Below are 72,089 nucleotides of genomic sequence, written 5' to 3' on the forward strand. Positions count from 1 at the left end.
TACCAAATAATAATTTGATTGCTTCTTTTGTGAAGATGCATTCTATTTAGAGAAATGCCAGTGTCCCTCTGGGTGCGTGTTCACATGGTTGCACTGGTACAACACTGAGCCTGCTCCTGAAATCCAGCTCTTCTAAGCTCCCCCACACTTTAACAGAGACTAGCAATAACGCTGTGTGGGATTCAGGCACATCTCTTGTTTCTTAAGACCCCAGACTAACCCCCCAATTCTTACTGTATAGCTACAAGCAGAAAATCAGGCACCTAATATGGAGTTAAAAATCCAGAGAGTTAGTAAATTGCTTTTATCGCTTCTTGCAGCTCATTACCAGCTTAGATTTGTTGACTGATTCTGTGCATTGTACGTACCTTCTGCAGCTTGGTTCAGTATTGTACTTTTTTTTTCTGTACTTCGTACAGAAACAGCAGAGGAAGAGGAAAAGAGAGGAAGTTAAAAAGTTACCGCTCCTTAGCACTTAACTAACTTCACAGATTTAGATATCATGCTAATTAACTAACAAGAGGCCTTTAATCTAGAACTGACATAACAATGCAGACAGGTTTATCACCAAAGATGTCAAATCTGTTGACATGTTAATTGTCATGCTACAGATGAATTTAAAGTTGAGGGACCAATGATTATCTGCCACTCCAGGCCTGCCAAAGCCAATCTGTCTTTCCAAAATAAACACTTGCAAAGAAAACTGCAAGTGCATCTAGCTCTGCAGAAAGACACTCAGACGTGTTCTTAGAAAATATATGCCCTTATGCAGAATATATTCATATTTGGCTCCATCTGTGTATCTTAAACACAGAAGTGGAGTCCTCATCTCCTGGCCTGTTGTCCCCACTTTGCTTCCTTGTAGAGAGTGTATAATATGGATTCCAAAGGTAAAGCAAACCAGAAAAACGAAACCACAGCTTTTGCTGATGAGCTACTGGGTACTTATGGTTTTATGTTTCTAGAATAATTGTTTTAACCTAAAGCTGGCATCCATGTAGAGAGGTTTCTGTGTGCTTCAGTGAAAGTGCATCTACATACCGTTAGTTGTATGTTTCCTTTTGAAGCATCTTTCTTTCTGATTTCCTGACAGTTTCAGCCTGGGGTTCTTTACATGAGGAGCTGAGGAAGAATTGCTCTTTAAGTGCAAGTGTTGATAAACATTGTTAGGAAAATGTGGAGAACAGGAGGCTCCAACAAATTGAACAAGACCTGTAGGAGCATAGGCTAGGAGAAGTATGATGTGGGAGCACAGTAAGTTTTAGAGCCATTAGATGTAGCTGCTTGAATAAGGGCAACACATAGTCTGCAGTAATTTGTAATACAGCCATCAATATAAAGATAAAAGGTGAAACTCCATGTATTATTTACTGATAATCAAATCCCTTTAAAAATATTTTGCAATTGTAATAGAATCTATTAGCAAATCTTAAAAACTCAAGTAGTTAGGAAAGTAGTTTACACATAATCTACATAGCAAAATATTTGTTTTCCTTTCACTTTAATTACGGGTACAGGAAATTTACACGACAAATACAAACACTAAAAATGTGAAGTATCTTCATTCTTTTAATTTTAAAATACAGTGCATAATAAAATAGACTTAATTATCCTAAAAATGCTTACCAGTAAATTGACATTCATTATTTGAGCTACTGCTTTCTTCTTTATTTTTTTGCTAATTTTATACTGTCAAATAGTATACACATTACACAAAAAATACATAAAGCTGCAATATCCTGGAGCAGATCATGTCAGGCTCTCCTGTACAATTGCCATCGATTGCTAGCTGAGGCATTCTGGTGCTGCTGTGAGGCTATGGTAGTGTTCACCGAAGGGGAGGATATACAGTGCTGAATACTCTGTAATAAAATGGAGAATAATGAGATATACATGTATATAAACAGAAGATTATGTATAATATAACATTTGATGATATCATGTGATCTGTTTTCCGTTCTATAAACAACTGTGCACCTTCCTCTGGATTTAGGAGTTGGTATTGCAGGGCACACGTCATCCACGTGAACTACTGAGTGAATATCCACACTTTATTTGGATGCTCTGAAACCAAGAGAGCTGAAGCAGGTTGTTCTCTTGGTGATGTAAAAACTTAAAATCCCATTGCTTCTCACAGCACAAGATTTGATGACATCTAAGTCATCTATACTTTTTCTGCAGCTGGGAACTTGTAAGACAGTTGTTCACTCTTATCAAGAAGAATTCCAATCCAGTGCCTGAGATCTGAATGTATTTGTACAGCTGGACACCTGTTTAAATGCTTAAGTATAGACTTGTAGGGAAAGAAGGGTCTTAAATGTCCATCCTAAAAGGCCCAGAGACTGGACAGCCTCAGTAATGTCTACTGTTTGTATCTTATTAATGAAATAAAAATCTTGTAGATGAAGAATTAGGTCCTGCACATGGGCTGAGGTCCTGCACAAATCCAAGGCACAAATACAGGTTGGGTGGAGAATGAATTGAGAGCAGCCCTGAGGAGAAGGACTTGGGGGTACTGGTGGATGAGAAGCTCAACATGAGCCAACAATGCACGCTTGCAGCCCAGAAGGCCAACCGCATCCTGGGCTGCACCAAAAGAAGTGTGGCCAGCAGGTCGAGGGAGGTGATTCTCCCCCTCTACTCTGCCCTGGTGAGACCCCACCTGGAGTACTGTGTCCAGTTCTGGAGCCCCCAACACAAGAAGGACATGGACCAGTTGGAGAAGGTCCAGAGGAGGGCCACGAAGATGATAAAAGGGCTGGAGCACCTCTCTTATGAGGACAGGCTGAGAGAGTTGGGGCTGTTCAACCTGGAGAAGAGAAGGCTCCGGGGAGACCTGATAGTGGTCTTCCAGTACCTCAAGGGGGCCAACAGGAAAGATGGGGAGAAACCCTTTAGCAGGGCCTGTTGCAGTAGGATGAGGAGTAATGGTTTTAAAATAGAGGAAGGTAGATTGAGACTATACGTAAGGAAGAAATTTTTTACACTGAGGGTGGTGGAACACTGACACAGGTTGCCCAGAGAGGTGGTGGATGCCCCATCCCTAGAAACACTCAAGGCCAGGCTGGATGAGGCTCTGAGCAACTTGATCTGGTTGGAGATATCCCTGGTCCTTGCAGTGGGGTTGGACTAGATGACCTTTAAAGGTCCCTTCCAGCCTAAACTAATCTGTGACTCTATTATTCTATTCTATGAAGAATTAATGTGAGAAAGCTTTGTCACAGACCAGACAGTCAAGAAGTCTGACTACTGAAAGCCAGGCAAATGCATTAGTTGGAGGAATAGATTTTTTTTTTCAGTAGGACTGGTTATGAAGAAAGCCCCAGAGAACATAAAAGCTCAAAAATGCTTTAGTAAAATAGAGTTAGATTCAATAAAGATGGCTATGCTACACTAATGAGTGAAAAATACAAAATTTACAAGTTGTTTAGCCATAAAGAATTAAATTTGTAAGACAGGAGGCACAAGAGAGGAAGCTGAGGTTCCAAGTCACACCTGCTACTAGGATTCACAGGAGGAGACGTAATGATGTGCTCTGTGTTCTTTTCACAGTCTTACTTCAAAACCAGGCAATCATTTTGAATTTAGGAGCCTGGATACTTTCTGGGCTTTTTCAGTCTCAAACTCACTAAGTGGCAAAAGGCTTCTGAATAAAGAGTATTTTCGCTAACATTTTTAGTAACTGTTTATCCAGTAAAGTATATGAAGTATGTGAAGTATACAGTCATCTGTCTGTATTTTTTTGTCAATACAAATATACAGTAAAGGAGGAGACTGATAACACAGAATTGTAAATACCGACTCCTGCATGATAAACTGAACATTTGAAATGTAAATTTTGTACTTCAGACACTCATCTGCTCATTCAGTTCTTTATATTCCAAGTATCATGATATTTTTTTCCCAAACTGACAAGATCTAGAACATATGAAACAAAATACAAACACTTATTGAAGAAAGGCAATACTTGTCACTTACAGAACATGGCATATCTGCAGGTCAAAGTAAGGATTCATTGTATTACAATTATTTTACACACTACCATGCACCATTCTCCCTTTCATCTCTGCATTATTAAGAAATAGAAATTAATTATGAGCTAGATATAGTGCAAATGGACCCTGCTAAATTACTATTCCTTAAAAGTTCTTGGAACTTCCTGGACTTTGTAAATGCCTTCAGATTCCAAAAGAAAAATGAAGCCAGAGGATGAGGCAGTCTGGTATAAAATGTTAAACTCGCACATATGAACTATACTGTTCATATGTGTGAGTTTTTTTACATAAATAGAACTCTGAAAACCTGGCAAGCCAGTTGAACAGATTGCTGTCAACATTTTCAAATATATTTTTACTACAAAACAAGCCATAAGGTCAGTTTGTAGGAATTAAAGCTGAACATATTTCAATTCAATACTTACTAAAGGGGTGATTATCTGCAAAACATTTGAAGCAGATGGGTTTCTGGTAATGGCTTCTTGAACATCTAAAAATAGCATCAAATAATATAATAAATATTATGTAAACCGTATACTACCATAGAAATATGATTCACGGTCAAAATATTCAACACAAAACTTCCTGAAGATTGTGGAAATATTGTTTAATAGCACTGTTCTTTCTTTCCCCTCACAACAGCTGCTGAAGTAGATGCTGTATCTGTGTTTTTTAAATTTGCAGCTAGATACTGTTATCTGAACAAAAAATTTAGTGTCAATAAAGGAATCTAAAGCTAGAGAAAAGAATGCCAGCTACTCTAAGTTGACAACAAAAATTCCAGACTTAGATTGGTTAATGACCAATTCATTCATTAAAAACATCGCTGTAAAGTTAACTTAATTTGGAAACATGTGAAAACAAAGCCAAAAAAGGGGTTCAAAAAGGTCACAGTTAAAACAAAATGTATTTACATGACATGTAAGTACTTACAACACTTCATTTACTTTATTTATTACTTACAGGTACAAACTTACATGTCCTATAAGTCTATTCATAAAATTTCACAGCTTCTTATTAGCAATTTTAATCCTCAAATAATTAGGCAAGCTAATCAGATTTCTAATATATACATAAAACATTAATTTTCACAGTTACTTCATTTACAATCAGTTAACTCCTATGATCCTTTCATTGTTTCTATCACATTCCTTATGTACTTTTCTTACAGTTTTCCTTTTCACACTTTACAAACTTCAGCTTTCTTGCATTTAACTTTGCCTCTATTTCTTCATTATTTCTCTGTTATTTATACAGCAATTTATTTTCTATTTTCTTGTATTTCTCTTTTCATATCTGCTTTCTTAAGCACATTATCTTAACTCCTCTTTGACAAAAGACAGAATTCTTCACATCTGTTTGCGTGGAAGTAATAACCCTGAGGTACAATATAATGAAATTCTGAACCACTGTTTGATGGGAGCAGGAATTGTAAGCTACAGCTGCAGAAAGTTTCTAAGCAGTTGCAAAGATCTTTTATTCTGCTGCTGCAGCTTACAGAAAACTGAAGCCCTTTTCCTCAAAGTCAAGCGATCCACCATTTGATGTAAAAATGTGTGGATAGTATGCAGGAGCATAATAAGTCCTGGTTTAGTTTGATTCCAGTCAATAAGGAGGTAAACATGGGTGACCTGACCATGAAATGATGCACTCCACAAGGAAAAGAAGCAGAATAGTAAAATAAAATCAATTGACTTCAAGAAAGCAGACTCTTATAAACTCAAATTTGGCACGTAAAATTTTATATTAAAAACGTCCAAGGAAACATAAAATTCAGAAGAGCTGGAAGTTCCATAAACAGCAAAGATGGCAAGCAGAAGTTATTCCAGTGATACGGAAAGCCAAGCAGTCCGGTGCAGAGACCATGTGGACTAAGGCAGAAGGTCCCCGTTGATTTCAAATACAGAATGGAGCACACAAAATGCAGAAACTATGTCAAACTAATGAGAATTTTTATGAAAGACCTGTGTGATCACGTAGGTCAAAGCAAATACTAACCATTAGGTACAGTAGCAAGAGACTAAAAAAGTAAGTTTGTTCTATAAGTATGTTAGTTAGAATAGAATGAAGAATGCAAGTGTTGGATAAGTAATCACTGGAGAGAAAAAAATTATCAAGAATGAGTACAGACTTTTTCCCCACATTCTTCAGTAAAACATCAACTGTGATGGGACAGCTCATATAAAAAGCACCAGTATAAAGCAGGTAAGAAATCAGTCTGGCATAGAGAAAGAATAGGTTAGAGAATGCTCCGGTAAGTTGAGTATTTTTAAATAGTTGTGCAAGTGATATTCACATAAACATTCAAATCTGGTTGCAGCAATCTCAGAACCATATTTGTGATCTTTAAGAACTCATAGAGAAAAGACTAGAGACTAAAAGCCTAAGATTCTCTCCTAAGAGACTAGAAGAAAGGAAATGAAAAGCCATCTGTTATAAAGGGTTATATTTGCAAAAAAACAGGGTGTATAATATAAAAGGTAATTATTTGCAAAAATAATTGCAAAAAATGAAGATGGATAAACACTGGAAGAGATTTCTAAGAGAGGCTGATACATCTGTATCCGTACGCTTTAAAGAACAATTTTGACAAACATCTCTTAGATGGGCTGAGATAGTTTCTGAAGGTGTCCTGCAGTCATAATTTGAATTATTTTTTTGACCAAGGAAAAGTCACCATTATTTTAAATCCATTTCATTGATGTAAGAAAAGTTTCATGATTTTGATCTCCTGTTTTCTACATTTAGTAAACAATAATAAGAAAATCCTATCACAACATTAATGTTTTTAATCCAAATTAATCCATGGTAACAAAATACAAAGTTACTTAATCATGTGATGTAGGTTCCTATTTATTATCAAACTTACTTTGTAGCCTTTGATTGAGACGATCAAGAGACTGGTAGATTTTCTGTTCTTCTATTGAAAGTGCACTCATGCCTGGACATGCAGCCCTGTTAAGCAGCAAGGGCTTTCTGGCCGATTGTACGCTTTCCATAGCTGCCAGGATTTCATCTTCTGCAAGTAGGGTACTTGCTAGTTTTTCTGCCATAAGAAACTGAGCAGTGCTTTCTGAAACTGAAGAGATTACAGGTGTAACTTCAAATTAGAAGAGCTCGTGACATTTAAATATGCTGCTCGCTTTCATTACTATAGGTCTGTGAAATACACAAAATTCACATTAAAAGATCAAAAAAGTGGCAAAGTCAAGAAGCATAATATGTGAGAAAATGACATAATTAAGATCACTAATGAGTCTTACAATTGGCACCAGAGCAAGTTCTACTGACTTTGGAAATACTTAATGATAGCAAGCAATACCTGTGTATGTCATACAGTTATGTATGATACATACAGCTATCATGCAGTTAAATACAAAAAGGCATGGAATGAAACTTGACTATATGTTGTAATGCATTTATAAAACCATCAATATCATGACACATGATCCTGTATCTTACATTTTTGTGAAAAAAAAAATTAGGTCCACACACAAACTACCCTCTCTTACTTAGAATCACTGATGCCAAAAGAGGCAAGTTATGTTACACAGCAGATTTATTAGGTCAGTACTTTATGCAGAAAAAAGGATTTAAATGAGATGTGCTACTGTACCTTCATCAGTCTTATAGGTGTTATTCATATTTTGTACTGGATCAAATGCAGATTGACCAGGACACAGCTGGACAGTACATAATGAATTCTATCAAAAACATTATAAGAATATTTTAAGTGTAATTTAAGGAAATATCCTGAATATCTTTATTTATTATTTCATATTACTAAATGCTTTCAAGTGCAAAAATATTAATGTCTACTAATACTGTAGATGTAGTCTAGTTGGTTTTATTATTTTCATTAGCAGTGACAGCAAGCTGACTAAGCACATTGATTGAAAATTTGGTGACACTCAACAATCTTTTTATATTCTTGAAACTCTTTCCATTTTAAGGATAAATAAGCTCTTTTTTTTTTTTAAATAGTATTTAATATTTACCTGTGCACGGTGAGGCTTCCATCTTTTAGAGGTGACAATTTGCCTTCTGTGTTCTGAAATGTGTTCATTTTCACTGTTGGCAAAACTCTGCTTTTGTCTTGTAACAGGAACAACACCTTAAATGAGACACATCCAAAAATAAACTGAGAATGTGCGACAACATGATAAAGCTACGAGTAGCAAAACTATAACAGTGAGAAAATGTCTCCATCCACATTTAAATGTTTATCTTGTGTATGTTTAAATCTAATCTCACTAAATGTGAGATTTTATTATATTTTCCTATAGTGAAAATATTTCCTTATAGTGAAAAGACAGAAACAGGCACTTCTAAGGCATATTTAATTTCATGTTAGGATAGGACTATAAAATCCAGATGTGGATTGTATGTAAACATTTATAAGCAGGTTAAGTGAAGCCCTGTTTTGAATCCCAGTTAATAAAGGTGGTCTGTACAAAGATACAAGGTGGTCTCACAAAGTAAGAGGGAGAATGTTCAGAAGGAACATCCTGTGTTTCAGTTTGTGCCCATTGCCTCTGCTACTGTCACTGGGCACTGGTGAGAAGAGCCTGGCTCCTTCCTCTTTGCACCCTTCCTTCAGGTTATTTATAGACATTGACGAGATCCCCCTGAGCCTTCTCTTCTCCAGGCTGAACTGTCCCAGCTCTCTCAGCCTTTCCTCACAGGAGAGATGCTCCAGTCCCTTCATCATCTTTGTGGCAATTTGCTGGACTCTCTTCAGTATGTCCATGTCCCCCTTGTACTGAGGAGCCCAGAACTCGACACAGCACTCCAGGTGTGGCCTCACAGGCGTGATTTGAATGTAAAGTCATGGGTTAAAACCTTGCTTCTACAGCTTGGGCTTTTGTAGTTAATCTCACTAATTTATACAACTGTGTACTAATTTTAGTGAACACAATACTTCACTTTAGTGAAGACAATACTTCACTTTTCTTTCACAAGAAAACTATGTACTTCACTTTTCTTTCACAATACTTCACTTTTCTTTCACAAGACAATACTTCACTTTTAGTGAAGACAATACTAGTATTTTCCCTTGGCTAGAGAGGACTAATCTAGACACTGTACCTTAAATTTATCTCCATTTTGTCTGGTGTAATAACATATTTTCAGAATTAAAGCATCAAGTTTCAAAATTTAAATCAAATTCTTAATTAAACTTTCAAGCATACAAAATGGAGATGCAAATCAGCTTTTTCATATGCAAGTCAGGAATCTACATATCCAAGGAGATATTACATTCTCATTTGTAAACACAGTTACTGGAACTGTAAATGCAGTTACTTGATTTATGCTTGGGATGGGAAGATAAATTATTTATTTACATAACAAATACTTACATGTGCACTTTAATGTACAGTTCATTATTAGACCATTTTAACAGAATTTTATTTCTTTAGTTTTTTTTTTTTTTATTTAGGAAAGCAGAATTCTTACCATTTGCAGAAAAATAAAACAATTCATTGATCCTAGAAAGCAGATTTGAAACTACTCATCTGGCTGCTGCCATCAATAGTAACAAGGGACACATTAGCTTTAAAACATTGCCATTTAGTTATATGTGAATTATTGTAGTGTGACACGTGGTGCTGGATAGCACTTTAAAAGAAAAGGAAATGTGATCATGTTATATTTAATATGGGGGGAAATCTAAAAAGAAGCAAAGAAACCCCCTGTTGTATTAGTAATCACATAATGTTTTTCTGAAAAATAACATCCAAAGTTGCTCTATTGATATGCATCAACATTTAATTTAATTAGTTTGCAAGACATGCTAGATCTATGCCAAGGAAAAGGCCATTTGGGAAATTTAAGACAAAAATGTAATAGCAATAGTCTCTTTAAAGGCATGAGATACTGAGCAGTCTACACCTGTTTAACTGTAAGCCTGTGAATGAGCCCTGTATTTGTCACAGGCTGAACAACATTAAACATGTTGTTAAAGCATTTTACTGACTGAACACCAAAGGACTTAAAATAATTCCAATATCCAGCTACAGAGAATAGTATGTGTCAGCCAGAAGATACACCACTTCAATCCTGGAAGCCCAGTTAAAGGAAGATCTTCATGCGCAACAATTTTATTTATTCATCTTTTTCTCACTTATTCTTTCTGTAGCATACATTTGACCAAGCATTGCAACAGATCACGTTTTCTGCAGTGTCCTCACAGACCTTACTGAGCTCTGTAACAGGGCCACAGCAGATACTTTCCTTAAGAACAATGCAGTGTTCAGTCTCTCACAGCAAGCACTTCAGGACAAAGACTGTGGTGATCTATGTGCATTTGAAAGGCAATAGGACAAATAATAGCGAGTCATTAAGAGTTATCTAGAGTATTTAAAATAAAGAAGACTTTCAAAATAAAAAATCTAAGCAGATATGGAAAGAGGGCCACCCATCCAAATTTTAAAAGATGTTACTCAGCTCTCCCTCTAAAACAGCTGGAGTTATGTGGCACTAGGGATGTAGCACTTAAAGTTGCAGTGAAGATAATATTAGCAGTGCATGCAACTTTCGAGCAGTAAATTTCCTGATTCGTTGATCTGATGTGCAAATAAGGACATTAAGAGGCAAGTATCTCTGCTGGAGGCGAGGTGTGGTAATGCAAGACTTCATTCATTTCCAATGTAAAATCAAAGAGGTTAACTTAAGGCACACATATCTCAAGCTCATCTGTTTGACTTTGAACTGGAATGGACAAGCAGATAACATTTCTCATTTCCCACCCCCGCTTTAGGACAAGAATATTCACCTACCTCTGCTCTTACACAACAGAATTGTTCTGGATCACTCCATAGCTAAAACTATGTATATAGTAATTATAAATTTAGTTTTCTGCGTTATGGGAATTAGTTGTTTTGCTAGAAAGTGTCTTTAGCTGCACACCCGATCCCCTGGGTGATCCCAGTACATGAAGAGGTTTGGATACTGAAGCAGGGTCTAAAGCTTCAGGAGCTCTGCCTCCAGCTGCACCCCTCAGTAGGAAGCAAACCAGCATACAAAATACAAATTACCAGCACAAGGATGCCACCAGCGCCCAAGGCACAGAATATAGCTGAGCTGCAGAAGAGAAACAAGGCAAATCAAAAAGCACAAAACGCATTTTGAAATGTAAAAAACAGATTAAAGTTTATTCTCCCAAAGTTTCTTACGCGTCTTTCCTCTGTCTTACCAATCAATCTCTGCATCATATTGTTCCCAAGGTTAAATTTTAATAAAATGCAGGATTTGTCCTAAAATTTCTTAAAATTCTTTGTAAATCACACATACTTTGCAGCACAGCAAAATTTGTCCGGTAGAAGCTCTTTATTTTTAACTTACATTTAATATTTTTGAGCACTAAATGTATTAGTTGGACTAAAAAGTAATAATTTTAGGCATTTACAGTGTCAGCATTTTAAAAACACGGTAGATCTACATTTCTTTCACTTGCAGGTGGCAGTGACTGTTGGACAACAAGCTATGACTCCCAATTACCTTGTAAAACTTGCTCATATAAACTTAGTCACTTCCTCCCACATCATTATTTAAACCACCTGTCACATCTGCTCATTAGTCAGGAATATAATCTCAGGGAAAACACTTCCTTTTCATTTAATATTGTGGAGAGGTATTAAAAATGAGGATCGATGTTTGAGAGGCTTCTGGGCACCACTAGAATAGAAATGACAATGACAAATGGTGAAAACTTGTTAAAACTGGCTGTATTGTGTGAATGGATGAAAGGCTGGATGTTTTAACTGAAAACAAATTTGTGATGTAATTGAAAAAGACTTTCGTCTGAACATCCCCCCACCCCAAACCCAGAAACATGACTCTTACCAGTAGCAGAGCCTTTTGGAGCCTGGGCAGTATGAGCTCCTTGCCAGGAGGTGCTTGTTTTCCCAGCTGCTTGGCTACGATGGAGACGTAATCCATTTTCTGCCTCAGCAGGTCTTCTTTCAGTGCAGGTTACTGAACGATCTTGACAGGCGCTTGTCTGAACACTATTTACAGAACAAGTATTTTTTGCCCAGGGTTTGTGTTTGGCCGTGCTGCAGCCAGGTGTAGATATGGCAGTGGCCAAGTCCCAACTACAAGTAATGCTGTCGCTGTTTTTTGTACCATTTCTATTTAAAACCTGATCTGCTAACAAAACATGCCTTTCATTGAAATCATTCCTCCTTGTAGTGGTAGCCGGAAGACTTGAAGGCAGCAGTGGCCGACACCCAGGGCTGGCTGTGTTTTTGCCACTTCTGGTTCCGGGCAGAGGCGCGGATGGTGGGTGAGGTGCTAGCAATTTCCCCGGAGCTTTAGGAGTTTTGTTGGCTTCAGCGGCTGACTGCGGCTGGATTATAGTGCCTGTGCTCTTGTTGGGCATAAAACTTGGCTGGGTTCTTACAGATCTTAGTCTTTTAGTTATTTTTGCCTTATTTTTGAGCTGATTAACGTCATTAATTTTAGAATTATTACTATATACTGGGAATTCACTTTCTTCATCTTGTGATACCATCCAAGCTTTTTTAGTAGAAAAGGATCCAGTAGACATAAATATATTCAGAGATGTGCATTCTTTATTTGATTCTTCAGTATTAACATTTGGTTTTGATAGATGAGAGTTTTCCTGATGATTTTTTATGAACATGGGATTTGAAGATTGAGCAACAAAACTTAAATTTGACTTAGGAGCATTATTTGTAGTTTGAACACATTGCAGCTGTGCAGAAGATATTTCACTGGTGTTTTTTTCATAGCATTTTTCATTATTTTCTATTATTATCTGGTTAATTTGATCACACCATCTTAGCTTTCTATTGTTTTTTTCATTTTCTGCAGTTTTCTTTTTTATTTTTGCCAGTTCTAAACTGTCTCTGATAGAAGACACAGGTCGAGTTCCAAAGCTGATCCCATGGTTCATAACCATAGCTTTGAAATGACTGGGTTCATATTCAGATTCCTTCTTCAAGATAGTTGTGAATAATCTTGCTCTTTTTCTTTCAAGAATATTGTTTTTCAGGGTTTTGTGCTGCGCAGGACTGCCAGAATTTAACTCCGTATCAGACACCAGTGACTTAGTTTCTACCATATTTCCCTGTTCTTCCTCTCTGTTATGCTGTTGCTTAATAACATTGCACAGAACTGAGGCATTTGGTATGTCCTGAAATAAAGACGAATCTGGATTAATGTCATCGATACATTTAAATTTTTCTTCTTTTACTTCAGTCATTTTTCCTGAGCTATTTTTTAAAAACTCCGTACTGGTGTTTTTGTCCTTTGGCAGTGTATCAGCTGTGCTGGGAATGCCAGGGGAACATCCCTGATTAGGAAATAAGATTATAGATGTTGCAATAGGTTGACTGGAGCTTTGCACAGATATGGCTCTTTTTTGTGGGGTCATTTTAAAACTCTGATCTTGCATCAGATCCCGAACTCTTTCTCCTCGAACAGAGTCAGGGCTGTCCCAGGCTTTGCTAAGATTCAAATCAGGATGACCAGTGGCTAATGTGCTAGCGGTTCCAGCAGATGGCTTGCTTCTTTCTTCGTTTATATTTCGCAGAAAACTAAACGCATTATTTACAGAGCTTTCTTGCTTACCAGAGGTAGAGAACTCTGCAGGTTTTTTTCCAGATCTGTGAGAAGCAGATGATTCCTCTTCTGAATTGTTTACATGTTGAGCAGGAGTTAGGACATTGTGTTTAGCTAAAAGATCATGAATAGGTAAGTTGTGGTTGTTTTGTGAATCTGCATTTCTCAGGCAATTATTTAGATGCATATTTTTAGACGAAGTACTTTGAGCTGTATAAAGCAAACCATTATTCCTAGTCTGTGATTCTTCTGGATCATACAGGACACAGTCACACTGTGTAGTCAAAGATGATTCACTCGGACTTGTGTAATTTCCATTTTGTTCTCCAGCCTCAAGACTATCAAGGCTTGACAAGCTTTCTGAATCATCTGCTTTCTTTACTTCTTGATCAAAGTTCTGAAATACAGGCATAAACCCAGACTGTTACATTGATCAGAAATGTTTTGGTTTTTTTTTTGCTGATATTAACTTTTCATTAATGAGAGCTTAAGCTAAAATGCAATCAATATTGAGCCTGGTTTTTTTCCACAACTTGGGGTCATAGCACCATGAGTGTTTCCATCAAGTCAGAATTTACCTGTGTTTAATTGCAAAAGAAAATAATGTGGTTTGGGCATGAAATTCAGAGGAAAGAGCTGCAACAAATGTAATCTAAGTTCTATAACAATTCTACAATATCAAAAAAGGAACAAGATTTATCCAAACAACACTACTGTTGCCGGATTGCCCTGTGGCACAGGATGGTTTTTGTAGTCTAACATGTGAGGGAGTTTACAAAATGAAAGAGAATCCATAAAAGTGGAGATTTGATAGTGGTTCTGCCCCGAACTGGAATTTTTTCATAATACTAGACTGAATATGTTTATTTTCATACAAAGTGTCACAAGTAATGAGGATTTTAACCTTGTCATGGCAAACACAGAAAACATAATCACAGCGATTAACACCTCCCCTGCAGTGAAATCCCCTCTTCTCATCTTTCAGAAAGAAGAAAATACCATCTCATGTCCAAGGACAGATCGGTTTAAGGAACGATCCACTCATCCACTCCCCCAACTTCTTCGTCAAACTTTAATGCAGTGATGAATAAGGGTGACTGGTGCCATCCAAATCACCATTAGGACAATTTTATGTATGTCCTTCACAGGCATCTTCTACTACTTCTCCATGCAAACACTGAGATGCCTAACATGGTTGAAAATACATACTTTTTTAAGTTCAAGATTTCAAAATACAGATAAACATAAAGGAAAACAAGCATATCAACTATTTTCACAATCTTGTACACTCTCTCTCTCTGCTGTTAAGTTCACTTCCACACAACTGAGCAGCTAAGTGATTTTAAACCATATGCTGGAAAAAATTGGGGTGAAAAACTAAGAGAAGCTATATTAGATATGCAATGAAGAATTTTTTTTTCATTAGTAACTTTAAATGGAAGATGCTTCAAGTAGCAAAATCTGTTAACCGAGGTGATTAACATTTAGAAAACTTACCAAAAATTACATAAAATTAATTAGTGAATAACATATTTTTGTAGCAAAACTTTTAAAAATTCTAATAAAATTGTTATACTACAATATTTTAGTTGTAATACTACAAATATTTTAAATTACAGAATAAAAAGCTTAGTGAGTTCTGAAAGACTTTTTATGATTGAATTAAATCTAATCTTGCACTAAATGTTCGGTGGTTGGTGCACTCTTCCATTGTAGCTATGATCTGAGATTAAGAAACTAAGCAGAAGAACAAAGAATCAAGTGTAGGGAAATATCCCTTTAGGGAACATTTTCAAATGAAAGCTATACAAACCAGTGTCTTTCTAATATAAAACAATAAGTAATGCTTTACTAGGTATTTATTAACCTTTATGTTTGGCTAAATTATATTGTTAACCTCTGCTTGAACTTCACCAAACAAGGAAAAGGCATATGCTCAGAGTTTTCTATAGGCCAGGCCAAATTTAAGAACTAATTTTGAAATTTTCAGAGGGAAAACAAACAGTAAAAAGAAATTGCAGGCGTTAGGCTTACTTCTTGTCTAATTTGGAAACTGCACCTGTATAGTTGAACATGTGTTCATGCAAAATTAGTTCATTTACATTTATTTTGTTGCATCATACAATTTAATCATTTCACACATTAAAGATGCTTATCATTCTCATTACATTCTCATTCTCATTTAAATATTTTATTTCCCTTTCTAGCCTAATCTGTAAGGAAAAAGAATGTTACGTTTTCTTGTAAAAATGCATAACTAGAACTACTGCTGCAGACCTCAAAAAGCATTCCACAATGATTCTTTTTTAGTGCTGAAGAGCTACAGGGAAAATAAACCTGGAAATCTCAATGATTTAATTTGATTTAATCTGTGAGAATATTATAGGATGATAAGGAAACAAAAATGTTCATAGAGCATACTATCTTTTTATTTTCTGGATTGGCATATAGTTTCTGTTATATAAGTACAATTTAATGTATTGCCTGTTGCCTGCATTATCTTATGTCCTAATGCATGAAATTTAAACCCAGCCTGTCCACATACTTGGTATTCTAGGAGAGGGAACACTTACAGGGAGTTAAAAAGGTCACTTGTATGTCTTAAGACTTAGAACAGCTGTGTCAAGCAACTTTGTTTCAGTAAGGTGCTGAACCAAAGAGAAAACATAAGCCTAAGAAATCTTTCATGAGGCCAATGAAAGAATGACATTGCAACAGGTAAAATTTTAAAAGAACCTGACGAGTTAATTTTCTGCCAAAGGAGTCTATTGGAATGCTATGACACTAAAAAGCTGCTATATTTGATATTTTCTGCAAAATAAGTGCTGACTGTTCACAATTCCAAAAGCGGAATGAGAACATTCTTCTGAAGGTGAATGCTGGAAAAATGCTACCTACTCTGAAAACCCAGGCTCCTCACCTTTCGCACTACTTGCTATTTTTGATAATTTCAACTGGTTTATTTACAGGAGTTCCTTGCGTGTATGTATAATGTTATACTTCACGTTCATTGTGAAGTAAAAGACACCAACGGTCATACAGATAGAAAGCTACCTCAAAGCCAGTGAGGTACCTAAACACCCTTACTGGTTTTGAGTTTACTGACTATGGAATGGGAAAGTGCATTAAGAAATTAATGATCTCTTTTCTATGCAACTTGGAAAACATAATGTACATGGCACTACACAATACTAATTTCACAGAAGATTTGGGAAGACTCAAGAAAGCAATGCCACTGAGAAAGGATTTTGGTGCTTATGTTACACAAGAGATCCACTATACTGTGCCAAACCCACCAAAGAAGCTATGGAGGTGCAAGATGACCAGAGAAAAGCAACACCCCTGTCTTTCCTGGACTAACTCCTAGGTGCCTAATTTCCCCCAAGCTATCTATGAACCTGAGTATTTAAAAGGATCTGATGTGCCTGTTTGGAAAATCATCACGGGATGCTAGAAATACAGGTTCAAACTCCTTGGGATAAAAAGAAGTTTCCCATTTTGTAGGCAGTCAGGCACTTCAGTAAGCCATACGGTACTGAAGGATCTGCAAAGAAAAGTGATCTGAACATTGAATGTCAGGGTTTCAAGTTCTGACTTCCAGTTTTAATGAAGTTCTGAGGTAAACGTACATAACTGTGTAGGAAACAGGTTTTCAGCTAAATGTTTCCCTCTGTTGCATTCTGTTAATTAATTTAGCATCTCAATGCTCAAGAGTGCTGCTTCACAGGATCCCTGTTCCAGGTCCCTAACTAACAGACTAACCTAGTCATCAGCTCCAGAAGTGGAGTTCATAATGCTAGTTTTTAAATAGTATTAAAATTAGTAAATGATTAAATGTTGAGGCACGGACCACCACAATCCATTAGTCCCTTTTTTGTTTCTAACCCTTTAGTAAATTTATTTTTGAGCAGATACCATCTACCCTGCAAACTGGAGAGATGAGGTCACATAAAAACAGTATGTGACTGCGTAACTGAAAACCATCATAGGGGAAACAGGCATGGAGAAAAAATGGGTGTGCATACGCAATGTTAATTCTAGAAGTTCTTAACTGTTTAACTAATAATCATTTAAATGTTATATATAAAATGCGATGACATAATTTAATGAGCAAATTCATAGCTATTTGTAATCTATGTTATATTCAACGTCATTTTGGTTATCCCCAAAAAAGAGAATGGAGATCAGTTAAAACTTATGAATTTTCACTTCTTTGGAATTTGCAGGATGTAGGAAAAATGATGTTTCAGAAAATATTTAATAGATTAAGCTATTTCTAAACAATACTTTAGAGACAGAAATGAAAGGGAACAATTTTCAGAGTTTTTCTTCCATTTTAAAGCAAAGAAATAATCATCTCTCTCACTAATGGTTAAGGTCTTAATGATGAGACTCAAAGCCCCGAATTTATCCTTTTCAGAACAGCTTTCCAACAAAGTCTGATTTATAGGGAAAGAAGAATAACTGATGGAGGAAAGTATTTCTTTGTCTTCCAGAAAACTCAGAATCTGTCTGTCATCCTTTATTCTTATTCACAAATACACAAATAAGGGAAAGCATTAGGGTTGACAGATTTGAATGAACTGGAGCTGTAGCATCAGAAAAAAATTAATACTATTTGACCAGTACACACCTCCTAAAAGGCCCCCAACCATATAGAGTGTGAATATAATTTTTAAAATAATCCCTAGTTCAGCTGAGGGATTATTCTACCAGATCTCTCTGACTTGCTAAAAATTAGTATACATTTTTGCAGTTTATAAAAAGCATTACCTTTTTTTTTAGCAATGTAAATACATTGCAAAGGTAGAACAGTTTTTAACAGTTTTCTACTTTGTGCTCTGCGCAGCAGCACCCAAGGCAGAAGGTGGATTTATATTAGGAAATCCTGAAGGTCAGATTCAGAAATACTCTTAGAATCATAGAATATCCTCAGCTGGAAGGGACTCACACGGATCATTGAGTCCAAAGCCTGATTCACACAGGGCAACCTAAAAGTTTAACCATATATCTAAGAGTGTTTTCTAACGGTATATATTTATACCTCTCTAGAAATAAGTTTATCTAATGACAGAGTTTCACGTAATTGCCAACATTAACTGTATGCTTCATTAATATAATCACTTATCTTAAAAAAAATATTCAGTGACTGTTACGTGTTACCTGTTTTACAAATTCCATTTTTTCAGTCAGATATTTTTCAAGACATACATTCCTCTTAAGAACTTTATAGATATGATTTATAAGAATATGTACAAGATTTCAGCATCTACCTTCCCCTAAACAGCCTACTGAATTTAAAGGCCGATACTTTTTTTTTCTTGCCACTGAAACAGCATAATTCTTTAAGTTGTTTGTTACAAGATTTTTCAGTCTCCTGGGTCCCAGTTATTCTCTGCTTATTCCTGTCCTCCTAATTCTGGGTGTTTGGTTTAATGCTTTATTTCCCAGTTGGCAAGCCATATTTCTGTACGGAGAATAAAATTGAAAAACATGACTAAGTTTCTGTGTACCCAGGCCACCATGAGCCTGGTAGGACAGAAGCAGGATACTGGGAGAAGAAAGGAGTTAAATTCTATTTTGCTTTCCATTTCACAAAAAGAGGTTTATCTCTTTAAAAAACAAAACACAGCTCTGCCATCTTCAAAGGGGTAGAGTTACTCTGGACAGTGATACTTTAATCTTGACCAGAAAGCCATAGATTTCCCAGCATCCCCTTGAGACATTAGTATCTACTATCTCTGACAATACTAAGTTGTCATAATATAATATAGCATTCTAGCAGACCAGTATGCACAAATTTTTGTATCTTCCACTGCCTTCCTGCAAGCAAACATTTTATTATTACCATATCTGCAGTAAACTAAAATCAGATACTGCTATTTTTTCCTCTATTCCTCTCCTTTAACTACATTTATGAACAATTTATTCTGCTCCAGTAAAACAAATCACTTAAAAAGCTATGAAATATGGTAGAAATAATTTAGTTCATAGCTATACATAAATATTTCCTAGATACATATATATGGATATATATATATGAATGTAAAACAAAAAATGGAGTCACGTTAATATGCATGGCGATTCTTCTGAGAAAGTATATACTTGTAAAGCAGGAGCAGGTACCTATTAGATGACGGTTCTCAGTTTCCCTGTTTCTGTGGTTTGTGGGCTATGCTGTAATGTACAACAATCCTTATTCACAAGCAAAGTGGTAATGTATTAATCTACCTGTGAAACAAACTCTTTTGTACTGAAAATGCTGTTTCAGCTTTAATTTTACAGTCATCTGTTCAAGGAGGGTTTTCAAATGAAGCAAGATGCTCTTCAGAGACTGAACATCCAGACTACCAGATATGAAGATATGTAATGCCATTTTATACAGCACAGGCTTGGCATAAACCACTCTTTAACATAAAAAAGCCTACTCTTGAGAAATACACAATCAAAACAAGTTTGAGTATCTGGGCAAAATAATTTAGTCTGGAGATACATTTCAGTTTGCTTTACAGGAAATATGGATTTTGGATTAGTGAAATATCATGTAAGATAGTGGTATGTTGCAATATTGATTTAAAGCCAAAAAAAACTGAACCCCCCCGATCTTGCCAAAAGGAAAATGAGTAGGGAAATTACTCAAGTTTGTCCTGCAATTTAGAATCATAGAATGGTTTGGGTTGGAAGGGACCTTCAAAGGTCATCTAGTCCAACCCCCCTGCAAGGAGCAGGGACATCTTCGACTAGATCAGATTGCTCAGAGCCTCATCCAACCTGGCCTTGAACATTTAAGTGATCAACATAAAAGATGTTGAAATTCACAGTTATAAGTAAACAATGGCCAATGTTTCTTGGTGTGAAGTGACCACAGAAACCTATTTCAAGTCTCTGAATGGTCTCTTCAAATCAAGTCAGACCTCAGTTCCAATGCCATTTTGTCCTAACCCTCCCCTTAAGAGTCTGTTTTCCCACCAACTAGCCCTGAGCATTCTACAAGTTCTTGACACTTGGGAGAGATTGTACACGGGCACTCCTTTTTTCCACGCTGGTCTTGCCTATGCCTCTGAAGAGTTAGAATGATACAATACACCTTGCAGAAGGAACCTTTGTTTAACTCATTCCAGTCATACTACAAATGCATTTGAAAATGAATTCAGTTTTTCCAGTTACCTGAAACAATTTCACAGGAGCAGTCCAACCTCAAAAGCATAGTAACACAAACAGCTAACAGTCATACAGGGCAACTCACTCATGCAAGTAATACCATGTCCATACCTATGTGTTTGACGCTTCTGCTGCTTTCATTCAGTGTAATATCACTTAGGAAATATTCATCATTAGTTCTCAGAGACTTAATCATATATGTAACATATATAAACACACAGAGTACAACAGGATATACAATTTTATTGTATCTGAGATAATACAATAATAACTCTCTGACCTCATGGTTTGGGTAGCAGTTTCTGAGAAATGATACCTGTGTTCCAGACCCTGTTTCAGTAAAGAAGCATTTTTTGCCAAGGGGAATGGTATGCTTGGGAAAAAAAAAAAGAGAGACAAGGTAAAATTCCTGCTTCAAATCAATCAGAAAAAGATTTATATTTGGATTTCACAGATACCACTTGAATAACCCAATTACAGTCATATCATAGAATCTTTAAGGTTGGAAAAGACCTCCAAGATCATCAAGTCCAATTGTCAACCTAACACCACCATGCCTACTAAACCATGTCCTGAAGCGCCATGTCTACACATTCTTTGAACACTTCCAGGGATGGTGACTCCACCACTTCCCTGGGCAGCCTGTTCCAGTGCCTGATCACTCTTTCAGTAAAGAAGTGTTTCCTAATATCCAACCTAAACTTCCCCTGCCGCAACTTGAGGCCATTTCCTCTTGTCCTATCACTAGTTACTTGGGAGAAGAGACCAACACCCGCCTCCCTACAATCTCCTTTCAGGCAGTTGTAGAGAGCAATGAGGTCTCCCCTCAGTCTCCTCTTCCCCAGACTAAAGGAAGGAAGAGGAAAACACAATCTCCATGTCATAATCTATACCTATTTTGTCTGTGAATTAGCTCATACTTCCAAGTATTTTGTTTAAAAAGTGAAACAATAGAGGTAAAATGTTACGTCAGTCAAACAACTTAATTCAAGCATGATCTATTTTTCTCAAAGAGCATAAACATATTGTGCTGACCAGAACAATTTTGCATGACCACAAATTGAAAGAGGTGGCAAAAACAAAAAGACAAAAGATATATGAATAATACTATTTCTTGACACAGTTAAGCCATTTTAATGGAAATTTTCTAAATTATTCAGTTCAAAGCAAGTGTAAGAAATGGAAAATTTCAACATAAACAGTTAACATTTGGAAAAAAATGATAAGCACTTGTGAGTAATGTCTTTTGGTGAAAAGCTACATGCAGCTTTAGCTAAAGACCATGCTAGCAGCTCACCTTAAAGATTTTATTTATGCCTGCAACAAAACTAGGAAAAGGCTGTGCAACAAAACCTTTGATTGTGAACGAAGTTAGCAATAATTATTTTTTCAAAATGAAACACACTTATGGACATATAACAAATAATAATTTGATGTAGTGGCTCATATGTAACTGTTGGACAAAATAAAATCTACTGCTCTCAATATTTTAAGTGAAATATTTTTGGAGAATGCTAGAAAAGTCACTGAGAACATTGGCTTACTGCTGAAAATACACAAATTTTTAGGGATGGAAACCAGGGAACACCAAATCTATTGGTAAGGGTCTACATAGAACTTTATTACCCTGTAGGAAATAAAAGAATTTTAGGAATCTTTACAATCCTGCTGGGCCTGTAAAAACAGAAACAAAGAGAGGTCAAAGGATCTCAATGGATGCTTAGACTGCAAAGCATGGGCGCAGTGAAATACTTTGGCAGTAGTTTCAGAAAGACCATCACTGTTGAAATGACTTTGGACAACACACAGTAACAAGACTACTGAAGCCTATTCATGTCAGTAAGAGTATTTTAAATAATTATTATAAATTTTATTAGTAAGAGTATTATAAATACTGTTTCACATAACAGGAAGTCACAATGTACATGCAGGCCAGCACAATCCAAGTATAAAACTTCCAAAACTCAGGTCTTAGAACAGTGACAAGAGCTTTCTTGACTATTTTTCTAATCAGAGTCCAAAGCATGTAATTTCACAAAAGAAAGTAAAAATGTTTGAAGTATAAATATTTATCATTTGAAACTATTTGTCAGAAGCAAGAAGCTGAGCAACCCCTAGTGGCAGCAGAAAAATACATTCTGGAAAAAAAAAAAAAAATTTTTTTTACAGGACCAAAACATTTTCACAAATACATTAATTTGTAAACACAAATTCCTGTATTACATTCAGTATCCAAAGCTGAGGACAATATTTAGGAAAAACTATAAGTAAAAATTATTCATGACTCACATCAGTTTTTCCCTAGAATTAAATTAGAATGTGACAATTGTGTTTGATAAAATACACTACAATATAGTTATCTTACAATATATTAAGAAGAATCCTTTTATACATTTTTCTCAAAAATATTGCTTTTTTTTTTCCTAATTCTAAGATGTCCTGATGCAGCTACTGCCAAATTCAGCATCATCATTTAGAGAGGGATTTGCAGACATTATACCGATGAAACACACAATGTGGTATTAAAAAAAACCCAAAACTTAGACCTTTTTGTATTTTGCTTGAAAGTCCGTATCTAGAATTCACTTTATGAGCTGTCTTCTATAAATAGCCATTTACTCTTCCTTCTTTTATGCTTGGAAATAAGACTGAACACTAAACATCAATCTTGCCAGTACAAACTGTACTTTCTGTCTCCTCAACCTCTTTGAAATTTACTCCAGTTGAGTGAGATTTTCTGTGCTAGCTATCAGCTGCTCAAGATTCTCATGAATACCCGTCAGAACAAAGGAGGTACAAAGACAGAGATGAATGGGCCTGAAAACATCAATATCAAAGAACCTGAAATATATCTGAACTGTATACAGTCTTTCAAAAGTTACCCATACACATGTATTAAGAGGAAAAGCCCTTGCTCTACTGCCACCAATGATCCCCTACCTCTAGCCATCACCAGTATAAAAGGATGGTGCTTCACAGAGTCAAGGTCATTTCAGACACCATGAGTCCAGATACCAGTAGATAATATTACAGAAATAAAAGAATGAGCCCAAAATTATGTCCTCTTGTTCCCAAAAGTGTACCATTAAAGACAATATTTCCAAAATCAAAGAAAAACGCTGACAGATCTAAAATCACACTCAAAAGTGCAGTTATAAGACATCTCTTTGGAGCTTGCTTTTCATTGTGACTTTTGAAACTGATTTTGTGTCCAAAAAATAGTTTAGGCAGAAAGGCATGTTACTGGAACACCTGCATCTATTCCAAGGATGAGAAAAAAGGATCTCAAGAGACCTGAAGTCAATTCGTAAGAAATCACCACACTTTGGGAAAAAAAAAAAAAAAAAGAAACAAAAAAACTCCCAACATCTGACCTACCATAATTTTACTGCTACAGCATTTTGTGCTGAGCTGTAGCAACCAGCAAAGTAGAAACTTAAGTGCAAATTGCAAATCGCCAATTTATGTTTGGAGCTAGCACAAGACTCCTGTAATGGACTAATGGCTAGCTACTTCAGAGCCAAGAAGTCTGATATACAAATCTTACACTCACAGAAAGACAACATGACAGATATAATTGAAGAATTTGTGAAAATATTCTTACAAACATTTGTAAAGATCTCTTATTTCTTACTGAAAAAAAAGGTATAATTTTACTATAAATAATCTACTGGTAAGGCATAGTACAGTGTGCCCTCAGGTATTGTCTACTTGGTAAGGTGTGCTTAACAGACCTTTCATTTTTATCACATTCAAGAAACTTTCTATTACATTCACAAAGCATCATTTAATGCATCACATGCAAATATCATACCTCCAAGTTGCTGAGATGCAGGAGTTGCTGCACTTCTTTCAATTTTTTCTGGAAGATAAGTTGGTTACCATGCATGTTTGTTGTACTGCTCTCTTGTATTGATTTAACCCAGCCAGCCATTGCTGAAATCTGCTTCTGATGGAAAGAATCGTTTCTAGACGCTGATGAGGATGAAGCATCATCTGTGGTTCTTGATGCAAGCAAATAACTTATTAGTTTGGCTTATTTCTATGCATCAACTGTAGACTTTTAAACATGTTCCTTTTCAAAAGTATATGTCATCAATAGATACCTGGCAAGTGCAGGATAGCTATACCATATGTATCTACAGGTGGTGCTGGTAGCACTATCTGAAACTATCCGACACTTTCCATTTTAAACCTTCTCTTCTGTTATTTATAAATAGTCAGACTTTTGTGATTGGGTTGTTGGGTGACTGCCTCAGGCTGAATTAATATGGAAAATGTCAGCCAACAGTTTGGTCATTTGCAGAAATGGAATATGGAGGGGTTTTTTTTAAAAAACCCCACAAGGAAAATGGCCTTTATTTTTCCATATGGTTGGCTTATACAGAGGGTAACTATATGCTGATGCTGTCACATATTTCCATACTTCAAATAACAAGAAGGCTTTGTAGTATCTAGAGAGCCCAACTCTACTGATGATGATGTGTAATGTCAGTAATGTGGTACATTAAATAATTTGTATTTGCCACCTGAAAAAAAAAAAAATTGGAGTACCTAGTGTAGCTGGGTACTGTGGTCAGGGTGAGACAAAATTAAGACAGAGGAAACCACAGGTTTCTGCAGCATGAGAATTAGCAAGAACCACGGGGCTGGTAAACAGAAATGCTTACCTGAAGTTGGTTTTGTTTCTGCTGGGCAAGCACAGTCCGAGTGTTAAAACTGATCCTTTAATTTGTTCAAGAGCCGCTTCTAAGTGTAAAGCTGCTTTTGTCTGGACTAGAGGGATTAGAGTAAAAAAACAAAATGGAATAAATATTTTAAAAATTGGAATATTTTACCATAAATGGTTTGGTTAAGTTTCTTAAGTTTTGAAGCCTAAATCCAGACTGTTACAACAAACTGAGTGGTTTAGCATCATTAGACATGTCGGAGCATCTCTAGTTTCTCTGAAACAAAATTCCAGTCTATTTAAATGTTTACAGTACCACATGTATTCAACAGTTTTGCTATTTTAGACTGCACTGTTGAAAAAGAAGGTGGTTAAAATGTTTTTACATCATTATTCTGCTCATGCACTAAGCCAAAGTTATGGTTTGCAGATTTATAGAGGCCAAATTGTGACTTACTAATCAAACCAGTGGAGAAAGAAAGAGTCCAGACAGGCACAGGGTATTGCCTCTCAAGTTACCAAAAGTAGAGTAGAAAGTGGCAGAGGCAGAATTGCTATAAAGGAAAACCAGGAAAAAAAAATTGTGATTCATTATATTGCTACACAGTCTGGGCTGTCAGTAGAGCTATGAAGAAGTCCTAAACCAGTACTGTTCTATTTTGTTATTTTAATCTGACATTTGATCTTGAAGTCAGAGACATTACCTCACAGTTGGCACAACTGCAGTTGGGAGAGTAAATCGGTTAAAGAATACCTAAGTAATATACCATATCTTAAGAGTTTCAACGCTGGAAAGTTCACTGGAAATCAGACTTGGATGATGCCGTTAAAAACCCCTGCCAATCTGCACTGATTCCAAGAAAGCAGGAACTGAGCTGAAGTGATCATTACTTCCCAGCAGCAAGAGAACAGCTTAAAAAGCTGACTAATTCAGTAAAAGTTATGTAATACATTCATATATGCTAGGACTGCGTTTACTCAATCATAAACAAACTGCACATTCTTGAATATTTATATTCAGGGGTTCAAACAGGGGATCATTATACTATCCGAGGAACTTCCAGTGGCGTTGTAGCACTTCACACCCAGCTGTGAAAGCACAGTATTGTAAGTAATAAGCACACTGCAGTGAAAAAAGTGGGAAAAAGCCAGGAAGCCTCAATATCTCAAGGAGGTGATGCACTTACTATGACCAGAATATAATGAAATATCTCACAGTACAATTTTTAGGAAAAAAAAAGTTAGCTTTTAAAATTCTCTCCACCCACTTTTGCTGTACCAGATCCGAGCTTCTTGTCAGTTATGTTTTGCTTATACTAATGAATAAAATTAATTTGAGTTAATTGTTCTGCTTGCCTCAATTATATTTTATTAATAGAAAAACACTTGTATTGTGAACAATGGTTAAATTTTAATTTACAAACCTATTTGCTTGTGCTGAGAAAAAGGCAGATGAGCACGCTGGAACTTATCAGTTACTTCCTGAAGTTTAATTTTCCTCTGTTGCAGAACTTGTTCTCTAAGTCTTTGTTCTTTTTCTTCTTCTTGCTTCTGTTTTTCTTCAAAGGCTCTGTATTTAAGAAGCAAAAGTAGATTATTCCTATGTTTTCTAATTGCATTTACCAAAACATTAGTGACTTGCTTGCTTATCAATTTGCAATTTTAGTACAACAGCTTGCTTGTCCATAAATTAAATGCTATAAACTTCAGCACAGCTGGATTCTTATGGTTCATCTGAACATAAATGGGACAGTAGGTGGTGAAGAAGAGACACATCACAATCTTTTTATTTTTTAGCCTCAACCAAAGATTTGCTTCTTTCTTATATGTGAATTAACATGCAGACTCAACCAGTTCTTGTCACCAATGTGACTTTCACCAGTGTCTTTATATTACCACATAAATGTATTACAGTGGGCAGATCAACAGGAAGGTGAACTGCAAATGCTCTGAGTGTGTGCCTTTCATGAGCTGTCGGGGAAATAGTTTAAAAGTTGTTATTCAGAAATAACACAAAGGAACTACAGCTTTTACTTATAAATATGCAACAGTTAGTATCAATTTCTAGTTGTTGAAAAGCTTCCTGAAAGACAATGAGATTAATAGCACAAAATGGAATAAAACAGTAACGTAAAACTCTGATTGACAGAATCAGTTGTTAATATCAAATATGTTAAACGTATCCTTCTACTGGGTGGAATGCAAATCAGGCTAATTGAAAACAACTATCATCACAAAACTTTCCTTTGGTAGGCACAAGCTTGATGAAGCTATGTGGAATTTTTATTCCTGCTGACAAAATCATAAACTTTTGCCGACAAACTTAAATTAGCTCCTTGAGTGAAATATACCCTCTACTGATAAAATTATTGGCACAGTGCCTATGTAGGCAAAATAATACTTAAATATATAACTCTTCAAGTAAAACTTCTGAAGTCTGTCATGCAAGGATCACTACAACTGGAAGCTTCCCATCTTTAAAGTTCTCTGTGTGTTAGAAATGTGATCTGACGGATCACTAGTGCACTAGGTAGGGTACCACTCCTAGCCAGCCTTAGTGGAAAGAAAGGTATACAAATGTTTAGCCAGATGTTATTTGTTTCTCTCGTCATAATAAGATACCTTCCCATAACTTTAATCACTTACAGTCACTTCATAGACCTTCTTGCTTAATGGAGCAAAGCTGCTACTTAACAGAGCTACTCCTTAACTCAAGCTATTTTATTTATTCTTCCCTTTTCTTCTCAGGGAAAAAGTTCAAACTAAACTATTCAACTTGACCCTTCCTAGTATCCCTTCAAAGTGCTGACTGATGTGAAAACAAACAGAAAAATAATTTGAAAGAGGTATTTTTAATTTTAGAAAGTCTAAAAGCTTAAATTGCACAACAGTAAAAAATAGGAAAACAGGGGAAACTGGAAGTTGTATTACAACTGATCTTCCTTTCTTCAATACTACACCTCCAATATTGCCAAAGTTAAGCTCAAGAAAGACAGTGGTGGAGCATACGAAAAGAGACAAAATGTGCAAAAGGATCCACTGTTTTTGCTAGTGTACATAGACAGCACTCTAATGTATTATTGGAGTAATGTACTTCAAGGTCAGAAGTTAGAACAGCAGTAAACAACATACACAATTACAACTTCTACTTTGGAAGTACTTTGCCCTCAGAAAGCTCCAGATCTCCCAGCAACAGTATCACTGACAATTGGCTTGGATCATAAGAACTGCTGAGACTACAACTGTAATGTATACAGACAGTAGCCTACATTTTATTTTAACAACCTAATTATTGCAAATGACACTAACTAGTTAAACTTTCAAAACTTCAGGTGAATTTCTACAATTCAAGGTTACACTTCTAGATATGAAGTTATAAGATTCTACAGCTTCAAACTGAAGGACAAGACAGAAGACAGACCTATGCAAAGAGAAACAATTGAATTAAAATATGATCCCAACACCGCAAGTTTTATTTGCAAACTTTAGTTTGTCAGCAAGCAGGAATGGCTTCACTTGAAGCATGAGGTGAAGCCAGATAAGCAGCTATCCAAAACCAGAAAAAATCTGCAGAGAACTCTATCCACGTAGAATATTGTACTGCAATTTGGTTAAAATTTCACAGGAACTTTAATTGTTCATACAATCTAGAAGTTAGAATTCAAAAACTAAAATTAGAGTTCACAGTCAACTTTCAGTACTCCTATATTTCACTTGCGTTAAAATCTGATACAGAAATGCACAATATTTTTACATCTTCATCCTGACAAAACAAATAGGAAAATCCCAACAGAGGAAACAGACTGGCTTTTCCTAGTAAGTATTTAAACACATTCTCCTTGATCCCTTTAGTATTTCTAGAAGCTGCTCAAGAAGGCCTTTAGTTATTAAATTCAGACATGTGGGAAATTCTACAGCTTTGCACCTGGAGCAATTCCAGAGTATAAGTCCAAAAAGGAAAGAGTAAATTCTGACAGAGCCTTTATTTATTTATTTACTAAACAATTTTGGAGTATGATTTAGCTGCACTCTTCCATATTCTTAATAACTGGCATAAAAAAATATTCTTGTTCCATACAGCTGGAAACCGGCAAGTCCAAATGCTGATGCAAGAGACCTCTTTCACCGCAGCTCATCATGATCACTATTTGGTTTGGATTAAGACATGAGGGAGAAAAAGGATCTTATTTTAAATGTAAGGAAATGCATTAAAGATATTCAGTGAAGCCTGCATCATTAACTTCTTGACCTCACAGAATGTAAATTATGACACCAGGCTGCATTATGTAAAATAAATAATTTTACAAATGCACATTGAAATCTTGCAGAAAAATAGTTAAAGCAAATGTTTGTTCATCCACTCTCCTTAAGCCACCAGCTTAGGTTTGTATCACAGACGTAACATTGGCAAAAGACTATGGCTTTAAGATAGAGAGTTAGCAGAAGAATTTCCTGACTGGTGTTTTTTTAACCCAGTTTTTCTGTCTACTATAAACAACCCAGCAGTGCAGCAATTTTTGAAACGGCTGCCAAAATGTTTATAGTGAATGTGGAATATGAAACTTAAAATATTTAGCAGTTTCACATATACAGATATTATGTGGAAGGTATTTTTATGTTAAAACCAGTATGACTAGATGGTGGAACTATTTCCTGGTTAATTTTATTAAATTATCTTCACAGTGAAGTGATGGATGCTACATTCCCAGGTGGACTAAATGCTTACTACTACCTTGGATGAAAATAAAAAAAATGAATATATACAGTGCATATGGAATGCTATGAAATGAACCTTTTGCTACTGAGTCGATATTATTCATCCATTGCCATACGACATTTGCAAACCAGTGCACAGTAATTTTAAAACTGAGGTAGGAGGCTATCCGTGTACTTAATGACTACAGCAAGAAAAGGCTACAATGTGGTGTCACACTGAGAATCCCTTCATGTGCAAACAGGAAACTGATTTTATATCCTTAAAAAGATCTGCAGGCGTTGCTAATAAATAATTTTTTTACTTTGAGTGAGATACATACTAGGACCATAGGAACACATATTAACTCTATTCCCTCATCTTCTTTGATTATCATATGCTGAATTCAAAAGGACAGCCCCAAATTGCTGTAAGGGCTTCAGAAGGACTGACCCTTAGAATGCCATGAGGGCTCACACAGGGCTGTCCTCCAAAATGACCCAAAGGTTCACAGGAGGGCTGCCAGCCCTATCTACCAGTTGTTACAGGCCAAATCTTGTTTATAGTAAAAAAATAAGCACACCTTATATAAAGCCATGAATTTTTTTGTTAGCATAATTAAAATCTTAAAGAGTCTAATTATTATTAATCCAGATATAATTGCTACCAAAAAATAATAATATAGTTAGAATACTTCTAAATGGAGAAAGCCTCAATAATAGTGATAAAACAGTTTGAACTGTTATTCACATATCGGGTTTCTACCCATTTTCCTGATGCTCATGCTTCCATTGCTCTTCTGCATCCCAAGGCTGGTAGTTTCATTGTGGTTGTGCTGGGGCGTAATGGTGAGCTGTCAGCATCTGGAGTCCCTTCACCAGGAGCAAAATGATGTTCATGTTAATGCTTTCTTCTTCCTCACTTCAGGATCCACTTGGAGTCATTTTTATATTTGCTAACACGCTTTTACACCTTCATTCTTTCTTCATTAATCTGCAGCTCCAGAGAACCTCCAAATATTTCATACGTGGTGCCTTTTACATATATTACATACTATTGTTTTGTTTTCTTTGTTACCCCTAAAGCCAGTTTTGTCAGATCTAGGTCTGCATTTCTTTAACCGACTAGCGGTGAGCTGTTTATAGCTGTAGGGTCTCCAGTACCAGCCTGCGCCCCACCTTTTATCATCCCCTGCCTGTACTCCTCTATGCCGCATCCTGCGCCTCCAGTTCTCAAGGCCTCTGCGATCGTACCAGGCCTTTATTTCCCTAGATTACATCATTATGTCAGAGTCATAAATACCTCATTGTCTACAGAGAATAACTGCTTGTTACTGCTATCTACATAAAATGACCGTCATACTATAAAAAGATAAACAAAGGCAAAATAAATTAGCCACAGACACCTGGTCAATTAGAGAAATTGCTTTTACAGCTAAACCAAGCAAAACAAAGCTGCAGGCAGGTCAAGAAGAGTTCAGAGAGACCAAGCTTGGCAAGCATCCGTCCTGAGGCCTTGCAAATTCAGCACAATCCTGTGGTCCATTACCAGAAATGGCAATACTGGATTACAGGTCTACATGGTTACAGTGACCACTACTTTTCACAGTTTTATTCTGATGTAGAAAGCCATACGAAATTCTTAACACTTTGCCCTGTCTGTTTATCAAGTGCTCACATTTCTCTCCTGTTTCTGGCACTACACTGCTTTTTTTGCTCTGCATCAACAACAGTGATGAATAATTTAAAGAGCTTTTATAAAATAATCAGTGATAATCAGCCAGTAGGTGGAGCACAAAGCCTGTGCATATGTTAAAAGTAAAATATTTTTGAAAAAAACAGCAGTAATGGGAATAGACTGGAAACTGATATAAACTGGGAACGTGTTTCCTTTCCCAATTACAACAGATGGATTAGCTATTCAGATTTCAAGGCAATTCAAAATGCTGAACCAAGACAGCTGTCTGTAAGGTTTATTTAAAAGTGCACATAGACAATTGCATTTCCAGAATGAACCAACTACCTGCAGCCAGTAACATCACACTAAAATGGGATACACATTTTGCATCAAGCAGTAACAGCAGGATGGCTACAGTTCCAGCAAACTGGCAGCTGGTATTGAAAAAGTACTGTGGTATATAAACACAAAATGTGATATCCTATTCATTTACATCAAGCATGTGTTTAGTCAGTAGTTCTTATTTCCAGAATACTGTTAGTCAAACAAAATATCTGTCAGCTACTGCCCCAGAGCATATTTAATTGTTAAACTGATCTTGAAATTGCAACTTTGCCTATTAGTAAGACAGTAACTTCTGTAAAAATAATGAGTAGGCTGGTTGTTCACTGTGTTGAAGCACTGCTGTTAACACAAAACTAAGGAGTTCAGTCAGTACACGAGATGCAAAGAAACTAATGGCGTCAGATAGGATAGGAATATGGCTTCCTCTAAGTACTCACTTCGAAAAAGATCTGTGACTTAAATTACGGTGACTTTGCTTTCCAAAGCTATACTTGCTCTTTTCTGTGCAAGTAATGTTATTTGCCTTTTACCAATAAACCAATTAACTGAGCACATCTTGCCAGAAGTTGAGTATTTTTAATGCTGAAGCTACTGCATTTTAGAGGTATTGACAACAGATCAGTACAACACTGTCAGGGAAAATTTCATTACAAGAACATTTAGAAAAGGTTGAAAACAGAAGACCTTAATCTGCAAGCTCTCTGCATATGCAGTTTTTATTAGCTAGGCACTAGGGGCTCCCAGACTTGGACTCAGCCTTGGTATAACCTTGCATAAAGGTAGGCTGGTGGTGGTTCTTAAAAAAAAAACAAACCCACAAAAAAACCCCACAGAAAAGATTTTCTCCATAATGCAACACAAAGAAAATGAACCAAAATGACACAAGATTGAGAACAGAGCAGAAGCTCTGATATATCTTCCCTGCATCTATTTGCTAAAGGAAATTCACTGACATTACTTTTCAGCAGAGGCAGGTAAATTTAAGGTTGACATTAAATTTGCTCATGTTTGACCAACTTGATAAACTTCTTCAAACAAATGACTGGCCTGGAAGATGAGGGGAGAGCAGTGAGTATTGTCTATGTGGAATTCACTAAGGCCATCGATACTGTCTCCCATACGATCCCCATAGACAAGCTGTTGATGTACGGGCTGGATGAGGACAAAGGGAGGTGAACTGAAAACTGCCTGAGTGGCCAGGCCCAGAGGGTGGTGATTAGTGACATGAAGTCTGCTTGGAGGCCAGTAACTAGCAGTGTACCCCAGGGGTCGATACTGGGCCCAGTACTATTTAACATCTTCATTAATGATTATGGATGGTGAATGTACCCCAGTAAGTTTTCAGATGACACAAAACCAGGAGGAGTGGCTGATCCATCAGAAGGTCCTGCCGCCATCCAGAGGGACCTCAACAGGCTGGAGGAATGGGCTGGCAGGAAATTCATGAAGTTCAACAAGAAGTGCAAAGTCCTGCTCCTGGGGAGGAACAACCCCAGGCACCAGGACATGCTGGCGACCATCCAGCTAGAAAGCAGCCTTGCAGAAAAGGGCCTAGGAGTCCTGCTGGACACCAAGTTGAACATAAGCCAGCAATGGGCCGTTGCTGAAAAAAAAAAAAAAAAAACAAAGCAAATCGTATCCTGGGCTGCATTAGGCAAAGCATTGCCAGCAGGTCAAAGGAGGTGATCCTCTCTCTCTACTCAGTACGGGTGAGGCCACACCTGGAGTACTGTGTCGAGTTCTGGGCTCCTCAGTACAAGGGGGACATGGACGTACTGTGGAGAGTCCAGCAAAGTGCCACAAAGATGATGAAGGGACTGGAGCATCTCTCCTGTGAGGAAAGGCTGAGACTGCTGGAACAGTTCAGCCTGGAGAAGACAAGGCTCAGGGGGATCTCATCAATGTCTATAAATAACCTGAAGGGAGGACGCAAAGAGGACGGAGCCAGGCTCTTTTCAGTGACAGTAGCAGAGGCAATGGGCACAAATGAAACACAGGAGGTTCCCTCCGAACATCAGGGAATGCTTTTTTGCCATGTAAGTGACTGAGCCCTGGCACAGGTTGCCCAGAGAGGTTGTGGAGTCTCCATCCTCGGAGATATTCAGAAGCCATCTGGATGTGGTCCTGGGCAACAAGCTCTAGGGGACCCTTCTGAAGCAGGGGGGGTTGGACTAGATGACCTCCAGAGGTCCCTTCCAACCTCAACCATTCTATGTGAAGCTTAGAGGTAGAAAACAGACTGTCATACTTCACAGTGCACTCAAGTCTACTCCCCATATGTTGAAAGAAAAAAAAATAGGAGAGAAATAATTTCAGTTTTGAAATTCTAAAATAGCAGTGCCAAGAAAAACTTCTGATACATGCCTATAAGCCCCATCAGGGAGAACTTAGGGTGCTGCCAAGTGAGAATGTGGAGGAAATCATGTTACCCTTGAGAAACCACCATCATAGCTAACTCCTTTACATGTGTTACAAAACTAATGGATCTTGCTTCATACAGATTTGAGACATGACCTGATGCCTGATCCATTAGAAGATAAATCACTTCCTACTTCCATAACTGTCACGAAAAAAAAATATTCAATTTCAAGGAACTTTTTATTTCCAAATTATTTTCCTCCATATATGCAGTGACCCTTAATTTTGAATTATATTTCACAGATGATTAATACTGTATGCATTTAGTACCTGTCTAACATTTGACAACTAACTTCAGTTATTAGGGGAAGATTTGTCATCACAGTTCCATTTGAACTGCATATTCTGCTTATAGCTATGCCATTCTCAATTATAATAAATGGAAACAATTTCATTTTATGAATACCATACCTAAATTTTTAACTGTCTCACCTGAGTGACTTGGATTTATACTGTGTTTCTTAAGTCTGCAATGAAATTCATATGGAAATGTATTTATGTATCAATGAGTATCAGTTTAACTACACCAGTCTATCAAAAACACGCAGGCTGTCTGGTATTTGCTTTTACATTACCGTATAATATTTCAAGACCAGTAATATAATAAACAGTGTTCATCTGAGATGCATAGTGTTCCAGTGGTACTGTTCCAGAAAACTAAATAAAATATTTAATCTTTCAGCTGAGACTCAGTGTATTATCTGGAAAGGTTGCGGGATGCAAACTGTCTTTAATCACTCCCAGGTGATTATACTTCCTCTTCCATCTTTCTTTATGTTTCAAAACCTATGCTGACAGCACATGCTATCAAGCTAAAATGTCAGTATAAACAATATCTACTGCCTCTTTTATGAGGTATCAAATAAACATTGTACTACAGAAATCATCTGATACGGGAACTATGGGGGATGAGCGCTAATGAGTTAACACTATGCAGAGGAACCCGATCTGAGGCTGGGGGCTTGCAAGGAGGAACCCATCTTCCTCCAGAGTATACACAGCTGGGTCTGCTGTATGTTCCAGTACAGTCTCAATGCAACGGAAATGCCCCCTATGCCTATTAAACTACTTACAGCACTTCACCAAAAATTCTCCGTGTATAATTTACTTAATCCATTTGTCACAGAATATTTAATGACTTTGCATGCAGAAAGGCAGAATATTCAAAGCTCTGTTTAAAATGCCAATGCAGAATAACTTCATTATAAATACAATCCCGTACTATAAAGACTCTGCGTTGTGTTTATTGGGAAGCAGGAGCACAAAGCCCCACCATGTAGGGGAAGCTGTGCAGCTGTCTGGCCATGCAGAAGAAAAGCATACACTTCAGAAAGCAACGACAACTGCCTGCCTGCTGACCTGTACCGTACATCTGAATGCATTTTTCACACATCCATTGAAGCTAATAAAAACCAAAATAATACTAGAAATGCAGATCCATTAAATGAAACCGCTGCTTACCTTTACTTTATACAACAAAAGGTGACTACTGTGAGTTTCCAAAAAGTAGTGAGTAACTCAGGATATTGTTCATTTTTCCTGAATTGGTGAAACTTTTCAGCTTAGATTCCTCTAGAACAAAGCAGTGAGGCTATTTAACAATGTGAATGTGCAAATTGTAGAAATATATTGAGCTGTTTCAAGGTTTTGACTTTTTTTTTTTTTTACAGTCCCTCACCAAAGGAACCGTAGTTACTCACCTTCTTCTTCTGTTTGTCTCTCTCAAATATTTCAGAGCCCTACTCCGACATATTTTTTGATCTTCTTTCAATGCTTGACGTTCTTCTTCTAAATCCTGTTCACAATGAAATGTTAAAGCTCTGTCCCTAGCATTGTGTTAAGGACAATGGAAACTGTATTAAACAGCTCATTAAAAGGTTAACGGCCTGTGTGATTGACTTTACAAACCTTTTTAGGAAAGGACAAACTTTATCCATGAGACACAAAATGCTGACGTGCCTTTTGATTAAGTACACAACGGTTGGTTCCACAATTGTATACTATGGTCATAGCTAAGTTTATGTTTATCCAGAAAAAAATTACTTTTTTAACTTAAAATTTACTTTTGCATTTTACTGTTTACAGTGATTTGAACAGAGACTTTGCACTCATCTCTCATGGTATCAGCAAATGAAAAACCTCACCTATACTTTATGTATTTGAAGACACATCTTCCCGTTATTATCTAAATCTGTTATGTACGGAAACATTTAGCACAGGGAAAACGTTTCAATAGTTTCAATAGTAAGAAAAGCCTACCCCAGTCTAAAGGATTAGCTGTTTACACTGAAATTTGTTAATATTGCCAGATAAAAGCTCTCCACAGAGCAAGATCAGTCCTGCCTCACTTCAGTAATTATTTCAGTAGCACTGCACAAGCACAGCTTACAACTTGGGTCAGTATTTCCTATTACTTAAATTAAAAAAAAAAAAAAAAGGATCCTTCAGTTAGGATGCAAAAAAAAAAAAAAAAAAAGAAGAAAAGTCCAGAGGTGCCTGAGAAATCAACTTTTCTACAGCAGTTTAAACGCTCACCTACCAGTTTTATCCCAAGCCACGCCGAGGCCATTCCTGACGGCGGGCCCGGGGGAGTGGCACTGGGGCCCGAGGGACTGTGCCCCGGCCCCATTTCCCCTCCGCAGGGCGCAGGACGGCCCCCGCGGGCCGCCTCAGCCCGCCCTCAGGGTCCGCTCCACCGCCCGCACCCCCAGCCCGCCCCAGCCCTCACCGCCCACGGGCGGATAAGCGGAAGGATACGCAGCGGCGCTCCGCCACCTCCCCGCGCAATGCCGGGGGCCGCCGGGGAGGTTTTGCCCCCGCGCCGCCCCGCTGCTCTTCCCTCTGGGCTCCATTCAGCGCCCCGGGCCCGCCGCCCCCAGACCCGCGGTGAGTGCCCGGCTCCGGCCCGCTCCTTAGGCAGGCCCGGCCGCTCCGCCGGCGTCGTAGCAACCGGAGCAACGCCGCTTCCTTCGCAACGGGGCGGGGCCGCGGCGGAGGGAAGGGCGGGACGGCGGGGGTTTGGCTGGCGCTGCCTTCGGTAGCCATCGGCCCAGGCGGGAGGGACAAGGTGAGCGCGGCCGTGGAGGGAGCGGTCCCGCCGGGGGCCGGGCCACGCCAGGCCAGGCCAGGCCAGGCCAGGCCTCAGAGGTTCCCGGCCCAGGGTGGAAGCCAGGCGTTGCCACCTCGCTCTGCCAAGGCACGGTGCTTGGCCCTCACCGGGCTTTCCATCTTCTCTGCACTTTTATAAATAACAGGATGCCTTTTCCTCCTTTTTGTTCCTTTCCTTTTTTTTTTTTTTTTTTTTTTTTTTTTTTGTTTCCAATTTAAAAACCCCATATCCCAAAACACACGTTTGTCGTTACTTTTGCAGGGCCAACGAGGCACCTCCCTGAGCCTGCTGCTCCATGGGTTTGCAGAGCTCTCTGTGATGTCTGTTAAAGCTGTTGATGGTAAAGACTTGGAGTTAACAGGATAAACATTTCTTTTTAACCACAAAGTGCAGAAATCACAATGCAAAAAAATAAAATGATATGTAAAACAGTATAAATTTTGTACAAAATTATAAAAAGCTTTTACAAAACTAAATAAAGTTACACATGGTAAAAAAGAAAAAAAGTTCCTAAGACTGAAAAACTTCATTTTTTTTTTCCAGGCAAAGCAGGGTGTGTTGTCTTGGGATATTGCCATGCCTTGGATGAGCTGTCAGCAAAAGGCTAAATGCCTTGGTGATTTCCTGGCGAGACGTTTCTTAGCTGTTGAGTTTAAACCAATTCTTCTCTTTTTCAATGTGCAGCTGTTCTATGTCTTTGACTAGGAGGGTAAAAATACTCCTCGGAGTTTGTAAAGTATTTTTCCCCACAGAACCCCCCACATATTTGTAGCGCAGTTTGGGAAGTAGGTGTTACTATTACCATTGTGCAAACAAGACCATTGGTGCCCAGGTTGCCAAATGTACTTAATATGTATAACATCCCAGTTGCCACTGTTGGGAAGAAGACCCTAAAATGAAAGTCTTTCACCTCTAGTTTGGAATATTGGCCCTAAATTTACCTCCTTTCCCAGTCTGAACTCTTCCATGTTCCAGGTGGAAGACTGGTTGTCACTCTACTACCTTCCATGTGCTTTTCAACCCACACACACTTTAAAAATCCCAGTTTGCCTGATGAAATGCTGTGTTTCATTTAGGATACAGTAAATGACTTTATCAGTATGGAGAATCGAGTCACCCAAACAGGACTGAATCAGAGCTGGGAAACAATTGCAGAATTTGAGCCCATGTCACACCTAGGAAGATTCACGTTCATGGTCAATTCACATGGACAGAATTTGAGCTTCTTTAGACTTCCAGCACAACTTGCAGCTTCACCCTAGATACCTTCTGAAATTTAGGATTAAAAATAATCTTTATTAGGTGTTTCTTCCGCTGAGTAATCTCACATCTTTCAGACTGTGGGATGATGAAAAGGTGACTAGCTGACCAGGTATTTCAGACCTATATAATTATTCTGGGACAGCAAGCAGCCTGGTTACAAAATGGAAGATCCCACTCTAGCAGCTGATTTGAAAGACGCCTCATAAATTTTACTATGGGCTAGAGATTGATATTCCAGTGAAGGACAAAGATCAGCTCTTAAATCTCTGTGGGACAGATTCTGAATTTATGACAAATCTTATTTAAAGGCTAGAGCATAGCTATGCTGCTGCAGAAACACATTTTTCTTTCCTTCTTGTTCCAGGGGGATTAATCTGCTAATGTGCTTTAGCTTTCCTCCAAGCTTCAGCTTAACTGTGTAGGCGACTGCACGGGAGAAGGAGTCCAATTAAGATTCTGACCATTTTAACCACTCCTTCCTGAAATTTGTCTCCTCTTTCTATTTCTGTTCATAGAAAGAGGAATAAAAATTGTTTATTATTCTTTAATGTCATATATGAGTAGCTATGAAAATCTTTTCACCTTCTTACCTCCCTGAGGCTGTACTATTGATCACAACCTGCATCTTTGTAAGAGAGTATCAACTAGTGCACTAGTTGAATAGCTTGGAAAACTATAATATGCCATGCAATACTTTAGAACAAATTAAAAATTTAATTTTGAGAGATACTGAAGAACCAAAGTTGTTAAAAATTTCACAGGCAGTTGAATGTCCTCCTCTCAAGAAGCAGGCATGTATAGGTGCTTAGTACCCTTTGGCTATTAAGTTTGAAATAAAACATTGGATTAAAAAATGGATTAAAATCTGGACTTTAAAATGTATTAACTCCCCTCTCCCAGCTGCTTTCAAATCTTCTGTAGCAAAAACTATTTCCAGTGTCTTCCAACTTCAGACAGGTATGGAGATGAACCACAGTACTGAGACAAATTTGGAACATTGGCTATACCAGCGTAAGGTGATGCTGAACAGTGTACTTTGACAGTCCTTCAGACAGTCTGTCTCCCAGTGGTACATTAGAAGCTGAGGTTTCATTTATTCAGGCAGATCACAATCAATTTAAATTCTCTAATGTGCATGAGGATTTGAAAATCTGTTGGACCTGTATGAACTTTCCAAATAAACTTTCCAACTAATTTGCTTTTTGGTTAAAATGTCAAATCCCGTTTTTAAGATACAAAAATAGTGTATCTGAGTGTGTAAAAACTGTAAGAGCCTACTATATAGCTTTAATTCAGTTTCTGTGGACTGCATTTAATCTTTTTTTTTTCAGGACATTCTCCTGTACTTAGACATTTTTTCAGGGGTAAAAATAATTGTATTTCAGTGATAGTCCCACTCGCAATACCTCTGTTCCTAAGGATGGGATGCCAGTGAGACCAAGAGAGTGCTATTGTCCTCTTGGTAAACAATTTTCAATGTAACACTGAGTATTATTTTAAAGTAATATTTTTCAGTTTTATATTTTGAATTTGCTTTTAGGATATATTCTAAAATTGCCTCCACGGGCTGTTCTAATGCACTACCACCTCACTAGTGTAAAAACCCTAATTTTAATGATAAAAACCTTTGTAAAAATAGGAAAACATCTATTAATTCTTGTTTTCTTTCAAGTAGCCCAGACTACTCAATATCAAATATATACCAATAGTCGAAAAGAGCATGTAAGACAACCTGTCACAGTTTTATCACAAGGAAAATATATATGGTTGATGTGTCATGTAAAGCTGATAAGCAGTAATTGCTCTCGGGATACAAGCAGTAGTATATAAAATCCACTGTGCAACTGAAATGTTGTTTATTAAATCCAGGCATTAAAGGAGTGATGTGCTGGCTGCTCTTTGTGCTGTAGACATTCCCAAATAGTTAGCTCAGGACTTCATAGTGTACAATCCTTTCCATGGAAATTTGAAACCCGTCAAAACGTTTGCATTTCTGCAAGTAAAAGATGAAGTGCTCTGGGGTAACTTCCTTGATCTGTCTTAATATTTTTTTGTTTAATCTGGGAGAGCCTGTCATAAGTAATGTCAAGCCTTGTTCATTTAAGGTAAGATTTTCAATTACTTTGCTTAGATAAGATAATGTAACTGAGTGATTTCTCAGAAAAGTGACAGATGTTTTAAAAATGCAGATTGCTTTATTCAGGACAGATATGGAAATATAGAAGAATCAGGTATTTTCAGCTAGAGAAAAGAAACTACATTGAAATTGTAGGAATTCAGTATATTAGAACATTTTTGTCTTAATGTCCTTCATCACAGCTCAGCTGTTAGGCTATATTTCTAATCTCGTCTGCATGACTGTAAATGCAGAGTAACTATTGGTTTTGGCAGAGTCACCGTTTTTGCCTGAATTGCCGAGGTCAGATTTAGTTGCCTGTTTCATGTTGGGTTTTGTTAAAAATAAATATTGCTTAAAAATATTTGCTTGACAGTATTTAATTGAACATCTGGTGAGTAGCTGTGATAAAGCCCTGGAACAAACCATGGTTTCAAGTGATCTATTTAAAAGTTTCATGTGATCTGTTTATAACTCTTACAGAATTTTTGTTCCTGTATTTTGTGGTTATTTCAAAACTAAAGCAGCATATTCTTTTAGTTCTCTAGCATTCATCTCCAGACACAAAATGCAATTATGTTAATAATTCAGAAACCTTTTTTTTTTTTTTGTAAAATCTTGTTAACAGTTTTATGTAATTTTTACTTCCACTTTTTAAGAGCAAAAATCAGGAAAAAAATCCAGTTCAGTGCTTTGCCAGTGTTGTGCCAATACCAGAAAGAGAAGCCTGAAGCAGGAAAGGAGAACAATCCTGTTGAAGATATATTCAAGTCTAAATAAGTTTCTTTTTTCATTAAAATCTTTAAGTTTCTAAGGGTCCTATTTAGATTTTGAAAATCCAGTATATGAACATACTACAATGCTTTGCTAAGATTTTGGAATCAACAAAGACTCAAATGAAAATATGTTTCTTAGTTTTTTTACAATGACACATCTTTCAGGAATTACTTTTAGCATTTCTTTCATTGATGAGTCAGAGGCATTCCCTAATTTTATGTCAAATGGCACCACGGAAGAAAAAATATTAAATACAAAAATATTATTTTAAAAGACCATTAATAGATGCAACTACTTTTACTAATACCTTTATTGTTACTATTTCAGATAAATGTATGCCTGTGAATAGTATCCCATTATTCTTTCCTCTATAAGAGCATTTAAAATGTTTTTTTTTTTAATGTTGGGTTTGTCTGCAAATCTGCTTGGGACTGTTTGTTTGCATAGATTAATAACTTGTGCAAGTATCTCCATGATCACAGTCTAATTAATTAATTTAGGACTTTCAAGAGTGAAAGTGTTTTGCTAATAATATGAGGTAAATCCAAAAGCCTGCTCCTTTCCAGTTAAAATAACTTTGTTAGCAGTTGAAATGTTTGTTGGGTGTAGTGATTCCTGAAATGTGAGCTTCTTAAATGCAAGACTTACAAGTTCTTGCCTCTAGCTCACAGTGCTCACATGTAGAATACTTTGCCAGAAATGTTGGTGGTATTTTTTAAATTTATGGAGGTTATTCTTTACCTCTGAGACTCTCTTTCTCTTGTGAGGTAGGGCTAAACAGAAGACACCTAACAGGCCTTGGTGTCAGCTCTGTCAATTATTGCTTGATAAAGCTTTAAAAAAACCAGGTTTTGAAGGAAGATCCATAGCATAATCTACTTCATTTTGGCAGATGTAGCTATTTTATATATTCCTTATGATCAATTTATTTCCCCCTCCATCGGTACAACAGGGCACAAGGGATGTTGGAGCTGTGGAGGAACCACTCAAGGCAGAAGAGAAAAATACATCTGCAGATATTTCAAAACAAAAAGAACAATGCGTTGTACCATGTGATGTTCAAGCTAAAATTTTACGAGGCGAAAAACATTACATGTGCAGTATGTATTAATCAAGAATACGCTCAGCGACAAGCTATGCAATGCCATGCTATGCAATCCTCTGCTAAGCTATGCTATGCTGTGCTAATTCATTTTTTTAATCTTCTTGAAAGAATGTGACAGCCTTTGATCCTGCTGTCCAGGCTGAGTACTGTTCAGAAGGTTGGGGGTGCTGTGTTTTTGGGGTGCAGCTGGTGTGACAAAGTTGAAGTATAATCATTCTCCATAATCATTGGCGAGGACAGGCAAATCCAGGCAGCAGCTCAACCTGCTGAAGTCTATGTTACCCTCTGAATGTCAGTAGCTCTCTCCCTTAGAGAGGAAGAGTAGGGTGTCTGTCCCTCATTTAAACATCATAGTTAGGTGTGGGGGAGTTAGTTAAGTGGGAGGACATCTATACTTCAGCTTACCTTTCATAGATATCTATACAGGACATTGTCTATTCACTGCCTTGACAAACTCCACAGCAGATTATGTAATCAGCCTCAGAAAGATTTGTCAAAATTCTTGTTTTTCCCAAATGGTTTTTAATATGTATTATTAATTACCCGACAAGTTTACTTTTTGTATTTTTAGCATCAAGGCAAAAAACATGAGCTTAAGTAAGTAGCAGAGTGAATGAGTAAAAATAGGATGACAAGAAACATTATTTGTCTGTTATCATTTACATTTGTATTTCTGTGGTATACATTAACTGGTTATCTAAGTTGCCCAAGGATAAGATAAAATTCCTCAAATCTTAAGAAGAGCCATCTCTTTTTAAAATGTCTTCACTGCAACCAGTGAGGCTGAGGTTCTTAGCATCTCTGGATTTAATCTATCGTCTCTGTACTACTTTAATTTCAGTTTTAGGTACCCTAAGGTTAAACATCTTCAATATCCATTTAGTTATTGTAAGTAAATGTGACATTATTCAGTCAAGAATTTTTCTAGATTTATGATAACAAAGTGGATGAACATATTTCTTTTAAAGGAAATTTGCAGAACTCTCTTGTTGAATATGCAAGAAGCACAAAAAAACTGGTAAGAAACATGATGGATGATCAACAGTCTTCCTTGGATTACCTTTCTAACCAGGTACTTTTTTCTTTATCATAAAGATTTTTATTTATTATTTATCATTACAGATATTGTGTAACTGCAGAAAATTAAGCATTTATATTGACATAAAAACCATAGAATTAGAGTCTCCATCACCATTCCTTGTACCCTGGGTAAGGTATGAGTTCCATTTCTCCAAGGTGTGATCAGCACCATCTGGACCATAACTTAGTGGCACACATGGCGGTAGGGCAAGTGGCAGATCACTCCTCCACACTGGCTGCTATCTGCAGTGCTTTCGTATTTGTATAGAAGACATATTATCATGAACTCTGATAGCATTTTACAAACACTGTGCACTCACTCAGGACAGATAAAAAGCCTTAATCAAAGTGAAGGACTTTTCCTGTGCCTAAAGATGATTTGGGATGCAAAAAGTAAAAAATTGGACCAATTCTCACATCACAAAAATTAACTTCAGATTATATTTACTAGGAGTCAAAAAAAGCAGCTTTAGAATCTAAAATTCCTCATTGCAACCTCTTTAAAGATCTTTTATTTGAATTTGCAGGTAAATGAACTCATGAACAGACTACTTCTTTTGAATGCAGAAGTTCTGAGAAAGCATTTGGATCCACTTCCTTACAAAGCAGTTCAATCTCATGGTAAGTATTTTTCACGTTTAGTCTTGACCTCTTCCCTTTTTATCTTTGTAACTTGACAAAGAACTAATTAAAGCAAAGGTAAGCAATTACAACATTCACAGTATTTATTCTGTGTTAGTATGCAGGTACAAACTCTTATAATTCTGGGCATCCTGTTTAGCATCTTGCTGACTTTTTTACAAAAAGAAGTTCATAAGTGGTCTGATGTTGCTAAATGTTACTTTCTTTTGTAATGAATTGAAGTGTGCTCAGCATTTACAATATCCTTCTTCAAATGAGATGGAAGTCACTTGTACACTGGACAGTTAATCTTCTTTGTAGTGTTCATTCCAGCAAAAGGAAACATTACTTCTAAGCAGTCCTACTGGCTGTAGAAACTGCTTAATTGAGTAGGTTTAACACAGACCTGGCTTAACACTTAGAAGCAAAGGGGTTTTTATGTATACATTATTATATAAATGCTTTTACAAATATAAAAATAAATACTTGCGGAGAAAAGACATCCTTCCTCAGATAATATGTCTTTTTACTCAGTACAAGTGTTACCCAAATAAAATCAGAAAAATAAAACCCAGACACATAACTTAATTTCTGTATCAGATCAGTTAAGATTAGAAAAAACTCTCTCTATAGAATATAATTTATGCTTCTTTCTGAGCTTAATGGAGTTCAGAGAATTTTCATTTATAAGGTAAATTCATTACAAAACACAAAAAACAATTTTAAAGTTTGCATGACAAGAAAATGCTATTTGAGATAATTCATACATTACCAAGAAAAGTAATATTCTGTGCTTAAGCTGCATTTGTTTTTTTTTAACGTATTTTGCTAATGAACTTCATCAAATACTTTGTTCTCTAGGGTTGGATTGCAGTGATATTAAAGATACTGTTGGTTCAGTTTCAAAAACTCCAACTGGTCTGTACATTATCCATCCAGAAGGATCAAATTATCCTTTTGAGGTAATAAATTTCTCTCTGAGGATAGTCACAATTTGCTTGAGAATATGCACTTAGAATATGTTTAATAGATTTAAAGTGTTTTCTTTGACAGTTTCTCAACAGATGAATAAGAAATGTATTAAATCATGCAAATGTGTCTGCAATTACTATAATTTTGACAAGTTGCTCAGTTTCTACAATGAAATTTAATCTCTGTAATAAGATCCCATCATATACATGTTTTCATAACAGTGAAAAATGTACCAAAGAGGAAAATCCCAGATAATTTCCAGCACCCCTTTTGGACATTGAGAAGTGCTGTTCTTTTCTGTTTTAAAGATGAAAAACTGAGGAGCCAAGGGACTGTTCCATTTGGCTCCTAAAATGGGACCTTTGGCTTTTTGAATTATTCTGCTGAATGACTGTTTAGCGTTGCCTGTTCTTGAGAGGTGACTCCACTGATGTCTATAGCTTGGACCATGATATTATATAGGCATCTAAATATAGGTGCAGATGTATATTAGTTTGAGTAGGAAGTGCTTAGCTCTTGCCTGATCGTCATTATAACTCAGTTTTGACTCAGAGAGGCATCAAAACTTTTAGTCTTCATATCCAGTTTGCAGGATATATATTCTTAAGACAAAGAAAAGAAGATTAAAGTAAGTGTGAGATGCAGCAGTCACCACCAGCTTGGAGTTGCTGTAATTGCTCAGAGTTATAGTGGTTATCTAGAAGAAGAGAGTTTGGGGTTAATTTCCTACAGGCTCAGGACAGTCAAATCCATGCAAAAAAACCAAATACTATGTTTTATCTGTTTATTTCTATTTCAGGCTGTTCTACTTAGGGAAGTCCTTATGCATAGCAGAAAGACAGATATGGCACTTTCAAACTTTTAATTTTGCAGTATGTACTGGGGTCTTTAGTTTTTGGAGAAAAACTGTGGAGTTTAAGCCAGCTAATAAACAGCAAAATTTAATATCTAACTTTATAGTCTTCCTTTATATATAACAAAGGAAGGATGAATCCCTTTATCTCTAGCCTATTGGAACCCTGCAAAATGCTACAAAAAAAAAAAAAAAAGAGCTCAATCTGATTATGCAAAGGCTTCAGAAGTACGCTGGGATCTCAAAAGAAAAAATGACCTTGGTTGTGCAGACCCCTGATAGAAACCCCTGTCATTCTCTCTACACAATGCAGCAAGCTCAGGGAAGAGATCCGTAACTCATTAGCAAGTTCCTTCCAGGTAAGCAAAAGGCAAAGACAGGTAGAAATGTTTACAGGACAACCATATTTATAGTATAAAAAAAATGCTCTTTGCCTTACCCCAGGCTGAACCATAGTACAAAATGCATCTGTTTCAGAATTTCTTCTGGATTGCGGAGGATTCCATTGAGGAAATATTCATACCTCACCCAAATTACTTTTCCTGAGAGATGGTATGACTAATCTATGTGAGAAAAGTGATTTCTCAGTTCACTTATAGCTTTTGGCGAATAAAACGAAAATGATAAAGTTCCTTTCACTTGAAAAGTATTTTTGACACTTTTCCACATTTAAAGTTACTGCCAGAATCTAATAATCAGATATATGAGTAGAAAGGTTCCTTAAGGAGAACAAGAAACAAAGGAAAAATCATAGTAGTTTGATTAAAAACACAAGGTAACAATAAATAATGAGAAGAAACGTCTGCACTCCTGAAATGAGTATCTCATTTCTTGTCTGGTAGATGTTACACAGAACTGAAAAGATAGTGCCAAAGAGTTCTCAGAGAAAAATATCTAAAATATGTGTGTTACATAAAGAATGTTATTTTAAGGAAAACTATTTAATGCAAATTCTTCCATGTGTTGAAGCATAAAAAGAATACAAGAGAAATGATAGATGAACAAAAATATCAAGACATTAAAACATAAACAAGAAATTGTAATACATTTTAAGGGTCTAATACATGAGTTAAGAGTTCTGGAAGTTCTGAAGATTAGCAGAATAAGGAAAGAGGCAGAAAACCATAGCAAGAAACTAAAAAACAGAAAACAAAGCCAGCATGAAACAATTTATTTCAATGAGGACCTTTTCAGCAATAAGCTGCCCTTTAAAAGTAACTGAAACTAAACCAAAATGTCTTTAGAATTGTTTGCATAAAGATGCCAGATAAATGAAGAAAACTATTTTGACAACTTGATCCTGTTTTCATGTTTGAAACCCCATGTCTTCAAAAGTGGGTATAGATTTTGGATGCTTAACTTGGGCAAATGGAAACAAACCTGAATTCCACGAGCTCTAAGAGTATCCAGTTTCAATGGCAGTGGCAGGTTGTCATAATCTGAGAAAATTAGTCCCAAATGGGCTTTTATCAAAGCATTCAAGCATAAGGCAATTAAAACTAATTTCACTCTGGAAAATTGAATCACAATCACTTTCTGATACGTTTTCCAATCAGTAAATTTAGATTAGTGATATTTCTAAGGTGGATCAGACAAACTAAAACTAAACAGCTTTTTGGAATATACTTCTTACATATACTAAAGATGGAAAGGGAAGAAATATTCAGTAAAAGCATCCTCCTGCTCATTTAATTTAAATTCTACCTGGTACAGACATGCCCCTCAAACCCTGCATGATATGAGACATAGAACAAGCTGTAAAGCAGATTAACTATTATAAGGCTTTAAGAAATAAAATTGTGTAATTTCCAGCGTATAAGGTAATAAAGAAACTACAAAGCAATGACTGTTCTTTGCGTATCTATCTCATATTCTTACTTAACTGGTCTATGTTTTGGTGCCATATCTAAGTAATTGGCTGATATGTACTGTATCAACCAGGCCAAGTGCAAGGTCCTGCACGTGGCTTGGGGCAATCCCAGGCATAGACACAGGCTGGGGAGAGAATGGATTGAGAGCAGCCCTGAGGAGAAGGACTTGGGTGTGTTAGTGGATAAGAAGCTCAACATGAGCTGGCAATGTGCGCTTGCAGCCCAGAAAGCCAACCGCATCCTGGGCTGCATCAAAAGAAGCGTGGCCAGCAGGTCGAGGCAGGTGATTCTGCCCCTCTGCTCTGCTCTTGTGAGATCCCACCTGGAGTGCTGTCTCCAGCTCTGGAGCCCCCAACATAAGAAGGACATGGATCAGTTTGAGCCAGGGTCCAGAGGAGGGCCATGAAAATAATGAGAGGGCTGGAGCACGTCTCTTATGAGGACAGGCTGAGAGAGCTGGGGCTGTTCAGCCTGGTGTAGAGGAGACTCTGGGGAGACCTTATAGCAGCCTTCCAGTACCTAAAGGGGGCCTACAGGAATGATGGGGAGAAACTCTTTAGTAGGGCCTGTTGCAATGGGATGAGGGGTAATGGTTTTAAAATAGAGGGAGGTAGATTTAGATTTGATGTAAGGAAGAAATTTTTTACACTGAGGGTGGTGGAACACTGGCACAGGTTCCCCAGAGAGGTGGTGGATGCCACATCCCTGGAAACATTCAAGGCCAGGCTGGATGAGGCTCTGAGTAACCTGATGTAGTTGGGGATGTCCCTGCTTCTTGCAGGGGGGTTGGACTAGATGACCTTTGAAGGTCCCTTCCAACCCAAACTATTCTATGATTCCATATGTAGAGACAATTCTCTTTCTGAGAATTATCAACACTCCCACTAATGTATGTTGGACTGAAGATTGATGTTGTGAACAAGGGGGCTCCTCTTTGTATTTCTGACTCAAAGTAAGAGGAGTAGCCAAGTGTCAATCATTTTCTCAAGACAGCAGATGAGGCAATGGGATTATTTTTAATGAGTTTTAGGTATTTGCATCTACATACTCATTTTGGAATCTGTTGTATTTCTTTTTATTTTAGTTCATTGGGTGACTGAAATGAGCATGTGATTCTCCAGGGAATAAAGCCCATAATTTTCTTTCATGCACATGTCCTTTACTATGGTTCATTCAGTATTTGTGTTGCAAGGATTGCTGAAAGCATCCAATGGCCTTGACTTACTCAAGGATCCAAGATTCTCTAGATTGCATTAGATCAATGGGTCTAGATGACCGGGGCTGGACAAGATGACCTTTAAAGGTGCCTTCCAACCCCAACTATTCTATGATTCTATCACATTGCAGCTCTGTGCTGTTGCTTTCTTGTCATTCATAGAGAAGATGTTAAGTCACAGAGGTTCTGAACATGATGTTCATGTGTTCCTGTCAAGGAACAAGGCAGTTAGCTGAAATCCCTAGAGAGCAGCCAAGAGTCTACAGGCCCTTTTTGTAGATAGTGGAGGTGACTGTCATCTGCAGGGGGTGATTTGGATCTTGGTCTCCCAGAGCCACACTATGAATGCACATTTCTCTGTGTAAGGGGGATTACAGGGCAGACAAGGGCAATAAGTTGCCTAACTTAGGGAACTCATTTATGTGTCTCAGTTAAATGGGCTGAGGAGAAAACGTGCCATATAATGTGACACTTCATAGCAGTGCAGAAGGCAGGTGGACCACTGCCATTTGACATGCCATGGGGCACCAGTTTTAGTGAAGACTCATAAAGACTCATGAATTTGACAGCTGATCTTTTGTATTCAGTGGGACCGCTCAGTTGCAGGCTGTTAAATGTTCACATTCTTCCTGGATTGGGACCCCTTCTTATGTAGAGTTTTTTGCCACTCCAGCATCAATTACAATATACTGGGTTAATTGCTATCACTTTTCCACTCCCTTGCCCTTATTAAGGGCTCTACATTTCCCAGGCATCACAAACACAGTATTTCTGTGGAAGAAGGTATGATGGTGAGGGAGGACACGTAAGAAGTGTCTATTTTGCTTTGCTGAAATAAAGGTATATTCAGTGTTAGTGACTGTATCTGTAGTATTTTGCATGATAAATACATGACATTGCATGTTGCTTACACTTCATGCTATTATTAATGCACAGTAACATTTATCAAAGCTTATTTATTATATTTGATATGAGCAGACATTTGCACATAGCAGTTTCTATTGGCTGAGGAAATATCCAAATCAAGCAGTTCAACAAAAACATGTAAAAAAATACTGTAGCTTCATTTTTAATTTTCTTTGAGCTTTTTGTTAAAGTACTTGAAAGGTATGTTGCTCAGCAAAACTCTGATTAGTCCATCTTTATTTAATTAGAATGTTATCTTGTTAACAGCTGCTTCAAGAATGCTTAATCATATCTGTATCTATTTTAGGTTTTGTGTGACATGGATTTTCAAGGAGGTGGATGGACTGTGCTTCAGAAAAGAACTGATGGAATCATTCCATTTCAGAGAACATGGTCTGAATATTTGGATGGATTCGGTGACCTTTCTGGTATTAATTTCTTAAGTACTCTAAACTGCTTTGTACCCACCTGGAGTACTGTGTCCAGTTCTGGAGCCCCCAACACAAGAAGGACATGGACCAGTTGGAGAATGTCCAGAGGAGGGCCACGAAGATGATCAGAGGGCTGGAGCACCTTTCCTATGAGGACAGGCTGAGAGAGTTGGGGCTGTTCAGCCTGGAGAAGAGGAGGCTTCGGGGAGACCTTATAGCAGCCTTCCAGTACCTCAAGGGGGCCTACAAGAAAGATGGGGAAAGGCTGTTTAGTAGGGCCTGTTGCGATAGGACGAGGGGTAATGGTTTTAAAATAGTGGGAGGTAGATTTAGATTGGATATTAGGAAAACATTTTTTACAATGCAAGTTGTAGAACACTGGCACAGGTTCCCCAGAGAGGTGGTGGAAGCCCCATCCCTGGAAACGTTCAAGGCCAGGCTGGATGAGGCTCTGAGCAACCTGATCTGGTTGAAGATGTCCCTGCTCCTTGCAGGGGGGTTGAACTAGATGACCTTTGAAGGTCCCTTCCAACCCTAACCATTCTATAATTCTATCTCTGCGGTCTTTATGTGAGCTGCATTCCACTAAATTGTGAGGGATTTTTAGGAGTATAGAGAGTAAAGTTCTTAAAAGTCTTACTTATACTGGAGTTTTTTTCATAAAATCTATTGCGTGATCTTCTCAATAATGACTATCATCCTACTTGAGTCTTTAGCCATTGCCCATCCTCAGTCTCACAAAGGGTGTTTAAAATGTTGCAATGTTTTCTTCCTGAAATAATGTATATATTGCATTTCTCTCTTTTTTTTTTCAGATTTAAAAAAGCCTTAGTTGGTGTTAATCACATTTGCAAAATATTTCCTTAAAGCAGAGAAAAATCAGTAATATTTCACCGTAAGGAAAGTAAGTTAGAAACAGAATGGAAACAGTAGCTCCTACCAGCACACCTGTGATATTACATTTATACTGCCACCTTTCCTACAGCAAGTCTGAAAACAGTTGCTTTTTCAGGAGTTTCTCTGGGATTGCAATGACAGCACACAACTGTTCAGCTATACAGAAAAGTGCTGCTCATATGAGGCAACCTATCATGGAAAAAAAAGAGTGATTTATGAGGCAGCAAATCTTGAGAACAGAGTGTTGAGTTTTGTTGCATTTCGTACGATGCTAACATCTATAATTTCTCAGTATTGCCCTTAGGAGGGCTACTGAATTCTGTTTAATCAAGCGGATCTTTAGAATGAACATCCAGTTTTTGTGGTCTTCCAAGGTGTATTGAAGGTGAACACTTCAAAGTTATCATGTGGACATGTTTCTAAAAATGTCACAGAGAAAAAAGATGATGCACACATGGCAATTCTTTCCATGGTTTTCCAATGAAGTAGGAAGATTACTCTGTACCTTCATTGGCCTTTCAAAGGAATATAAGCCTGCCAGACAACTTTTATTACACTTGGTTCAGGATAGAAAGTAGAAAATCTAGAAGAGTCCATTTTTTCTTTTACACTTTCAATTTCTACAAGTTTATTGACTATATATTATATTTGTGTTTCAGGGGAATTCTGGCTTGGACTGAGGAAGATTTTTCACATAGTGAATCAAAAAGCCGCTAGTTTCAGTCTTTATGTGGATTTGGAATCAGAAAAGGACAAGCATGCCTATGCATCTTATGATGGATTTTGGATAGAGGATGAAGCATGTTCTTTTAAGATCCATTTGGGGCGTTATTCAGGAAACGCTGGTAAGAACATCCTTCTTTAAAGGATTTGAAGATAGCTACTTCCTTTCTTAATGTGAAAAAATGCATTCAAAAGAGTAATATTTAGTTAAGATAACTTTAAAAATGTTTATTTCTAATCTGTTTTTCTCTATTTGGTGCATAATGAACACAGATAAATGGTTAATGATGTAGTGATTGGTTATGCTACCATCAGTCTTTACAGAATAAGAAACAATTTAATTCTGTTGCTTCAAGGTCTTAAATGGAATAATAATTGAATAAATACTCCTTTAATAAAAGAAAACAAATAAAGAAAATAAAGGAACTGTATTTCCAAATGGATTCAAGTCCACAGAATATAAATATAAAATATGTAAGGGATTTTGTATGTGTTTGTGTACATCTATTTAGTGGTCTAATTCTTTAGATGTCCATTATCTCAACCCAAATATGCTCATGTTAGTGAAAGTCTTCCTGATGTTCTTGCTTTGGCTAATTCGGAAGTGCCCAGACAGTGGCGTACAAAGGACAGAGAAAGAAACCAAATGGGACAAATTAGGCCTATAGCATGTAACAGTTACTGGCTGATAAATAGATACGGATTAATTTATAATTCCAGACCTTCCTTAATATCATAGCTACACCAAATGCATAAAGATTTGTGTTAAGTATTACACCATGTCTTACACCTTTTTTCTAAATTTTTTTTCTTCATATTTACTAATATGCAAGAATGTTCTTATTAACAAATGTTGTAGTTTAGCCCAATTCGGGACCAAACTACACAGTTTCTCTCTCACTCCCCCCACCCTCCGAGGGAACGGGGGAGAAGTAACATAACAAAATGCTCGAGGTTTGAGATAAGGACAGGGAGAGATCACTGAAGTTACCGTTATGGGCAAAACAGACTCGACTTGGGGAAAACTATTTATTTATTATTATTAATAAAACCAAAGCAGGATAATGAGGAAGAGAAAAAAAACAACTTCCCCTCTACCCCCTCCTTCTTCTCAGGCTTAACTTTATGTTCAATTATCTCTACCTCCTTCCCCTCTGAAATGGCACAGGAGGGAATAGGGAATGAGGGTTATGGTCAGTTCATCACGTCACTTTATGCCGCTCCTTCCTCCTCGGGGGAAGAACTCCTCACATTCCTCCCCTGTTCCAGCATGGGGTCCCTCCCACGGGCTACAATCTTTCGTGGACGGCTCCAGCACAGGTCCTTTTCCACGGGGTCCAGTCCCTCCGGAACGGCTGCCCTAGCACAGGCCCTCCATGGGCCACAGCCTCCTTCAGGCATCCACATGCCCCGACATGGGGTCCTCCATGGGCTGCAGGTGGATCTCTGCTCCTCCGTGGGCCTCTATGGGCTGCAGGGGAATCTCTGCTCCTCCACGCCTCCACGGGCTGCAGGTGGATCTCTGCTCCTCCATGGGCCTCCATGGGCTGCAGGGGCACAGCCTGCTCCATCATGGGCCGCACCACGGGCTGCAGGGGAATCTGGGCCAGGAGCCGCATTACTCCTCCCCCTCCTTCTGAAGTGACCTTGGTGTCTGCAGCCGTTCCTCTCACAAGAAATTACTCACAACCGGCTCAGACAGGCGGCTCTCAGGGTCTCTTCACATCTCATCTCCTCTCCACTTCTTGCAGCCGGGCCGGGCCGAGTTGGGCCCAGATGGCCGCCTGGCGGGAGGCCAGAGGGTGAGGGCCACAAGGCCCACAAGGCTCACGCCTCCCCCTCTCTGCCCCCTGCTTCAGCTTCTTTACTTTTTTTTTTTTTAATTTTCCCCCTCCTTAAATACGTTATCGCAGAGGCGTTATCAGGGAACATTCTGCTACCAATTGGCTCGGCCCTGGCCAGCAGTGGGTCTGCCCTAGGCCCAGTCGAGTCCACCAGACCAAGGGGAAACTTCTAGCAGCTTCTTACAGAAACTGCCACTGTAGCCCCCGCCACTACACAAAACCAACAGACCAACGTAATGGTTATTCTCTAAATGCGCCGGTGCTTTACTCTACCTGTATTTGTAAGAAACATTATTTCTCTAGTAAGACCACAGAACCAGTAATCACTGACTGCTGTGTTTTAACAATTACATTTTATCTCATGACTTACTCTGGAGCTTTGGGCATATCTGAAGTTAACAACTCTTTTCATTTCTTTTATCTTTTCTTCCACTGTCTTTGACGACAGACACCTTTATCTTCATAGATGCTGTGCATCACTAAAAACAACAATATAAAGATGTTTCATCAAATTTCTACTTGTTCCATACTTCTCAGGATTTTATAATTTTTTTTTCCTACCTCTTTAACACATTGCCAGCTCATTATTTGGTGCTCTTGAACCGCTTTTGAAGAAATCTATTTTTCTAATAAATTCAGAGGAAAAGTTTGCCGAGTATACAACAAGTAAGAAATGTTATGTTTCTCCATAAATAACTCTTTTATTCTTCTGTTTTCTCTGTTGTACTTAGGTGATGCATTTAGAGGATACAGAAAAGAAGATAACCAGAATTCAATGCCTTTCAGCACATTTGATGTTGATAATGATGGATGCAGGCCGATGTGCACTATTAAAGAACAGCCTGTAAAGAGTTGCAGTAACTTCAGTGATAACACTGGGTGGTGGTTCAACCAGTGTGGCCTTGCAAATCTTAATGGCGTTCATCGCTACACAGGTAGATTTCTTGCAACTGGGATTCACTGGGATACATGGACAATGAACAACAAACCAGTCAAAATCAAATCAGTTTCAATGAAAATTCGGAGAACCTATAATCCATATTTCCATTAACCTATAAAACCAGAAATATATAACACTTCTTGCAATTATATGGGAAAATGTATCACTGCATCATAAATACTTTTCACTTGAACAGTTCAGTTGTAAAACTCTGTTAGATATTTCCATAATACAGTTACTCATTTTTATTATGAAATGTCAGCATTTGTAGTGTTCCTGGTTGATTAAGAAGGTCCTAAGAAGAACAGAGTTTTCAGAAAATGGATGAAGCTTAGTGTTTGTCAGCTTTTATTCAACTGTATCTTATGCAATCTCAGATGCAGTGGAAAAATTATAAAAAGGAGAATAATGCTGACTTTTGCATGTGGTTTTTTTTTCTGTGCTCTCTGCATATCTGAGTTGACAAGAAATTTCATCAGATTTTATTTTAAAAAGCTATATACCTGCCATTTCCATCATGATATTTTGGAAAAATACCTTTTCTTCACCTTGGGTTAATTTTCCAGACCCAGCTCTTCTTTCTGTGTTCCTTATCAGTGAAGATAACACTGACTTATTTCAATGCATACGTAAGGTTCTGCATACTCTCAGGGCCTAATTTTATACAATTAAGGTAGATACTGACTTGCAAGAACTGTGGTCTGTTTTGTATTTAAATTTCACAGTCAAAGTGTGTCATAAAATTTTTACTCTACCATTGTCTATTTCACAATTCACTACAAATGAACACTTTTTCAAAGAAAATGTGTAACATTTCATATAACCTTTGGAGTTTTATTTTTTGGATGTATGGGCCAGATTTTATGTTTTTTGATTTTTATTGGCATTCACTTTGTGAACGATCATGTAGTAATGAACAAAAAACTCTGAGTTGTGTAAGTACATTTTAAATTAAGTATTGCGAATTGTTTGAATTTCTGTCAGTAAAAATAGAATAATAGCAATAAAATTATGAATATTGCCAGTACAGCAGTGTTTCTGGAACCTGGCATCTATTCTGTAGCAATTAGGCATGGTATTTCTCATCTTTGCTTCAGTTTCCGTAGATCAGCTCTGTAGTAACATGTGGAATGAAATCAGTTAAGAACTCTATGGGTTTCCTCTTCGCTGCCTCGCACTTTCACCAAGCATTAATACAGTGAGCAGAAACTATAATCAGTTCAGAACCACCACATTTTAGAACTTCTTTCCAAGTTCTACTTGGAAAGTTGTAGGAGGAAATTAAGCTTCTGATAGGGTATCATGTTACAAGGTTAAGCGAGACAAATATTTCCTCTTTTCTTCTATGCTTGACTAGTCCTTTTACAACTGGAGATTAAAAGTTGCTAAAAGCAGAGCATTTCTCTCTGCTAGAGGGAGAAGTGGGGGCCTATGGTAGAAGCATGGTAGGAAGTAGCCTGAGGAAAAATATCACAGGCCCTGTAGTGTGATTGTGAGAAAGAGGGTAGCTCATGCTCCCTGGAGAGACTGAATTCTCTGAGCACAGGGGGATTTTGTTGTCAGACCCTGTAGTTGTTGGAATTAGAGGTGGGGAGATGGTATGAACGCCCTCTTTAGCCCTTCCTCTCACTCCAGGCTTATTAGCAATGCAGTCTCTTCTAAGAGCAACGTGGACCCAGCAGACCTATAAAGGTAAATACGAAGATGAAAGAGCTTCTGCAGCAAGATTAACAAGCATTAGAGCAGTATGCGGTGCTTTAAAGAGTATTAATTCTGGCTGCGAGCCTGGATGTTGTCACTGTATTAGGGCTGCTATCTCAGAAAGAGTCCCCAGGCTGCAGTACAACAATCCTGCTGGAGAATGCCAGTGGCTGAATTTCATGAAAATTTAATGGCTTTGATGAAAGCCTCAAACATTGACAGTGTGACCTCTGCTCTGACAACCAGGTCCAAGGCTGTGAGCAGAAAGGAAGAGTTGAAGTAGGGAATCTGGATACTGAGTGTAAAGCTAGAGTCTACTGACACCGTGAGGCTCCTTTTGGGTTTATTAGAATCCCTGCTTAAAAATTAGGTTGCAAATGAAGACTGTAGATCTGTGCAGGTGAATATTACCACATCTAATTACTAGGTTTAATTTCTCCTTTGTCAACGTTGGTTAGATTAGGTGGCAGTAACAAATCACAGAGGAGATGGGCCTGAAAAGGTGGCTAAAGCCTGAAGGATCTTTCTTGCAAATAGACATTGAATCTCAAAGTCAAGTCAAATTGTAAACCAGTACAAAAAATGAATTGAATTCTCATTATCAGTACTGGGGAGACATGGGAATGTTTTCTGTTCCTTGGACGATAAAGACACTTCCAAGAGTATTTGCAGAGACTGCTTTGAACTCAATACAAATGCTTTAGTACCCTTAAGTACTCCTCTACTCGCCAGGTCACAGGTAGACACTGTGTTCTCTGTGGATCAGAGTTCCTTTGGTAGATAAAATGAATCCATTTTGCCCCAGGCTTGACTTGGCTCTTAGTTGTGCTGTGAGAGCTGGATCTGCAACGTAAACTGCAAACGGGATGAAGTTCAAATTGGAAATACCAGTCAGGTTTTAACTCCTAAAATCATCTAGGTATGAATTTTCAATATAGTGTTCTTAAGCAAGAGATGGACAATGCTTTATTCCTTTTTCAGATTAGAAACCATATATGAACATACAGATTGTTATTAATTTCTCCTCTTGTATTTGCCATATTATCTACTAGTCATCATCACACTTAGTGCTTCTGTGGCACCAAAACAAGTAATTAGATAATAATATAATTTAATGATTTTTTTTCCTTTCATGAAATCTAGCAGCTGAAAGGATCTGAATAAGGTTTCTATGAAAAGCTTTTGAGCTTTTCGTCATTTATCATAATTTGAGTGTGCGGAAATGTGAGCATTGGTATAGACTGGTTTTATTTTAAAATCTAGTGTATGCTTGGAAAAAGAGTGCTAGAGATTAGCTGGCAGCTTGCCTGGGGCAAATCTGAAATGTAGTGATGGCAATAGAACATTTTCCATGTGATAGATAGCTACTCTCTTCAAAGGTTCATTCAATTTCCTCTCTAAGAAAAAAACCAAAACTGTGAAAACAAATAATTTTGCAGTTAAACACAAAGAATTTACAAGGACATTAAACTGATTCCAGGGGCCTGGGTTCCATATTTACAGCTCATGGTTCCCAACCACCATATGTAAGATTTTTGTGGCCGTATATTTAGGACTGGTGATAAGCTGGTGATTGCCCAAACAGTCTTGTTTCAACTAAATAAAAAGGAACACGTAGGGTGTGGCATGTTAAGAGAATCTGACTGCGTGTTCCAAATAAAAAGTAGCTTGGTTAAACTGCATTTAATATCTATTCCAGGAATGATACTCCAGACTATGAGAAGTTGTTTTTAAAGGACATATAATCTCTGATGTTATGAAACTGCATTTCTTTCGTTTTCTTTTTCCAAAAGTATGTATTCCATTTGTAAATCTCAGTTGAGTAAACTCAAATTATTTGACCCAGTTTATGATGCTACAGTGATATAAATAAATGACAACATGGTTTCCACAGCCTGAGTACTACTGACGTGGCAGTGCAGGGCTCAGTGTATTAGACATCTGGAAATAACAAAACAGTACAACCAAAGGCATTTTACTTTCCACTTGGACAATCCTTATTCGGACAGTAAAATATCTTCTAAACTATTAGATTACTTTTTTTTTTTTTTTTTTTTACTGTAGATTCTGGCATGTATGAAAAACTTTTATTCAGGCTTGTTTCATTAACGTGAAAAAACATTTTGGCTTTATTACTGGTCTCTGTTATGGATCACATTTATAAAAAAATACTCTAACACTACTTTGTACTGATGCTTCACTACAAAATACATAGCATGGTTATGTGCATCATACAGTACTCTGAGTTGCAAGTAGGAAACTTTGATGCACAGCTTGACTCTAAATTTTGGTTGGTTACATGCAACAGTTTCCGTAAGTCTTCCCAGTTATTTAAGGATCACTAATATAACGCACAATTGACATACAATTATTTAAACTATTTAAACAAGAACTCTTGCTTGGAATCTGCTATGTTGGATGTTCTGCAAATGGTGGCAGCACGATCATTGAAATGAAGGTGCTGCAACCTGAAAAGCATGATGACATTCTGATGCATGCCTGCAGTGGGTTAAAGCAGAGTGCACTGCTCCACTGCCAGCACACAAGGTGATACGAAATACCAAGCTAGATGGAGAAGCTTCTGAGACTGAAGGAATATCTGCTTTTCCCTCCTTCCCCTCTGATACATAAAAGATAGAACAGTAAAGCACTAACTGCAGTAACATGGTAAAGTTCTCTTCAGCCTCACCCTAATCTCTGTAGATTCCCTTGAACAGAATCTGAGATGGTTTTAATAGAAATATTAGCTTGCTGGAATGCAGAGCTCAGCATGAACTCAACATTGGAGTGAGCAAGGAAGGAAGAATGAAAGATGAAATGAGACTGGGCCTATAGTTTAACTTGTACATGGCTGCATTTTGAAGACAAGAAAGAAGTAACGGCCGATGATTAAAATTCAAGATCGCCCCATGGCTGCTTGTTTTGAAATGTCCAAGCCCACAATTATTTTCATGAAGGTTCTAACTACCAGTTACATGTAGTTCATCATGTAAATGCCCACAGTTTCACCTGGAAACTTTGTTCAGTGACTGGAATATGCAGAGCTGATTACTTTTACAGCTTGCTTGAAGTGTACCACCTAAGCCCATAGGTAGCCTAATAAGCATGGGCTCTCAGTGTTCCTGACCAAGGTTGCTGGATGATCCAGTAAAACAGAGACAGTCCTGACTTGTCCTGACCTTCAGAGCAAATTGTGATCCTGTTTTGTACAAGTCATCCAGAAATACCAGTCCATACAGGTACTGTCTTTTATCAGCCTTTACCTTTAATAGAAACCTGAACAGGTACTAGTAGCTCCTTGTAACTGCTGTGGTCAGACAATCCTGCTGGGTCTGTTCAAGGGACCAGAGTCCATTCAGGCTTATATAAAACCAGGAGAAAAAGCTTATGTCCTTTAGAGGATTTGTGTATGTGTGCACATGGCATTGCATATATTTTGATGCTTTAACACATGTTTTCTGGGAACCTTCACTAGCCCTTATTCTCTCATCTGTTTTAGCTGATCTAGTTACATTTTGTCACGGTGTCTGTAAAAAATATATAGACAGAGGTTTTTGTTATATGGGGTTATAAAACTAGGTAAAGTTCACAGAACCATAGATGACCTCTGGAGCTCATCTAGTCCAGCTCCCTGCTAACAGCACATCTAATTAGATCAGATTGCTCAGAGACTCTTCTATTCGAGTCTTGAACACGTACAAATATGAAGATCCCACGACCTCTCTGGGCTACATGTTCCAGTATTTCACCACTCTCATGGTGATATTTTTTTTCCTAATATCTGACAGGAATTCCCCATGCTCCATCTTGTGTCTGCTACCTATTGTCCTATCCTGACTGACTCTGATTTCTTGTGTATATCTGAACTGGACTAAGTGATCCCTAACTCTCTCTTCCTCTACTGTGGGTCCTGCTCCACTCCCACAGACTCTGCTAGTAGGCCTGGGTGACTAGGGAAGCCTGAAGACAAGCCTTACCAGTGAAAACTGAGGCAAAACAGGCACCGAGTACCTCGTCCTTTCTTTTCTCCCTAGTCAGGAGGTCCCCTGTCCCCTTGAGCAATGGACCCACATTCTCCATACCTTTTCCGTTGCTGTCAATGTAATTATAAAACTCTTTCCTGTTGCCCTTCACCTCCCTTGCTCTTTTCACCACTGGCTGAGCTTCGGCTTTGCAAAGTCTTACTCTGACATGTGCAGGCAACATCTTTGTGCTCCTCTCAAATATCCCGTTGCTGCTTCCACCTTCTGGGTACTTTGTGTCCAAGCTCCCTCAGAAGCTCCATGTTCATCCATGCTGGCCTTCTGCCATGCCTTCCTGATGTCCTGTACTTTGGAATGGATAAGCATATGTATGCATTTTGGGGTGTTTATCTAGATTATAAAGCTCTCTGATGATAATCTTTCTTATTTTGTGGGTTTTTTATAGCAATTGTTACAACCGAGCAGGGACCATTACTACATTTCACCTACAAGAACTCTACTTTTCTAAGACTTGATTACTCCCCTCTCTGGAGAAAAATCTGACTCTGTATAGTATATACTAAGTCTTTGATTAAAATCTTCCAAGTTCATTGCAGTACAATTATTTGTTACAAAAGTGGTGACATCATCCCGTTTACAGAACTGCAGACCAACAGCAAAAAATAAGATAATTTTCCTTTGTAAAGTCAAGTTTGTGCAACAAGTCTCTAATGTGTAGGGAAATAAATACATGCGAGCTCTTCCTGTCATCATTGTAAATGGAATGACTTTGCCAGGACTGAAACAGAAGGATAGGATTGTTCTCTTCATATTTAAACAAAAAAAATTCTTAGAGCTTCTTCATATAATTTTACTTTTCCCTACTTCCACAGTTGAAAGGTGACTGAAGAGTAATGTGACAATGTCAAAAAAATAAGCCTTTACCATAGAAAATATCCACCTTGTAAAAATTAGGCCTTTCAAATAACTACTAATATCGCAGTGTGGGGATTTTTTTTTTCTTAATCTCTGCCTATACTAGGCACATAAGGTAGGATCCAGTGTCCAGAGTGTAGACCCAGATGCACTTGAAATTCAGCTGCCTAGTCCTGAGCAATGACAATGACACTTGGTTTTTTTGGGTACTGTTTCAACTTCTGATAAAAGAAATGAACAGAGATCACAGAATTACAGAGTCATTGAGATTGGAAGGGGATTCTCGAGATCACTCAAGTGATACTCAAGCAGATTCACCTAGAGCAGGTTGTCCAGGACCATCTCCTGTTGTGTTTTGAGTATCTCCACAGATGGAGACTCCATAAACTCTCTGAGCAACCTACTCTAGTGTTCAACCACTATGAAAGTAAAAAACTGGTTCCCATTTTCCAGAGATCCACCTTTTGAAGTCCTCCAGAGAGAGTTTCAATGCTTTATTCCCTTCATTGGCTATACAGGAAAAAACCCAGAAATTTTAGTGCCTCCATTCACTCAGGATCCTAACTCCTCCTCTTTTGTGAGGATACATTTGGATTTTATTAAAAAAAAAAAAAAGAAGATAATAGCAGTGGAAATGCTTCCTGTTTGCCTAACAACTTACCGTTTTCAGTGTCTGCAATACTTTGCCATGAAGTAGGAGTTTAGATCAACTTCAAGTTTAGGGTTTGTATCAGATCACCTGTATGCAGGAGGTACTTTGGCTATAAGCTCTAGGGCAACCTCTTTCTGGAACTGGCCACTCAACAGTCATGAGTATAAGAGTCAAGGGATGAGGTAGAGACTGTTTTCAGTAAAAAACTAGTCTAGTAGATAGCACATTGTTCTGCTGGACTTCTGGATGAAGATTGCCTAAAATTAGATGTGCAATTTCATGGGCTCTAACCACTGATCTGTTAGGCAGAGGATAGTTGTCACTGGGATAAGCCATGACATGACAAAAATGCTTGGATGAATCTTTTAAAAATGTAGCAGAAAACAATATTCTCTGAGCTGGCACTACAACACAGCTGGATTTTGAGAAATACAATTCTAAACCACAATAGATGATTTCACTCCCAGTGATAGAATTAGGTTTTGTAACACCATGTCTAACCAAAAGCAAAGAGAGTGAACTCAAACTATGTGTTCCCGATAGAGAAAAAGTGTAATTTGCTTCTGATGGTACGACAAGAGTATTACAGGACTAAGTCTAGTAATGAATCAGTTACTGAATCACTGTTCAAACAGTGCATAAGAAGTTCTAGTATGCAACATTCCCACGGTGGTAGTTGGAATGTCAAACAAGAAGGTTGATAGATGGGTGAGGGACCTAATTACAGAATTCCCAGAGATGAAGGATATTCAATAGTAAGGCTATAAAGATGACATTGGGACAATAAAAAATACACTTGTGTTAGAACATGTGGGGAAAAAAAGAAAAGAGAACATTGCCAACATTGCCAATCGTCCCTGCTTATAGATGCTTTTAAAACTTGAAGATACTCCAGTGCATAAAGGAGAAAGTTCAAAGTTATACTGCTTCAGCAGTCATTTAGAAAACAAGAGGCTCTGCACCTCTCTTAATGGCCCTGACAAACTGCTTCCAACTCCTGTGATGTATATGAGATTGATGTGACAAAGAAGGTGAGAAGGAATGCTATCTGCTAGCATTCTACCAGTCTGAATCAAGATATGAATACTGTAAAAAAACTAACCTAGGTATCATGGAATACTCTGACATGGTTTTTGAGAAATGAGGCTAATTTTCTGTTGACTCTGTAGTTCATAATATTCAGATGTGTAACACAGTCCCAGGCAAGTACATTTTGAAAGGCAGATAACATGTGCTTTGAACTTGCTAGATACTGCAAACTAGACTTTAGGTAGAAACCACAAATATTTAATGACATCCTCTTTTCTTGGCAGGATTATTTCCGTTACTGAAGGCATGCTCCAGTTGCAGATAAAGTGCGTGGCACTTGTCATCTCTTTGAATTGTTTTGAAATTTAAGAGGAGACTCCAATAAAAAATAAAGGTTGAAGTTGTGTTGCAATGGAAAAAATAATTGCATAGAATACAGCCCCGAGTGACTTGTCCTGATCATTTCTTCATGTTTAAAAGCAACTTTCAGGAGAAACATGCTAAAGGTAAAAGAACACATCACTACTACAAAGCCTACCAAGGAGTTCATGGGACCAACAAATAATGTAGAAACATAGAATCATTAGGTACAAATGATGTGTTTGCATCTTGAACACTGCATGCAGCTGTGGCCACTCCACCTATGAAGGGCCACTGCAGGATAAGAAGAAGTAGAAAGAAGTGTGGCAAGAATGACTAACATGTTAGGTACACTAGAGGGAAAGAAACTCTCTAGGTTAGAAAAACAAGGGAGATCTGTGATTCACTGTTTATGTCATGGAGAAGACGAATCCTTGCTCATTGTTGGTTAAGGGGCTCCCAGTGTAATCTGCAAGCAGCTGGCTTGATACAAACTGAGGAAATATTTGCCATATATGTGATTAAATTATAGAGGTCATTGCCGTCATATATTGAGGTCATTGCCATCATATATTGGACTCATTGCCATCATGTATTATGAAGGCAAAAAATACAAGTGTGCTCAACAAGGGACAAAACATAATCATGACTCTTTAGGCACTGTTAAATATGATGCAAACTCTAAATGTAAGATCCAGTTCAGGAAGTTCCTAAACATCAAACTTCCAGAAGGTGGGAAAGTATGAGAAAGAAGTCACTCTTTACCTGCTCTCATCTCACACTGATTCCAGGTTCATGTGAAACATCCACTGCAGGCCAAGTCTAAAACGTGATATGAAGCTGGGTATGTCTCTGAGCTGTGCTTGGGGTCTGGTGCTCCATGCATAATAAACATGATGGATTTTCTATCTTGCAGTGGGGGAAAGACCTCTTTTTAACATAGAAGAATCACGTTCCAAAAGGAGAGGTAGGTAGCAATGCTGCCAGGCACTTCTGTGGAATAAGTGAAATTCCTGACTTGAAAGTATCAAGAATAAGTAAGATACTGTGGACATAAGAACACATACTGTGAGGGAGAAGGCAGAGAAAGAGAAAACTGATGGCTTTTTTTTTTTTCTCTGAAACCAATGAAGATAGAGAGAGTAGTTGAGGGTAACTGTGCACACTGAGCAATTTATAATGAAATGTGCAGGTAAGAGACCAAAGTAAGCAAATCACCTTATTTTGTGGCTTGACTGAAAGAGGCCCGTGAAGGCTATGGCGGAAGGTCCTTGTCTGACAGAAATAAAAATAAAGCCACTGTGTAAAGCTGGCGTTCAACAGTGACAGGCAATTGCAGTGGAGAAGGAAGTTTTGATGTGTGGGTCCTTTTCCTTGTGGGCAAAAAGAATGAATTCACTAAGAAGTGAGATAAAATAAGCACACATTAATTACATCTGGAGACTGTGTCAGAAAAAAACATTAGAATTTTTCCAATATTAAACCAGAACAAAATAATTACTTTTTACTCAAAACAGTTCTCTGACCAGGTTAGACCTATAACTTTATCTTAGTCTTTTACTGCATAAAAATTATTTAGGAAATAGTAAGACAGTTCTTTTGAGCAGCTGCCCCCCCAATACAAATAACAACAGGTAGCATTTTTTTACACTTAGCTGTACTTAGGTTAGCAGGAAATAAGATGACTTGGAAAGCACTGCAGATAAGAGGTTGCAGAAGAGAAGTAAGCCAATACTTTCCACATGCAAAAGTCAGAAAGCTAGCCTTAAGTTTTCTAAACTTAAGACATATCTCAGGACAGGACAATACTGTTTATAGCTCATGACTCTGTACAGAACAAGATTATTCTGTTAGTGATAAATCAGTAAAATAAGGAATCTGCATCAGAGTGGTGCTCCCCCAGCACTGAACCTGTGCTTATGCAGAGGTTTCCATCTGCAGGTGCCCCAAAGTCCTTGTAGCTTAGTTTCTGAGTTTGTGAACAGTGCTCAGGCTTAACAAAAACCATCTGAGCAGACAAAATTTTATGCTGGCCACTGGGGAGGAAAAAAAAAGGAAAAAAAAAAGTGTTTATATTCTAACATGCTGAGTCTTTTAACTTGGGTGTATAGTTACTCAGTGCTCCCCTGAGCATCTCATCAGTGAAAGGCATACTCACCAAAAGCTTGAGTCAGACCTTAAATGGCTGTGAGGAAAGCAGAATTGCCTCTATTGATTACACAGGGAACAAAGGAAACCTGCGCTTCTTACCTGAGCTCCCCTGGAGTGTGCCTGGAGCTCAGCAGGACAAATCAAATCCTGACTGCATGGAAACCTTTAGAAAGGGATTAATTTGCCTATACAGAGGCATCAGAGCCCTTGGAAATGTCCTAGCACATCGAGGTGTCTCACACACACCCCATGGGAGACACTGGCTGCTGTGGAGGTGCAGCGGAAGCTGGATGGGATATCCAAGGACACCTCAGAGGGCTTGAGAGGCCTGAACCCTTCCCAACAGGAGAGGTCTGGCTGTCTGCAATGAAGGAAAAGAGGTTAGAAATCACTTTGACTGTGACATCTTGGCAGGGCAGGCCGGTGTAAAACAGGTCTGCATGGGAGTGAAACCATGCCTGCCCCTGCACTCTTACAAGATACACACTGCTGTTATCTGTGGTCTCCTTTAATCTCCGCGGTGGCAGTTCATACCAGAAACGCTGCCATAGATGTATTTGGTGTTGTGACTGGAGATGAGCTTCCAGCTGGGAAACGGCACTGAGCCGTAGGTAACAAGGGAGCTACTGAGATGTTGCATGTACACCAATAGTACTTTTGACTTAGATCCTTTCTAAATGCAGCCGCTGCAACTGGGTTTATATTTGCTACACTTAAACCTGAAGAATAGGGGCTATTTTACAGTTACAATCAGCTATTCGGAAACATTTCTGGAGACTTTAGTTTTGTTTTGCACTGCTCCCTCTGGAGCACACCCTGCAGGAGCCCCATTACTGACCCAGAAGCCAGCAGGGATAATCCCTAGGGATGGGAGAGCTGCCTCGTGGGATTTCTGTTCGCATGGCTGTACAAAGAATGGAAGTTATTTACAAAATGGTACTGGAAACAGGCACACCCATTTCCAGGCTGGGTATTGATCTGCCGTGTGCTCTAATCTATAAGGACAGGCTGCACTTCATTTTGCAGCTCATTGTAAAATGAGTTAAAATTGAGGAAAGAAAGGCATCCTTAGCTTTCAGTGGACGCAGGTTTTGCTAACATGTTCTATATTCATTGACCAGAAATTAAGTTCTTACTTTACGACATGCTCTAACAAATCCTTCTTATACAGAACAGTACAAACATCACTGTGTTGGGCAGCATTTCATAAAGGTGTAATTCATGTAAAGAAGGAAATAGTCTTTTCATTAAAGAAAACTCTTTTGCTCCATAGAATCATAGAATGGTTTAGGTCGGAAGGGACCTTTAAAGGCCATCCAGTCCAACCCCCATGCAAGAAGCAGGGACATCTCCAACCAGATCAGGTTGCTCAGAGCCCCGTCCAACCTGGCCTTGAACGTTTCCAGGGATGGGGCATCCACCACCTCTCTGGGCAACCTGTGCCAGGGATCTACCACCCTCACTGTAAGAAATGTCTTACGTCTAATCTAAATCTACCTCCTTCTAGTTTAAAACCATGATTTAAAATTCTAGCTTTGTGTGTGTGTGTGTGTGTGTGCTCACGTGTGTGTGGAGGTCACACATGTGCAGGCATACCCGGGTGTGTATTCCTACTGCAGTTCTCAGTGACAGAGAAGTCTGGTAAGACCAGTATAAAATGGGCTTGCACGCATTTATTTGTTTTCCATGTGGTTTTCTGCATTGCCTCAGCTTTTCCTCAGCCTCATATGGTCTGACATTTTTGTTTTTTATTTTTGCAGAAGGCTGTCCTTGGCAGGTGCCTTCCAGACAAGACTGTGTTACAAAAACAAGCCCTCAGAAGCAAATACCAGGCTCAGCTTTGAGGCCAGCAAAGCTTTGTTATAAAAAACATTTGAAACTTTACAGTTTTTTTCCAGGTACGGCTCCTCCTTCAGTCAACTACAGAGTACTGCCAAGTGCTTAAATTCCACTCGATTTCCAATCCCAGGAGCGTGATGGGGGTACGGCCCGCCTGCTTTTGACCCGGCGGTTTCAAGTGAGAACAGGCGGGATGGCCCGGCTCGAGTGGCGACGCCGGGGCGGCCGCTTCCTGCCAACTGCGCGGCTCGGCCTCAGGGGCCGAACCCCTGGGAAACCGGGGACCCCCGGCAGGCCCCGAGTGCTCGGTGGGGACCCGCGAGGCGCGCTCCCTCACGCCCTGGCGGGACCGCGCTCACCGAGGCCCCCGCCGGGGCCGCGCTGCTGGAGCCGGCGGGGGGGGGGCCTGGTTGCCTTGGTAACGCGGGATGGGCGCTAGAGGGCGCTGCGATTGCACGGAAGCGGCCGGCAGGGGGCGCCAAAGGGCCAGCCAGGCGCGGCGCCACCTCCTCCCCTGCGGCCGGAGCGCAGCGGCGGGGCCGGACCCGGCAGCTCCGCACCCCCGGGACGGGAGCAGCTCCGCACCCCGCTTCACACAGCCGGGCCGTGCGGTGCCGGCACCTCCCTGGGAAGCAGCTGACCCGCCGGGGTCAGGAGGCAGCTCTCTCGGGGAGGCAGGCATCCCTTGTTCTGCTTTCCTAGAAATGTTTCTTTATTTTATTTTATTTTATTTTATATTTTATTTTATTTTATTTTATTTTGTTTTATTTTGTTTTATTTTGTTTTATTTTGTTTTATTTTATTTTGTTTTGTTTTGTTTTGTTTTATCTTGTTTTGCTTTGTTTAATTTTGTTTTATTTTTAATTTTTTTTCTTAACTCTGAGTGTGTTTGGCACACAGTATCCTCCAGCTTTGATGTCACTTGTTACCCACCTGCGTTGCATCAGCCCAGGATGCAGAGTGGCAGGTTACAGTGCAGGCACCGAATGTTAAACAATGAAATAAAAGGTACAAGTAGAGTTGCACTGGATTTCTCCAGGGTGTTCAAATTGCAGTAACCAAAGCTGCAGCTCCATTGGGTCCATCCACTTCACAACGTGCAGGCAGCTGTGGCTGCTATCTGCTTCTGAGTGGGTGATGGATCTTGGGGGCACGTGCTGGAGTGGCTGGGAAATCTCTGTAGGCAATCTGACAGAGGAAACTGGAAAAAAGAAAACCCACCAAGAAAACAACAAAGTCGCTCCCAAACTTTTTTGAAGCCCAAGCAGAAGCCCTGGTGGTGAGGCAGAGGGAAGAATGGGAAGCTACGCAGTCCAGTGGCCTCAGTTTTTATCCCATTTTACCCTCTCCCACTGACAGTGGCAATGGCCGTTGTAGACAGTTCTGAGTTGAGTTATCAGATAAACAAAGTGTCACAAGAAAGACTCAGTCAAACAGTTCTAGATATTTTCTTACCATTCAGACTTATAAAATTTGTTTATACAGGCCAGGCAGTGTAAAGTTTGGTATGAATTTCCATCACTTTAGCTCATCTGTTGCTAATTCCCTGCACCGGTGCTCTCAGGGTGAGCCAGTAAAATCTGGGAAACTGGGTGCAAGTCTATTCTCAAGCTAGGAGATGTCTGTGTGTTGAAACGCTCTGGTGTAGGAAAGCATAGAGCCAAATGCGTCCATTTGCCAGCACACATTTCAAATGTAGAGTGTGCAAGAGCAGCGTGGAGGCTCTGAGTCCAAGCAAACGGCAAGGAGAGGCAAAGGAAAGTTGCTTTTTTGGTTTAGGGTGCTAAACCCTCATTTTTATTTGCAGGATGGATGTTGTTTTAGTGCAGAATAAGTGTCTCGCCTGCCTGCGTACACTATGTGTCTGGTTTGAAGTTGTGAGACCAGAGCTGATGCAAACTACAAAGAGAGAAGATACAAAGCAAGAAGACAGAGATGATTCAAACTCGGGGAATGGCTCCCAAGTGGGAGCAAATAAATAGATAAAGACTTGTAAATAAGTTGACCTCCTTGAGGAACAGAGTATAAAAGGGATCTGCAGCGTCTGTAGTGACAGGGAAAGGGTGAAGCTGCCAGGTTTCTTCCAAACCAAGACCCAGCAAATAAAATCAGCAGGTGGCAAGTTCAAAATAATACACAAAAAGTAAGAATTTGCATGTATTAAAAAAAGACTTAGACAGATTCCTGGAAAGCGAATGTACAAAGGCTGTTACATTCACAGACAGTAACACTACATCAAGAAACTCCTGCACCAGAGGTTTCTGAAGGCTTGAGGGAGTCTGGTTTTATCTTGATAGCTTCCGTGGACATCCACTATTGGTTCCCATCAGGTGTGGGGCTTGCTTAGGTGGACCTTTGGATGAAGACTGTGTAACGGGAATGTGCAGGGTGCTTCTATAAGTGCTCAAAAGTTGTGTTTATAGTATGAATATGGGAAGCCCTTCCCAGTTCCTAAGGTGGGATGGGTAAGCTTTGGCAGTGGCTTAATCATAGAATGATAGAATCTTTAAGGTTGGAAAAGACCTCCAAGATCATTAAGTCAAACCACCAACCTAACGCCATCAAGTCTACTAAACCATGTCCTGAAGTGCCATGCCTACACGTTCTTTGAACACCTGCAGGGATGGTGACTCCACCACTTCCTTGGGCAGCCTGTTCCAGTGCCTGATCACTCTTTCAGTAAACAAATTTTTCCTAATATCCAACCTAAACCTCCCCTGCCACAACTTGAGGCCATTTCCTCTTGTCTTCTTGCTTGTTACTTGGGAGAAGAGACAACATCTGCCTTCCTCTAACTTCCTTTCAGGTAGTTGTAGAGAGCAATGAGGTCTCCCCTCAGCCTTCTTTTCTCCAGACTAAACAATCAGCCGCTCCTCATAAGACTTGTGCTCCAGACCCCTCAGCCGCTTCATTGCCCTTCTCTGGACGCACTCCAGCAACTCAATGTCCTTCCTGTACTGCGGGTCCCAAAACTGCAGACAGTATTTGAGATGCGACTTCACCAGTGCCGAGTACAGGGGCACGATCACTTCCCTACTCCTGCTGGCCACGCTGTTCCTGATACAAGCCAGGATGCTCTTGGGCTTCTTGGCCACTTGGGCACACTGCTGAAGAAGATGTCGCATTCTCCCTCATTGCACCTCTTTTCCTGGGCTATCTACAGAAATGTAGGCTTGTGTCTTGGTGCTCCAGTTTGAGCTGGCCTGTGCGGAGTGAGGAGCAGCCGGTGCGCTGAATGAGGACGCACCTTTCTGCACGTGCTGAGGTCTCCCTGTAGGCCGGCCTCACTGTCAGACGCTGTTAACTGCTGTCGTCATCAGGTTAGTTGACACTTCTGAGAGTCATCTCTGTCTCTGATGTAGTTAACTGTGACATTTCCCATAAACTAACACATGGGCACATTATTTTCAGAGAGAAATCCCTGAATCTTGGAACTTAGCACAGTTCAGGCCGCAAGCACTGGGCTTGTGCAAAACCTTCGGTAAATTTTGACGGGCTAGGACTTTTGGCAAGAGCTAGTATGGATTTTTTTTTTTTGCCTTTGAACTGCAAATCAGGAAACAGTTTAATTGCCAGGGTGAGCAGAGAACACCATTAGGAAATTATTTCATGACTACTCTGAATATGACAAGTATGAATTTATAAATGGAAACAAGAAGACATTTTCTTTATAAAATAATCAGTTCCCAATTCTATTTTTACTTTCCTTTTAACCTTTTCTGCAGATCATAATTTTACGTTTTCTTTCAACACTCAGTTGACAACAAACTTCTGACAAAGCTGTTAAACTGAACCAGGCACTGGGAAACAATGAAATACACAGGATAATGCAATAGCTGTTTGCAAGTCTCAGCTATTTTGTGGTCTGTAGCTGCAGATAAAAAAATGTCAATAACCAATTAATTTTCTACAACAAGCAGATACAGGTATAAAATAGAAGTTATTTTTTCTTCTGTGTTTTTTTCAGTTGCAAAAGTAAATGCATGAGTTACGAAACTGAGAACTCGACACAGAGCCAGAAGTACAAAACTAAGGATTTAAAAGATTAGGATTCATTTTGTATGTCTCCTGCCTATAACAACAGAGTCATTTTTATGTTTGCAGCTATTTTTACCTCATAATATTCAATAAAGTCCTGCATTACTGCAAGGTTAACTATTTTGCAAACCTTCCTAGTGTGCTAATTTAA

At 38.4% G+C, this 72,089-nt stretch overlaps 2 protein-coding genes across 2 annotated transcripts; one reads left to right on the forward strand and one right to left on the reverse strand.

The window, feature by feature from the left end:
• Positions 1 to 1,484: 1,484 nt before the first annotated feature.
• CEP126 (centrosomal protein 126) lies at positions 1,485 to 36,665 on the reverse strand. Its single transcript, XM_086760364.1, has 11 exons — positions 36,610 to 36,665; positions 36,247 to 36,372; positions 26,838 to 26,983; positions 25,415 to 25,520; positions 24,559 to 24,748; positions 11,841 to 13,980; positions 7,994 to 8,109; positions 7,612 to 7,699; positions 6,865 to 7,074; positions 4,421 to 4,485; positions 1,485 to 1,862 (listed from the first exon to the last, which is right to left on the reverse strand). Exons 1-11 carry the CDS (start codon positions 36,663 to 36,665, stop codon positions 1,755 to 1,757), a joined length of 3,351 nt encoding a protein of 1,116 aa, XP_086616490.1. The 3' UTR covers positions 1,485 to 1,754.
• Positions 36,666 to 40,694: 4,029 nt separating this feature from the next.
• On the forward strand, positions 40,695 to 56,297 carry ANGPTL5 (angiopoietin like 5). Its single transcript, XM_010127831.2, has 8 exons — positions 40,695 to 41,023; positions 42,764 to 42,911; positions 43,885 to 43,988; positions 44,524 to 44,617; positions 45,479 to 45,579; positions 50,743 to 50,863; positions 52,423 to 52,608; positions 55,062 to 56,297. The coding sequence occupies exons 1-8, from the start codon at positions 40,925 to 40,927 to the stop codon at positions 55,379 to 55,381; spliced, it is 1,173 nt and encodes a 390-aa protein (XP_010126133.2). The 5' UTR covers positions 40,695 to 40,924; the 3' UTR covers positions 55,382 to 56,297.
• The last annotated feature ends 15,792 nt before the right edge of the window (positions 56,298 to 72,089 follow it).

The sequence above is a fragment of the Chlamydotis macqueenii genome, chromosome 1, assembly GCF_036417535.1.
Source record: "Chlamydotis macqueenii isolate bChlMac1 chromosome 1, bChlMac1.mat, whole genome shotgun sequence".
Classification (NCBI taxonomy): Eukaryota; Metazoa; Chordata; class Aves; order Otidiformes; family Otididae; genus Chlamydotis; species Chlamydotis macqueenii.

Excerpts from the sequence above, each read along its gene's own strand:
- CEP126 (XM_086760364.1), bottom strand. The coding sequence starts at position 36,665 with ATGAGAGATGAGTGCAAAGTCTCTGTTCAAATCACTGTAAACAGTAAA. Across the intron at positions 26,984-36,246 it reads GAGACAAACAGAAGAAGAAG|AGCCTTTGAAGAAAAACAGA; the intron begins GTGAGTAACTAC and ends TCTTAAATACAG. Across the intron at positions 8,110-11,840 it reads TCCAAAAGGCTCTGCTACTG|GTGTTGTTCCTGTTACAAGA; the intron begins GTAAGAGTCATG and ends GTCTCATTTAAG.
- ANGPTL5 (XM_010127831.2), top strand. The coding sequence starts at position 40,925 with ATGAAGTGCTCTGGGGTAACTTCCTTGATCTGTCTTAATATTTTTTTG. Across the intron at positions 45,580-50,742 it reads GATCAAATTATCCTTTTGAG|GTTTTGTGTGACATGGATTT; the intron begins GTAATAAATTTC and ends TATCTATTTTAG. Across the intron at positions 52,609-55,061 it reads GCGTTATTCAGGAAACGCTG|GTGATGCATTTAGAGGATAC; the intron begins GTAAGAACATCC and ends TGTTGTACTTAG.